The 72089-nt window shown below is 35.6% G+C and overlaps 2 protein-coding genes, 1 non-coding gene and 1 pseudogene across 7 annotated transcripts in view; 2 read left to right on the forward strand and 2 right to left on the reverse strand.

Annotated features, from left to right (window-relative positions):
* The window catches only part of LOC132029635 (receptor-like cytosolic serine/threonine-protein kinase RBK2), a 7841-nt gene extending 6864 nt beyond the window's left edge, over positions 1-977 (reverse strand). Inside the window, exons 1-2 of one of the 5 annotated variants that reach the window (XM_059418923.1) lie at positions 734-977; positions 213-337 (exon numbers count right to left, since the gene is read on the reverse strand). In XM_059418923.1, coding sequence (XP_059274906.1) covers positions 213-239 — 27 coding nt within the window. In that variant the 5' untranslated portion in view covers positions 240-337; positions 734-977. The other 4 variants (XM_059418922.1, XM_059418925.1, XM_059418924.1 and 1 more) reach the window with 4 other exon arrangements.
* A 24827-nt stretch (positions 978-25804) lies between these two features.
* Positions 25805-36082, reverse strand: LOC132031577 (uncharacterized; annotated as a pseudogene).
* Positions 28877-28978, forward strand: LOC132032269 (small nucleolar RNA snoR69Y). The gene has a single exon (XR_009408409.1). It is a non-coding gene; the product is annotated as a small nucleolar RNA snoR69Y (small nucleolar RNA).
* Positions 36083-47329: 11247 nt separating the features above from the next.
* On the forward strand, positions 47330-54624 carry LOC132029637 (glycine dehydrogenase (decarboxylating), mitochondrial). Its single transcript, XM_059418928.1, has 15 exons — positions 47330-48747; positions 49439-49684; positions 49777-49854; positions 49937-50037; positions 50117-50312; positions 50395-50520; positions 51243-51428; positions 51503-51616; positions 52273-52425; positions 52532-52720; positions 52814-52891; positions 52972-53097; positions 53200-53298; positions 53397-53514; positions 54355-54624. Exons 1-15 carry the CDS (start codon positions 47527-47529, stop codon positions 54444-54446), a joined length of 3123 nt encoding a protein of 1040 aa, XP_059274911.1. The 5' UTR covers positions 47330-47526; the 3' UTR covers positions 54447-54624.
* Positions 54625-72089: the final 17465 nt, after the last annotated feature.

Consider the following 72089-nt stretch of genomic DNA (forward strand, 5'->3'; position numbering starts at 1 on the left):
TATGGAGGAAAAACACTATAATCAAGCTAAAGAAGATGGTCAGAAGATCTATTAACTTACAACTATAAATAATTAGTACATTTTATAGTCATCATTCATTCAAGAAATCATAGATTGGGGCATTAAAATTCTTATGTTAAACAAAAGTCCCTCTAAACCTACTCTAGATGGTAAGCTACAACATCAGTTAGGAAAAATCACCATAAACTTACATTACAGAAATACTTTTGTCCCTTCATATTCTCCTTACTTCAATAGTTCAATAAGGCTTGTGTTACAATTGCGCTCTATACTTGGGAGCATTTCTACACGCTTCTCTTTTGACTTACTACAAAGACTATACCATATTCCACTTTAGCTTGTAAATAAGCCTTATCAACAAAATAACCAAATTGAACAGCAACAGTTTCGGAACTATGTTCTAAAACCTTGCCAGAACAGTCATCTACTTTAATTACCAAAGGAATCTCTAATATTAAAGCTTGTCTTTCACTAAAAATAATGATTTTGAAGCACTTACTTCAGTGCTTAAAGCGTGAAGCGAGGCAAGGCGACGGGTCAAGCGCTTCTATGCTCTAAAGCATGACAAGATCATAAAAGCGCTCACTTCGACGGAAGAAGCGAGAAACAAGGCAAGGCATGAATTGTCGCTTTTGCGAAAAAAATGAGGTTTTTGAAAATTTAATTGAAATAAGGGTTAGGTCTAATTTTAAAACTATTGCAATAGACTTACGCGCATCTTCTTCGTTGTTCTTCTTCTCCTCCAATTCTAGGGTTTCAAGGTAAGTTTTTCTCTTCTCTTCTCTTCTTCTTCTTTTATCTTCCTCTATGATTTTCTCTTCTTCTCTGCTCCTCTTTTTTTGATTTTTTTTTTCTGTTTTTCTTTTCTCCCCTGTTTTCTATTCCTTTTTCTTCTTCTCTTCTCCTCTTTTTCGATTTTTTCTTATCTTCTTTTCTTCTCCTCTTATTTTATTGTAGCCTTTTTTTTTTTTTTTTTTGTTATCTGATTCTCTAGTTTTATCAGGCTTTATTTACTTCTAGTTTTATTGACTATGTTATGAGAATTATTGACTATCTAGTTATAGTATCTATTATTTACTTTTTAATTTAAGAATTGAATTTTTTTTCTTATTGTGTTATTTCTATTGAGTTCTTGATTATCTATGAAAATTTAATATTTTTTATTTTTTAATAAATTGTACTTTAGTTGAAAAAAGTGTGCGCTTCGCTTCACGCTTCGGTGAAGCGAGCCCTCGTAATTTTTTTCTGCTTCTCACTTTCCAAAACACTTTTTGAAACATGTGTTTTTATTGTTATACATGATGTATCTCACATGAATGTGTACCCGTCCGTCTCTAAAAACTCTTGCTATCTTTGTCCTCTATTTTCCTTTTCCTCTTCGTCATCCTCTCGTCTCCATTAAAGGAATCTCCTTTATGAAAGTTTATCCTAAATTCAAAAGGATGACTTTGAAACACATGTTTTGAGCATTATATCTAATGTATCTTACATGAATTTATATCCATCCATTTCCTAACTTTTGCTAAATATTTTCTTCTCTATTGGCTAACACTAATATACTACCACTCTCCATTACTATTATACAAAAGCAGGCCCATGTAGAAGGTTGGGGGATCACCAAACATCGGTAATTTTGAACAAACTCTTGTGTGTGTGTCTATATATATAATACTCTAAAAGTGAAAGCTCCTTAGTTGAAAGTTAGATTACGATAATACCCTTTAAATGTTGAACGACTAAATTACCCTTAACTAATTAATTACTTTCAATTAATTGATTAATTTGATCTAATAAATAAAAAAAGCTATAAATATTATTCAATGAATCTGCTTAATGGTAACAGACTATCTATTGGACGCTTAGGCTTCTCTTTATCGATTTTGTAGCACAGAGAATTACCCATTCTTCAACATCAATTTAGACATCATAATACCTCAATAAATTTGATTCTTACATTACATCATAATGATTCAATAATGTGGGTTCCATTATAGAACTTTTCAAATAAAATAAAACTTTTCTTTGTAACTTTAGTCACACTTATTTAATATTTTTCACCTTAAATAATTATCACATGCAGCAGATTAAACTTGAGTGGATGTAGTTGAATACATGTAGCAGACATTCTGAGCTATGCATCTTAATTCCCTCTACAATATTTGAGTACAAGACATGCTTAATACTAATCCGAGATAAGTAGCTTACACATTTTTTGCGGATTACTGTAGCTGATATTGATCCGAGTTAGAGAGGAAAGATTTGATTGATATGGAAGCATGACTTAAGCGTAACGACCCATTAGGTCGTTTTGGTTGTTTTGACTATTTACCCCTATTGACCCTTTCCCTAACTTCTTTTCGGTATATTTCACTTGTGGGGATATGTAGTGCGATTCCCGAGGCATTCAGATGTGATTTGGGGTAAGAAAATGGGATTTTTGGAAGTTCATAAGTGTTTAGTTGACCAAAGTCAACATCGGGGGTAAATGAGTCTTTTTGAAAGTTTCATAGATTTCATTAGGTCCGGAAGGTCGATTATGACTTATTTGAGTAGTTGGTTCGACTCCCAAGATACTCAGGGGTATTTTGAATTTTTGGTTTGAAATCTAGTTTTATGAGAATTAGGGTTGACCTCGGTCAACACCAGGTCAAGATGACCTCTTTTAGAAATTCCGAGTGCGCGAGTGAGATTGTAGCGTGTTTTAGAACTGATTTTGCATATTTAGTTTCTACCCGGGGGTCTCGGATGAGTTTCGGGTGTTGGATCAAAGTTTGGAAGTTGGCAGATTTTAGTGGTTTTGGTGTCGTCTCTTTTTCGATGCTTTTTCAAAGGTCTTAACATGCCTGAATAGGAGTCCGAAAACCACATCAAAGCCTTGCCCTTTCATAGAGCTCCAAACTATCCCAATATGTCCAAACATGAATTATACGTATGAATACGAGACAATTGGTACCCATATTACCATATAAAAGGTTCGGGTCTAGAAAATCAACCCACAAATTCCGTCCCAAAACTCGAAGGTTAAAACTGTAACTTCGTTGTCTAATCGAGTTTAATATTGTCACGCCCCGACCCTGGGCCTGGATGTTACATGGCACTCGGTGCCTGACTACATGTGACAGAGCGAACCAACTAGTTGATTGAATCAACATGTGGTATCATAACAAATGGAATGCGGAAAATAAACTAACACATGCTGATATACTGAAAGTCTGAATGATACATAATCAAAGTGCGGAAGCACTAATATAAGTCTGAAGCATAATTGTAGCCAACATAGCTTAACATGAAAAGCCTGCGACTCTGTCTAACTGTTACTCTAGTCTATGAAGCCTATAATGAAGTACTTAAAACACTAACTGTCTGTAATTACTGAAAGATTGTAAAGTAATGATAAGATAATGCCCCAAAAGAACTGGGGCTCACCCAATAGCTGGTACGAGAATCCTAGCACTCTGAATCGCCAACTTGTAAATCCGTTACCTGCATCGTGAGATGCAGGCCCAGGGAAAAAGGGACGTCAATACATTTAAATTGCCTTTGGTATGTAAAGCAACTGAAAAAAAAGAACTGTAAGTGGGGTGCTCGGGGAAAGGGTAGCCCAAATCAATAAACATGTAATAAGTGCTGAAACTGAAACTGTAACTGAACATAAGTACTCTTTGTTCTGAATGAGAAACCACCTGTTTATCTGAGTAAATAAGCTACGGCCTCAGGCCCAATATATATGTGTAGACATAATCTGTGGCCTTGTGCCCAAGTATAATATGCAAAATCTGTAGCCTTGTTCCTAAGTATAAGCATGCAAAATATGTCGCCTTGTGCCCAAGTATACGTATCCATAACTACGGCCTCAGGCCCAAGATGCATAAAGCATAAACTACGGCCTCAGGCCCAAATACAACTGTTCAACATTCAGGAATTTAAAATCAGGAACTGAGAATCATACTGTAATACATGAGGCCGAACTACTAGTCAGCTCTGAACTGAGACATATATTTTTGAACTGATTATAGAGTGTAAACATACGAAGTTTTCATGGCTGAGACTCATGGAATATCAAGGAGCTGAGAGTCATTTTGTAATGCATAATACTGAAATACTGAATCATGCTAGACTACATAATACTGGATTACTGAATAGAACTAGATTAAGACATGTATTCATGAACTGATTATGAGGACTGAAAATTTAACTAGTTTATAAACATGTTGAGTTTCTAGACTGAGACTCATGGGTATAAAACACGAATCTAATTAGATTACATTCTGAGTTCACAACGGTCGGAATGAAAGTCATGAACGAAATACGAAACTAGAGAATTGGGGTTCTGCAACTATTCATGGAACTAAAGCATAACTATAAATCTGAGGCAAATTGTAATAGTCAATAAACCGTATGGAGAATTATCAACATTCCCAAACGTAGAGAGTTAGCCTCACATACTTTAACTTCATACTTTCTGAGCGTAATACGACATTATTCAACCCTTTCAACTTTAATCTATAGCAATACAAGTCAAAGGGATTCCATATTAGCAATAATATCCATGCTTTGGTCACTTAGCCATTTTATCAAACACTTGGTGGGCATAAAGCTTCATAGCCCTTAATGATGGTGTTTCTACACCCAACAACCATTCTCTTGCTCTTAGGTGATTCTACAATCCCAAATAGATATAACAATCATTATACTTCATTACCCATAAGATTATCACAATCCTAGGTCAACAATACAAAACCCTATTACAGTTCATATGATTCTTTTTATTAAACCCGTTTACTATTCTCCCAAAAACTCATCAATTCACAACTTTAAATGATTAAAGAGCAGAAGTGTTACCTTTTTTAAGTCCAATCCTCTTGAATTCGAGTTCTAGGATTTCTTTGCTCAACAATGGTGTTCCAATCACAACTCTATCGATTAGAAGGGTTTACCTCAAGTTAGAAAGGGATTAGAGACTTGAAATCAACCGATAATCATTGGAGAACTCACTTTGGAGGGTTCTTGAGGCTTGGGACTTGTTCTCTCTTTCCTTATGATGATTTTTCGTGAATAAGGGAGGGGGTTTTAGGAAATAAATCTCAAGCTTAAATATAAGAAAAACGCGAAAATATGAGGTTTTGACCCGAAAACCCGACCCATCCGCGTTGGGCCCGCATCGTAGATCCAACGCGGGACCCTCTATAGGTGCTTAGTCAGCGAGGGCTTTTTGTTCGATCGTCCCACGATGGGGAAATCGCATGCGCCCTCACGCGCGGCCTGTGTTGGTTCTGCGTAGTGTTCAATAAAATGGGCATAACTTCTTTTACAGAGCTCCGTTCGGACTCCACAATATACCGTTGGAAAGATGTTTCAAAGTGCTATAACTTTGATGTTTTATGTTTTCTCAACTTACCAACGTATTTTCACGAAATAGGGATGGAAGGAAGACGTATCGGAAACTTAGCCAATTCTATCGAATCTTAAGCGCCTTACTATTAGCCACCTTGCGACGATCATATCTCCCTGCTCCGATCTCTGAGTGGCCTGGTCCTTATGTGGTTGGAAAGGTATTTCTACGTGCTACAACTTTCATTAAGGGTTCTTTCCCAAATTCTCAACTAATCAAGGAGTTACGGTTGCCCGAAGTAGGCACCTCGGCCACTTTCGAAAAACGTTCAAATCTTTAGATTTTTTGCTAAAACTCTAACGATACGAGGCTAAACTTAATTCTAAGATACGGGGTGTAACAATATAGTCAAATTATTATTCTAGAAAGTTATACGAATCCAATGATACCCATAATGCTATACTTTAGTTCCGAACCCAAAAAGTGACCCAAAATAGCTGAGCCACAAGAGGTAAAATAAGAAATTCAACCCAAAATTAGTTTACCCAACATCTATGGAGTCTATATACCAAAAATGAACCAAAACCATCATCAAATTCATGCTCAAATCAAGAGTTCCCAAATTCTAACTTAGGGAAACTAAACCCCCCAAATCCCCTTCCTAAACATGATTTATAGCATGGATTTCCTTATTGATTAATGATATAAAGATGAAAAGGGGATTAGAAACTTAACCACTTGATAAATCTTGAAGAGCCCTCCCAAAATCTCCCAAATCCGAAGTCTTGAGTTCAAAATATGAGAATGGAAAATAATAATTCGAACTAGGATATTTTATCCAATGGTAAGGGTCCTTGCAATTGCTATCCCCTTTCTCGCAAATGTGAACCTCGCAATTCCGAGTAGTGCCACGCAATTGCGATGTGGTCCAGGTCAGTGCAGATCCGCAATTGCAACAGCGAGTCCTCAATAGCATAGATTGATTGTGACCGTGATTGGAACATGAGTTCCCTTATTTATTGCTTCTATGCTTATTACTTGTCTTATTCGTGATTGTATGTTCTTATCACTCCTAATGCTCATTTAAAAGTAGAAAAGAGTTAAATATTAAGTCTTTATTACTTAGCTTGGTTTCTTATGTTGTGCATGCCATATTCATGCTTTATATAGTATCTCATGTGCTTTTAAGGATACATTTGTTATGTCTGAGGGGAAATGGTTCCGGACGGAGTGATGATGGTATTTTGAGTCAGACTGGTTAAAGATAGGTAATGTGAGACTAAGGGCCGATTATTCTGATTTGGAACCTACAGGGCTGAGTACTGTGATTTGATGCCAAATGTGGCTTGGAACTCGAACGGAAATTCCTGTATGGTATATGGACCTCACGAGTCCCCTGTGGGTTACAATTCATAATATTTAAACGTGTATGTACTGGGTGATGGAAAAGACCTAGCACTGCATTGCATTGCATTTGCATATCATGTTGTTTCATTGATTCCTTGTTGTATGGCTTACTTAAATTATTGTCTGGTTTGTCTTAAATGCTCATTTGGTTACCTGATGGACTTGAGGATTTAGAAGCTTGTATCTAGCCTTGTAAGCTGAGATTATTGTGCTTATTATGATTATTGTTATTGTGGAATAATAGCAGTTAAGTGTGGAAGTAGTATTCGGAAGACCAACCCTCGTCTCCGTTTTCGTTAGGGTCGGTCGACAATGCTGTTGAGTACACGTTGTTTCTCGTACTCACGCTACACTTGTTGCACCCTTTTTGTGTGAATATTATGTGTCTGGTTTGAGTGGATCTCGAGACTACACGGTTGCTCGTTAAGGAGGTCATCCGGAGAATTCGGGGTGAGCTACATGATGATACGTAGCACCAGATTCTTCCTCTGTCATTTACTTTCTATCTTTTTCCTTCCTAGAACCATTTCGGGTTGTATCCAGACTTGTATTTCTTTAGCCGTTCTTGTACTAGTGACACGCATTTTTGGGGTTGTACCACTTTCATTATTTTTTTATTACTATTGGCTTATTTAAGACTTTAAAAATGACTTGTATGATTTCTTTTCCGCATTAAATTCCTTATTAAATAGTTCTAACTGGTTATCGATGATGGTGGGAGATGGTGCCTTCACGGCTTAGTAATTTGGGTCGTGATATTAAGGAAATATTTCAACTTATCTCCTATTTTTTCACTCCATGCGTTTTCACAATGTTACGTATTAACTCGGATATTTCTATTTATCTTTCTTTATCTAATTATATGTATTTTTGTTAATCTTCAAAATCTAGTGATTGGTCTTTTAAGTTTTTTCATCTGATCTAAGGTGACATAATCTTCCTCATAGCAGCGATATAATTGATATTGCTTCTATTAAAGTCGAGCGACATGTTTTTGGGCTATATATGTTTATAGCTCAACACCCGTTTCTGATTTTTTGTTCGTTTAAATGAGGCATTTGATCACTCAAAAATAACTATTATTATTATTATTATTATTATTATTATTATTGTTTTTCTATTTTTCTAATTTTATGGTTCTCTTTGTCAATAAAAAAAAACTTTGAAAGTTAAGGAGTTGTAACAAACACAATATATGGCGGATCCATTTACAAAATAAAAAAAATCTATATGAATAGTTACATTCTTCATTGTTATTTGATGATGCATGAAAAATTATAAGCATCTCAGAATGTGAAAATGCAAAAGTTAGATAAGTGATGGGGTCATAAGGTGTATATCGTCTTGCATCATTACCGCAAAATCTCACTTGCCAGATCTTGTTCAAATTTACTATATTTCATTATTCATTGCACAATTAGAAAAACAAGAACTTCTACCATTTTCGAACTCACTCTTGAAATAAGGTAATTCGCTGTAGTAGACGGAAGTCGGTGATATAGGAACTCGAAATTCCTTACTGAGTAGAGAAGACGACGTGGATAATTATTTCATTTCAAGGTGAGACATTATCTTTTTTTTTTAATCTAATATTGAACTAGATTGTTTTTTTTTTCTTTTGTTGGTAAATTTGTTGAATTTCATTCCTAACTGCAAATATTTTTTATTGCTTGTTTCATGGTAAGAACATCTTAACCTTTTATGCTCTTATTATTTTTTTTCCTCATTTAGTTTAGAGAGATGATCCATTTGTACTTGCTTTTTTCATAAATTATAAAGAGTATGTTGTAACTATTTTATATATCAGTTTTATAAATATTGTTGAGTATTTTGTTTTGCCATGATACAATTATTAAAGGTATTTCTGTATGAAGCTACTTTTGTTTTACATCATACATTGATTTGCACATCGACGACACCACTATAATATGAGTTATGTTAGGTATAAAATAATATTCCCTCTGTTTCAATTTGTTTGAACCTATTTTCTTTTTAGTCCGTGTCAAAATGAATGACCTCTTTCCTAATTTGGAAACAAATTCGCTTTATGAATGATTTACAGCCACACAAATTTTTAAGGCTTATTTTGAACCACAAGTTTCAAAAGTTTTCCCTCTTTCTTAAATGTCGTGCCCAGTCAAATGGGTTCATATAAATTGAAACGGAGGGAGTAATATTCTCTCCGATCCATCTTAAGTATCTGTTTGTCACACTCATTAAAATCTATTTGTAATTTTTGCAGTTACATTTCTATTATTCATAAGACACATGTTTTGATGAAATCTTTATCATTCTAACGAATCTACACAAATTTACACAGGATAACATGCAACTCACGTGTCTAGAAACTAGTATATGTATGTGTGTGTATACCTTGAAGGACGAACATATATTTGATTAAGCACCCAAAAAACAAAGGTTTATTTAGGACACTGGTCAAGTTTGTTGCATACGTTCTACTCGTGTTAGATGACCTGATTTCAATTCCTAACTCTAGCAATGCTTTAAATTTTTGTCAGTGAATCCCCGCCGCCTTCAAATCTTTGGTCTGCCTCTGATGATTGATGATACAGGAGTTAGTGGAACATTTGACCACTTGTTCCCAACACTGCACTGCTTGCATTATTATTAAATTAATCTTCAATGGACGGTTAACAATTTGGGCATGGAGATCGATCATCGTCTTCGATGTTGTGCTTTTTTTTTTCTTTATGTATAACTAGGCGTTCTATATCTAATCTTGGCATATGTGATATTTGTGTATTTGGCACAAATATTTAGATTTAGTGTCATTCTCACTCTAATTCTTAGCTCTTTAATCGCGAATTTGAATGCAAATGTTGTATATGAGCTTATGTTGGTATTTTTGCATGAATAGGTACAACAAGACCGAATCAAGGGTAATCCGAGCAATTCTGATTGATTCCGAGGCAGTGTGGGTTGGTCGAGTGAGCGGAAGGAGATTGCAACACTTAAAGGAAAAATCAGACCACTGAAGGGTCCCATGAGGCATAGCCAGCGCACAAAAACCCCATCTATGAACCTCAGATAGGCCATGCGTTGGTTGTGCATCGCGTAAGCAAAGTACAAGGAAGACCATGCGCTGGCTGTGCGTCACACAGTCAGCGCACAAGAGGCGTCAGTTCTCCTAATTTGATCGGGATTGGGCCAACTTATCTCATATTTGCCCTAGCTTATAAATAGTCTTTTTTTAACATTAGAAAGGCGTCTTGGATGATTTTTTATACTTGTGAAACTCTTTCTAGGTTTTATTTCTCTCTTATTATTATTTTCTTGACATTAAAACCTATGTTATCCATGAATTCTTTCGTCTACTCTCGAATCATGTGTAACTAAACACTTTAATTTCGGGGTTGTGGTGAAGCCATGATTATTGACGTTTGACAAGTATTTTAATCTTAGTAGCGCGTTCGTAAGCATTGTTTCTTTACTTTCGTGCTTAATTGCTTGATTGTCTGCGCAACAGTTGAGTTCTATTACTAATTGATATACGTGCTTGGGAAAGACGTTGTTAGTTTAGAGAAGAAGTAAAGATATTCTGATCTGATTATCCCTATAGTTGGGCTAGGATTTGTGACTAGGGTAGGAATATACTTAGTTACCGCAATCAATTACATACCGTGCTCTTATTGCGTTCTTGATAAGTCAATACCATAGGAATATAGGAGGCGAATTATCTTGAATTGGCGAGTAGTGGTTCGGAAGAATACTATGAGATTAATAATCCGGTTAATTAACAACTGTGAACAAAGCTGCTAAGGTAGGATACTTAAAGGACGCAATAGGTTTGGTGAACCTACCACGACCCTAGAATATTTCTAAATTCTTGATAAAAGCAACTCTCAAAGACGTTCCTAGCACAATTCCAGTTTGCATTGTTAGTATTTAGTTTTCAGCATTAAGTTACAAACAAACAAAGCTTTTATTCATTAATTGCATAATTAGTAGCAATAGTTTATTTTCGTGAAAGTATTGGTCATAAGTCTCTATGGGTTCGACATCTGATTTTATATAATCACTATATTACTTGTATGACCACGTACACTTGCGTGTGCATTTGGACGCAACAATATGTATAGCCATTGTTGTTTCCTCAATTAATGCTTCAACTATATTTTCATTCAGGGGCTAATTTTGAAACATGAAGAGTTTAAAGTGTTCCTCTTTGTTTTCAAAAAGAATAGATATGATCAATTTCCGAATTTCATGTTTACCCTTAAGAACCTGTTTGGATTTGCTTATTTTAGGTTCTTTAAGTCAAAATAGTTTTTAAGCACTTTTATAGTGTTTGAGTAATATAAAAAAGTGTTTTTAAGCACTTATTTTTAAGCCAAAATAATAAAAATAAATCAAAAGTCATAAATTAGGATTTTTAATTCATGACTTTTGACTTATAAGCCATAAGTTATAAGCTTATCCAAACGGGTTCTAAATCCCGTGCTTTTTAACATAATTCTAGTCTTTCCATTACAAGTCATTGACTAATCAGCATTTCAAGTGATTTCTGAGATAGCATTTTATGGTTTTATTAACATAAGGGCAAAGGTGCAAATATATCCTTCAACTTTGTGATTTAGAGCAGTTATACCCCTCATTATAAAATTGGTGTATATATACCCCTACCATTATAAAATTGGTGTATATATACCCCTACCGTTACAAAATGGTACAAATATACCCTTTTCGCTACAGGGTTTTTTTTTTAAAAAAAATCATTTAGGTTATTTTTTAATTTAAAAAAAAATGTCACGTGACTTTAAACTAGTCTACCCATTTTTTTAGTAGATATAATTTTCTAAATCACATAGTAATTTTTTTCCTGAAGGGTCGGGTCTAGATCGTTTTCTAATGAGTCGGGTTTGGTTCATTTTCTGATGGGTCGGGTCTGGTTCATTTAAAAAAATGAAAAAAATGGGTACACTTATATTTTTTAAAGTCATAGAGATTTTTTTAAAACGAACCATACCCGAAACATCAGAAAAAAATTACCATGGCTTTAGAAAAATACGTCCACTAAAAAAAAAAAATAGGTAAACTTTTTTTAAAGTGACGTGGCCTTTTTTTTAATTAAAAAATAAACTAAATGTTTTTTTTTAAAAACTCCTGTTAGCGAAAAGGGTATATTTGCACCATTTTATAACGGCAGGGGTATATACACACCACTTTTATGACGAGGAGTATATTTGCTCTAAATCGCAAAATTGAGGGATATATTTGCACCTTTGCCCTTAAAATAATGGTAGTGACCATTGAGACCTCATCGTAGCATGTAGTTGGTCAGTTTTTCTTGTTTGTCTAGATGCATATTTTCTTCAGCCATTGGTTCAAAGAAAAGAAGAGGGAAGAAGCAATGAGGATGGGAACTTCACAAAATTTTCATGAGACTATTTTTGATTTTAGGTCCAAAAGGCAGAGTTTACTAATGCTCCATGGTTTGAGGAAGGAAATTTCTAGGCAATATTATGCTTGGAAACACAAGTCATTTCGTTTTCAACTTTTGAAGGTAAGACTACTAATAACATTATTTTATAGAGAAGTGTTCTAATGAAAATGACATAAAAATTGAAATGCTCTTTGCCTTTTATTTATCAGCTCGTGAGAAAATTCCATGAAATTACTCGAAAACGCTCTTTTTACTTTGGAACCTCTTGAAGAGAAATTGCACTACACATGCCATTTGTAACGTTTGATGAAGGTCTTATTCAGGTTTGAACCAAGTTTAATATTCTTTTTATTAGTATTTATTAAGCATATACCTAAAGATGTATAATTTCATTTTTATCCTTATCAATAACATGAATGATTTTGCATTTTATTTTACTATAACAAAAGACGCCGCTGATGCACACTACAATAATTAACTTTCTGAAAAAAGCACGAGTGCCTTTTTTTCTTTTTTTATTCTAATCCCTTATTTTGTACAAGAAAAGTAAAGTGTTGGGAATAATAGAATAAGAACATTTTACTTTTTTAAGGAACAAAAAGTATTTTCTCTTTTCCTTTCCTTTTTTTTTTTTTTTTTTTTTGGTGGGAAGGAGGGTGGTTTACAGAATTCTTATCACATTGGTTAGAGAAAGCAAATTTGTACGATGTCACTTTTCACATATCAAGATTCAAGAACTATAAGTAAATCGAATTAATAATAGAATGAAAAGGATTATATTCTATAATCTATTAAATTCTAATTATATCTGTTATGCAGTTAGAAGCTCACTTTCTAGTTAAGTAAATATTATTACTCTTAAAAATCAATTTGCAATTTGTAACTTGGATTTTCTTCTTTTAAAAGGTAGCCAACTCAAACGATCTAAATTTAGAATATTTACTCTTTTTGCCTCAATCAAATGACATTTTTTTCTTTTTGGCACTCTTACAAATTTTTTATATCATTTCACTAATAACACAGTTTTTGCAGCTTTTAGGACCTTCTAGAATTAAACTATAATTAGACATTATTGTATTTATTTTTTCATCAAACTAACGTTAGCGTCATAATTTAAATACTTTCTATCCCTATTACCCACATCTGTTGAATTTATACTTTAAAAATATATGTTCTCCAGTACTGGCATATAAAATAGGACGAATATTGTACTATTTCATCCGTTTAAATTTATGTGGAATAGTTTGATTTTCGAGAGTCAAACTTTTTCATTTTAATCGTGAATTCGGATATACAGTCTTTAAGTTTTTTTTAAAAAAAAACTAATTTACATATTTAGAAACTATATAAAAAGTACTGTAAGTCACACTAATTAACAATTTAAAATATTTAAAAAGCACAATAATAAATCGCGATAATTCTTTTTTTATTTAACTTTCAAAACGAAAAGTATCACATAAATTGAGACAGATTGAATAATAAATATCGAAACTCTTTCATCCAAAAACCTTAAAGGCGAAAGGATATTTAAGTAATTTCATGGAGTAGCTGAGAAAATCAGGAAGCGTTTTCTGCACCTTGCAGACAGGCTTATAGCAGACGGTCATTGAAGTCAAGGCGATACTCTTTCTTTAATTTCATCCTCCTACAACTATGCTTTAAATACACACCCTTCTATCCTAGATCCTCCACCGTCAGATCTTCTAATCTCAGTAATCAACGGACAAGATGTACATCTAACATACACTTCAACAACATAGCACCATAACCTTATTTTCTTGACCTTTTGTGGAGAACTAACGTACTCCTATCCACCAAAACATGTTGTCTGTATCCCAGCCAAAGTCACATGACTTGCAGTTACCTGCGACAATTTAGTCCACATCACCATACTACCTTTGACCTCTTCCCTACGTGTCATGTGGTCCCATATTAAGTGGGTCCCACTTTTTTCACCTATATATCCCACCCCACTTTCCTCCTAATCTTGCCACAACTTCTCACTCTCTTTTTTGTCAACAAAAAAGAAATTGGTAGACAATATATATATGAAAGATGGAAAATGACGTCATTACTGGAGTTTCAATGGAGCTAAAGGCATTTTTAGAGGATGATGAAGAAGGGTATATGTTGGAAGATAAGAAAGTTGAAGAGGTAATGCATGAGTTGTTGAAAGAGATAAATGGTAGTGGCAGTGATGGTAAAAATGCAGGGATGTTAGGGGCATCTTCGTCATTTTATATAAGTGGAGAGAGCTGTGGGCCGGCGTTTTCCGGGTCGGGTTCTACTTTAATGGCTGGTATTGAGATGGGTTGTGGCAGTAGCTGTGGTAGTTTTGAGGTTGCTGGAGTTGGGCTTGGTGGGCCCAATATTGAGGTGTTTTCTGGGCTTGAAATGGGCTTTAACGGGCCATGGATACTGGAGGGAAAAGGAAAGGTTAAAGAAAAAGGAAAAGAGAAAAGCATGCAAGAAGGGGGAAAGGAGGAAGAGGAGAAAATGGACGGCTGTGATGAAGAGGAGGGTGATGATGAATGGCTGACAAGAGTTCTTAGTTGTGCCCCTCAACAACTTGAAGATTATGGGATGTAAATGATCTAATTAATATATTAGGTTTTAACTTATCAACTACTAATGCTGTTAAGTGTTAATATAGTTACTGGAAAAGAAATCTTAGCTCTTTCGTTTTATTTTTCATTTACTCCTTTTTCTAAAAGTTTCGTTTCTACTTTCTCAAGAATTGTTTTATTACTCACTCCGTTTAAATTTAATTGTCTTAGTTTGACTAAATACGAAATTTAAAAAATAAAAGAAGACTTTTAAATTTTGTGGTCTTAAATTAAGATGTGTAGTTCTTTAAATATTGTGGTTTTAAACTTATCAAAACTACTAAATATAAAAAGAAAATATTTTTTTGGGACAGATCAAAAAGGAAAATAAGACACTTAAATTGAGACGGAGGGAATATCTTTTACTGAAATATGAACAACCAAACACTCAGAGAAAAAGTGATTGATCTACATACCCTCTGGTTATGTGCATATTGTTTGATCGGAGAATAGAAGACTGGGTAATAATGCATGCAAGAAATTATTCTGAGGGTTAATAATAATGCCATACGAACAGATGCAAGGTTTTTCCAGGGTTGTATTCTGAAGTTATTAGAATTTAATTAATAATACAAAGAGTGTGTTCTGATTTTTTTAATGAATTTATCTGTCTTTTATGATTAGGGGGAAATTTCCAGTCGATATTTGAGATCTTTCTTTCCCTACATCTTTTACTGACTAATAATGCTGAAAAAAGTTAAAGACACTTTTGGGCTTGGTGGTGTGCTGTCAAACTAATTGTATCTGCAATTAGTATTTTTAGATTGCATATGATAAGTTTAAATTAAACTTCTTTTTTCTATTTTTTTTTCTTCTGATTATTCATGTATTAGGTATGTAATGTATATCGATGACAATTGAAAGAAACGCATCTCGTGAAGTTTCTTGGTACTTTGAAGCTAGAGACTTTGTTGTCATATATAGAAGTGGAATTAAGTTATTTCCTTAAATATTGTTACTATTACTTAATCCGTTTCAAATTATTGTCGTGATTTATATATAAAAAAAAAAAAATTCTCAAATTATTTTTCATTTTAGAAGTTCAAGACAACATTAATTACCCTTAGTAGTAATTAAGACTACAAACACCTCAATTATGGAGAAATGAAGCATAAATAGAGTACGATTATATCTATAAGGATAAAATAGTCAAATTCTTTTTTAACCAATGTTTCTGAAGAGACGTGTAAAAGAGAAAACTTGACACATAATCTGAGTTGGAGTACTATTTTACACATTTGTGGTTCTTTTCCTGAATCCCTATGCCACGTCTTAATGTAGTAAGAATTTGAACCGCAAATATTGTTGTGTCAATCATTTCTTCTTTTTTTTTTTTTTATCCGAAGTGTTGCATCATTGGAACCTTAAAAAGGCACTTAATGTGCTTCGATCAATTTTGTGTGAAGCTTCGTCTTTTGACCTACGAACGATAGACAATATTTTATTTTTAAGGTTGAAATAGAAGTTTCGCGAAAGTTTACTCAGCTAAGAAACAAAATTTGCATGTTTTATTAGTACCTCATCCATGAATCCCATTTTAGGCGTTCCATTTAGTTTGATCACGAATATTAAACAAAATTTGCTGTAGTTAACTTATTTTGCAGCTAGTGCCATGTGCTCAAGGCCAGCCGAGCTGAAAATGAATCATTATTCTTAGTAATTTATTTTGCAAGAAAAAAGGCATTTATAGAGTAGATGTGATAATTTTAGCAAGAAAAAGGCATTTAAGCTACTATCTTGCTCTTTTATTCCTGTTTAATTAAGTCTCTGTTTAGGACATGTAACTTTATTTGCAGCATTTTATCACTCTGTAGTTAGATAATCAGTCTTCTCTTTTATGTGTGAATTAAGTCAACTCCTTATTTGATAGTTTGAGCACGACTACACTGCCTTATGGTGCTTTCTCTTCAAATCCTTAATGTTGAAGTGGTGAAATGTTAGCTCTAAAATCATTCCCCTGGGTTCTTGAAAATTGCGCATCATTCTATATGTGTGATGCTCATTTAGTGTGTTTAAAAATGAAGTCTAATTGATTAATAACAGTCTTCTCCTCTTAGATCCAAATCCAACTTGATCTTTCAGTCATTAATGTTATGCTAACAAATTTAAGACTTTTTTTCCAAAGAAACTCTTTCATAATTGTCACCAAAACATGTTAGTGATAGACTATGTAAATATTCCCTATATTCCCTTCCTTATGTAAATATTCCCTTCCTTATGTATTGTAATTAGGTCCTATAATTTAGCTTAGTATCATTATACCTACTTTGTATATAAGGACTTTCGTATACATCAATACGTAGATTACGGATTGATTTCCTACGTATCGTCGACTGGGTTTCCTTCCAAAACCCTACCGTCCACCTCTCTCTCTCTCTTCTAACCCTAACCCCCTAGCCGTCCCCTTTCCTCCTTCCTCTTCTCCCTTCCATGGTCGACAACAAAATTTCCATTCTTTTTAACCGTCACGAATGTGAAATCCTTAATCCCAATCACTCTAGACATGGAAACCGGCCATTATCACGAATGGGCGACCCTTTTCAAAGTCCTAGCCCGCGTTCACTCGTCTCGAACACATCATACCACCCACCGACACCGCTCGAACTCACCGCGATGACGCAACAAAGACTCGCTAACCTTCCACTCGGAAACGCCTAGACACGGTGGTCCTTCAATGGATATACGCCACCGTCTCCCATGACATTCTTACCTCTATTCTCGTGGCGGATGATGTTGCCGAGAAGGCTTGGAATCGCGTTGCTCAACTTTTCCAAGATAATAAACACTCACCGGCGGCGTACCTAAAACTGAATTCACCACCACAAAAATGGCCGACTTCGGCTCGGTTATGGCCTATTACAATAAAGCCCAAGTCTCTCACGGATCAGCTTGCCAATGTCGGGTCGCTGTGTCCGATCAACGTACTCTGTCACACGGCTTTCGCCGGCCTTACCCCGAGGGCATTGTGCACACTTTGTCACCACCCGTTCCATGAGAAGACGTTTTGCCGCTGGCACTGGGGGTGTTCGGACTCGTCGAGACGCTTACCAAGGAACGTGCCCGTGATTCCAACCCCCGCGGCTACGGTTGATAATGATGCTCCTCCACCACGGCGGGGAATAATTCCGCTAACCGTCGTGATAATATTCGTGGCGTGAATTCCTAACCGGAATGCGTGGCAAAATAACAACAACAACGCCCGACCGCGGAGAGCGTGCCGCGGCGGGGCAAAGGACGCCCGGTGGCGCCCGGTGGCCGGACGGGACAGCCACCGGCGGGGGGCTACATGCGGCCTGCCGGCCGCCCGACACCCGCCCGCCCGTATCCGACGAGACAGGTGGCGTGCGAGCGACCCGCCACGCCGCGGCCGGCGGCCCGGCATTCCCCGCGCGGTCCTCGCCCTCGCAGCCCATGCTACGCACGTTCCTCCAACTCCCGGATACACCACGTACGACGGGAGGGCGGCCATGACACCCTCATCCACGCATCAACGGATGACAATTGGTACATGGACACCGGGCGACTCGTCATACGACGACAACTCGTGTACTCTCACGTCTTATTTTAATTTGAGCAATAATTCCGGCATTATTGTTGGTAACGGTAGCACTATTCCAATTCGAGGTTATGGTCATACATCCCTTCCCCCACCTAATGCTCAATTACGTCTCCGAAATGTCTTGCATGCTCCAAAACTCATCAAAACCTTGTTTCCGTACGTAAATTCACTAAGGATAATAATGTTTCGTGAGTTTGATCCTCTTGGGTTTTCGTGAAGGATTTACCGACGGGGAGCCGCCTAATGAGATGCGAGAGCACTAGGGGAATGTATCCTCTCATGCCACGCACGGTCCACTCCACCATCCACCTTCCTTGCCGCATCACCTACCGTGGCATTCCCGCCTCGGCCATCGGGGAAAAGCTATCCTTAGTTCTCTTCGTAGTAATGCCTTAATTGAATGTAATAGGCCCGTACTTTTTGCTCTCTTGTCCTTTGGGGAAACATGTTAAATTGCCATTTTATGATTCGTTGTCGTTTACTACTATGCCGTTTGACATCATTCATAGTGATTTATGGACATCTCCTATTTTAAGTTCTAATGGGCACCGCTATTACGTTTTCTTTCTTGATGATTATAGTAATTTTCTTTGGACTTTTCCTATCTCTAACAAGTCTCAAGTGTATTCCACTTTTCTATCTTTTAAGGCGTTAATACGAACTCAATTCGAAAGAGACATTAAAAACATTCAATGTGACAATGGGCGGGAATTCGTAAATGGGCATTTTCAATCTTTTTGCGCCTCAAATGGTATAAATTTTCGGTTTTCTTGCCCCATACATCTCCTCAAAATGGCAAAGCGGAACGAAAAATTAAATCCATTAACAACATAGTGCGCACTCTTCTTGTCCACTCCTCCGTCCCCCTCTTTTTGGCATCATGCTCTCCTAAATGTGCCACATACCTCCTCAATATACTTCCTACCAAAGTCCTTAGGCACAAATCACCGACGCAAGTTCTTTATCAACGAACCCCTCCTATTCTCATCTCGGGTTTTCGGGTGTCTATGCTATCCTCTTTTCCCGTCTACGACTATTCATTAGTTACAAGCGAGATCCACCCCCGTGTGTCTTTTTGGGCTATCCGTTGAATCATAGAGGATATAAGTGTTATGATTTGTCCACCAACAAAATCATCATCTCGGCATGTCATCTTTGACGAAACTCAATTTCCCTTCTCCAAATTGCACTCCCCACCCCATCTTCCTATGAATTTTTAGACCATGGAATTTCCCATATACCTTGCATTTTCTCTGTCTCCACCTACTCCCTCCCGTCGTTCCTCGGTCCACCCTCACCCGCCGTCGTCTTTGCGGGACACGCCCGACAGACCCCTCCCACCGTCGTTTCCGCCCGTGATCGCCGCCAGCCCCTAAAACCCCATCGCCCCACCCGTCGTTGCCCAAAGGCTAGCCTCCCTAACCCCCACCGCCCCACCCGTCATCGCTTGTCAATGCCCTCCCGCATGGTTACTAAGCCAACACGGGATCTTCAAACCCAAACAACCATTCAACCTTAATACTTCCAAATTTCTTCTCTCCATCTCGCCTATCCCGCGAAATCTGTCACAAGTGCTCTAAATGACCACAATTGGAAAGCCGCTACGGTTGATGAATATAATGCTCTAATTAATAATAAGACGCGGGAGTTGGTTCCACGTCCCTCGATGTGAATCTTATTCGTTCTATGTGTGGATTTTTCGTCATAAAGAAATCGATGGTTCTTTTGAGCGGCACAAAGCCCGTCTCTTGTCCGTGACGGGGCAAGGTGTCTCAACAAAGTTGGAGTTGATTGCGACGAGATTCGGTTCGGTTGTCAAACCGGCACTATTCGCACCGTTCGAGCGATATCGCACCTCTGCACACTGGCCCATTCATCGGTTGGACGTCAAGAATGCTTTCCTACACCGCAATCTTAACGAGACTCGTTTATATGCATCGCCCTATTGGGTTTAAGGATCCCAAGCATCCCCATCATGTCTCCGTCTCTTGAGGAAGTCGTTGTACGGACTTAAGCAAGCCCCGTGTACGGTTCCAACGCTTGCGGACTATGTCTCCACCATTGGTTTTTCACATAGCCGATCCGATCACTCTCTCTTTATTTATTGCCGAGGTTCTTACATTGCTTACATTCGCTATATGTTGACGATATTATTCTCTTTTCTCGTACGCTCTCGGTGAAATCCATCGTGTCTCTCCTTGAGTCGAATTTGCTATAAAGGATTTGGGCCTCTCTCGGCCTATTTTCCGGGTATCGTCGTTACCCGGACTTCACATGGCATGTTTCTCTCTCGGAAGAATTATGCGAGCGTATATTATAGAGCGTGCGGGGCATACCGCTCGTAAGCCCCGACGCGGTCGACATCAACTCCAAACGGGGTGCGCGCCGGGCCTCCTTGCGATGATCCCACCCAATATCGTAAGTTGGCGGCGCTTTGTTACCTTACATTCACAAGACCGTACATCTCCTATGCGGTTCAACAAGTATGCCTTCACATGCGATCCAAGGTTGCCCATACGTGCTCTTAAACGCGTAATCCGATACATTCAAGGTACTTATTGAGTTTGGTCTCCATCCGTACAAATCCTCCGTTGCCTCTCTTGTCTCTTATACGGTCTGCATTGGGGTGGTTTTCCGCACACTCGCCGATCAACTCTCGGTTATTGTGTCTTCCTTGGAGATAACCTCCTCTCATGGTCATCCAACGCAACCTACCTTGTCCAAGTCGAGTGCCGAGGCCAAATATCGTGGCGTCGCTAATGTCGTCTCTGAGTCCTGTTGGCTTCGCAACCTTCTCTTGGAGCTCCGCCGTCCCATCCGGACAGCTACATTGGTTTATTGTGATAACGTTAGTGCCATATACCTATCAGGTAATCCGGTTCAGAGACCAACGCACTAAACATATTGAGATGGACATACATTTCGTACGCGAGAAAGTTGCCGTGGCGAAGTTCGTGTTCTTCACGTCCCGTCCCGTTACGCATCGAGATATCTTCACTAAAGGTCTTCCGCGCATGCTCTTTGATGATTTCGGGACGTCTAAGCGTACGACAACCTCCCCGCTTTTGACCGGGGGTGTGATAGACTATGTAAATATTCCCTATATCCCTTCCTTATGTAAATATTCCCTTCCTTATGTATTGTAATTAGGTCCTATAATTTAGCCTAGTATCATTATACCTACTTTGTATATAAGGACTTTCATACATCAATACAGATTACGGATTGATTTCCTACAGTTAGGATGTGATTAAACAATAGTTACATCTTGATAGAATTTGAGCAACAACCAAGGGATGACTATATTATTCTGCATTTGAGTTTAGTGCAAGAGGTTGGTGTCCAGAAGTAGCTTGAGTTTTAATGCATATTCATGACTTTGCATCTCTAACTGCCAGAACACAGTCAATAAATGATTGTGTTGAGATAAATGTTGAGTTTAGGCAGAATATGTCTTTCCAACTGTTCAGTTTAAGCTTAAAATTGTTTTAACTAATTGTGTACTTTAGAAAATACCCTTCTCTAGTTGTGATTTAATTCTACTGTGATCCCTAATAACAGTTGTGTTCTCAAAGTTCAACATTCTTTTCTTTTCAAATAAGTTGGCATTTAAAGGTGTTTTCCCAAAAGTTGCTTTATATGGTCAATATCCTGCAGAAACAAGTTTTAGGGGGACTGGATAAGTGTGTGTCCAAATAGAAACTTTTGTCTTTCCAAGTGATGAACTCTGATTCTGCCTGGTTTTTGCTTAACAAATTGAGTTTTCATTTCTAGGTTTGTTATGTCCTAAAGTGTGATACTCCCTTTTTTAACAAACTGTGTTTAAGGAAAACAAACTCCAAATGTATTAGATGGTCAAATGTCTTTCAAGTACTAAATTAGGGGGATTAGATATCCCCACCTAAAAAAAAAAAGAAGGAAGTTGTGGTTACATATGTCTTCAAGTTATTAAGGGCAGAGTTAACTGATGACTGGTTTGAGAACCTTAAGTGAGAATTAGATCTGTTTTCCTCTGTTTGACATAAGGATGTTCAAAAAATGCTTTCTTCTGATTAATACAATTATGCTAACACTGGTCAGATTTTCTTTTAAAACATGTTGGGTTCCTCCCTGTCGCCAGCTTTAGATTTAGATCTGTTTTTCTGGAATTCATGTTGGCAGTGGCAACTCAGTTTGATCCCTTTCATTCATTGTATGTTTTGTTAGTTTAACTAAATTTTGGAAGTGTTTAGTGTCAAATCGTGAATAAATCTTCTCTACTCGTTGATGTTTATTTGAGTTTGCTAGTGTTTTTTCTGGAAAATGAGATCTGAAGTTCTGAATGATAATCTGAAAGTTGTTAGGATCTGTTGGCTATCAGCATTCAATTTTGTTTGAGTTTCATTGTGAAACTCTTTTCTCTCCCTTAACAAACTGAAGGGGCTATCTGTTTGTCTGAAATTGTATCGACATGAGTATAAGCTTCCAAAATCTGTAGTTATATCTTTTGTGTTTAAAGCATGAACTCGCGTTAATATATTGTTAGTTGAGTATTGATTAAGTGTATGTTTACCAATAACGTATTCCTTCATCTTGCTAATTATTAATCCCTCTGTTTCAATTTATGCGAACATATTTGACTAGGCACGGAGTTTGTGGCTATAAATCATTGCATAAAGGTAATTGTTTCTAAATATAGGAAGAGGTCATTCTTTTTTACACGAATCAAAAAAGGAAATAGGTTCAAATAAATTGAAACGGAGAGTATATTTTATCTTTTATGCATGAACATTTTATCTTTTATGCATGAACTCTACCTTAAGTTATAAGCTAGAGTTTGCGAAAGGTACAAGCTAAAGTTTGGATTCGCAAGGTAGAATTTGCCTGCAAAACTCTACCTTAAGGCAGAGTTTGCTATCTTATAACGCAGAGTTTGCCTTAAGGTAAGGTAGAGTTTGAATCCAAAACTCTATCTTACGATTTTTTTTTTTTTTTAAATGACAAGTCTCTAGCTTATACTGTTTTGGGCTAAATTAGACTCTTTTATTATGAAAAATATCTGCTAAGAAGTTATATTTAACTTTTTATAAATTTGCATCTACTACCAACAAGGTTGGATTTGTGGTGGAGTGGTAAGTACTCTTTAATCCTTAACCAAAGGTCTCAGGTTCTAGTCTTGAGTATGAAGTCGCCTTAGTTAGGGAGCGTTTTACCCCAAATGTGGGATTTTCCGACGCGAATTGGGATTAGTCGGGCCCCAATGCGGATGCTGGACACCGATTTGAGAAACCTAAAAGAAAAATAAATTTGCACCTATTGGCTTATATAGGCCTTTCTCCAAGGTAAGTTGAGAACTACTCAATCTGAAACATACCAAACATCTAACTGATGACTTGAATGAACTAACAGAACAAGTTTTGTCACTACATAAATATCACAGCTACATGTAATACCAAAAATGGAACACAAAAGAATGCTATACCAACTATACAGTGGTCATATCTTCAGTAATTACCAAAAAAAAAAAAAATCTATACCTATTAGGGAAACCTAAATGACGTGGCAAACTACTACTACTAATTATGTTTAGTAGCTATAGTTTGAATTAATTACTTCCTATAGCTAATAGTTGTATGTTAATGACACTTATTAGCTATTAAGGTAAAATAAGCTGAACACGTGTGTATCCCAACTCTCTAAGTCAGATACTCTCTCCTCCTCTTTCTCTCTCTAACATCTACTTTCTCTCTCTAACGTTTGGTTCTCTCTTCCTCTCCATCTTCTCCGGCGAGTCTAATAGTTGCCGCCTTCGCCTTCGCCTTCGCCTTCGCCTTCGCCGTTGAATCTAACCTTATGGTTTTGGATTATTAACAGCTCATTTAATTTTTGTATGGATTTGTGTGGTGGCGGTCAGATCTGTATGGTGGGAGTGACGGTGGCTCAAATATGCCCGACGAGATGGATGGAAGTGGACGAGGGTTGTTGGTGGCGGTTAGGGCTGGGTGTTCAGTCGGTTCGGTTCGATTTTTCGGTTATTAGTTTGTAAAAAATGGGAACCAAAACCGAACTAAAATAACTTCGGTTCAATTTGGTTTTTGCAATTTCGGTTCGGTTTATTCGGTCGGTTTATTCAATTTAGATATAAATGACATAGTTAAGCATCAAGTTGATACTTCATCATTCCAGAAAATCCTAATAGAGCTCGATGTGAGACAATAGAAATGTTGACTGCATAATAATCACTTCATCAGCCAAAATACAAATTAATGCAGTGCAGAACTTTTCCCCACATTTCACTTAAGTCCTCTATTACTAGTATTTCTTGTTTATCAACCAACATCTTCTCTACAATCCAAGAGATATGACGGAGGAATGGAGATTATAAGTAGTTCCTACTTGTCAAACTTTGTTGTATCACATCTTCCTACCACAAACCAAGAAGAGTTTTTTGTTCACAATTTGCAATGTTAATATTACTAAGATAACACCCATTGTCACAAGAAAATATGCTAATGGGTGTTTTAAGAAACATTGTTGAGGAAATTTATTAAAAATCTACAAGGAATTGTATAAGGAATATATAATATATGTTTCACGAAAAAAGTGGCTTGTTAAAATTCGATTTTTTGGTTTAACCGAATTAAATTTTACATAAACCGAAAACCGAACCGAATTGTTGAAATCTTATAAATTTAAATCGAACCGGATCGAATAAACTGAAAAACCGAAACCGAAATTAACTTCGGTTCAGTTCGGTCGGTTTTTTCGTTTTGAACCATATTATGCCCAGCCCTAGTGGCGGTGGTTGGAGGTTGTTGGTGGCGGTTAGATCTGTATGGTGGCGGTTTGACCCATCTCGTTGGTCGTTGGAGGGTTGTTGGTGGCGGTGGTTGGAGGAAGAGGTGGAGGCATCGGGCAGATCTGAGCCACCGCCGTCTCTCTAATCTTCGGCGACTGAAAAATACAGATCTGACCGGGAAATACAATGTATTTTATTTCTTTTTGGGGTGTATTTTATTTCCTGTATTTAGTATTTGAGTGTATTCGAAGGAGATCTTATTGTATACAAATGAATACAGTGAATTTGAAGTGTATTTTATTTCTTGTATCTCAAATTCGAGTGTATTTTATTTCCTGTATTTAGTATTTGAGTGTATTCGTTAATTTTTAGCGCAAAATTCAGTGTTAGGGGATTTATTTTGAAGGATTTTTTTTGTATACAACCGATTATTAATTATAATAAAGTGAATACAGTGTAAAAGTAGATATAAATGAATACAGTTGAGTTGAATACATCTGACTTGAATACATCTGACTTGAATACATCGAAATCTGACTTGAATACAGCGAAATCTGACTTAGCCGAATTTTAAATACAATCTACTGTAGCGCGTGAATACAATCCACTGTATCTACGAAATGTAATTAGCTAAAGTGTAGCTATGCCAAATTTTTAACCCTTAAAATGTAGTCATTTATGTAAGTTGCCCTACATATTATTCAGAGTTCATATATTCAGAAATCGAAATGTCTCTACTTCCAACTATCTGGTGCTTTGAGCTTACATGTTCCTGCAAATTCATGGGGTAGTACATTGGTGTATGTAGGCTGGACTAGACATTGTCAGCAAGGATCGCATTGACAGCATCAGTCGGATGAAATTGATCCCACCAGATGTGGCTCGAGGCGTTACTGCACGCCATTTCAGGGGAAATACCCATGATCCAGCCAGATGTGGCTCGAGGCGTTACTGCACGCCATTTCAGGGGAAATGCACATAGTCCAGCCTTTGTATTTGCCTAAACCACAGCAAGCATCTATCACATTGAAACCTAGAGTGAAGATGAAGAAAAAATTATGTTAGATTGCATACATCTCACGTCCTGTCAAATAAATCTTTATAGATGACATGCATTGCCTCACTATAACGGTCGTGATTCTGAATAATGTCCATGGAATCTTCAAATGCATCACAGAATATGACAGTGGCACCAACAAGCTCCTCATTAAGTTCAGCAATCACATACCTTACAGCTAAGTTGAACGCCAGTAGCATCTCCTTTATGGTTTGCACACACTCCCAAGTTTTGCTATCCTATAGCCATAAGTAGTAAGGTGCACAGCCTATCGGAGCATTACAACCACCTTTCTGACATTGGCATTGGATAAGTTCTGTTCCACCACTAGATAAATTTCTAAACAAAAAGCTTTACACAGTATTGCTGACATATAAACTCAGAATAACCTTATTTCTGCATGTTGAACTAAATAATCTTGGAAGCAATGTAGAGCCATGGGGGAAATTGAAATATGTTAATGCATGATAGAGGAAGCAAGGTAAGCGCAAAAAGCTTGCAAAAAATATGCTTGCATAGAGTAATTCTATTGATGTTTTAAGTACCAGCAGAGAGGAGAAGAGAAGCTAAATGGTTAAGTAATACTCCCTCTCTCCCAGTGTATGTGGCACCATTTCATTTTTGGTCTGTCCCAAAAAGAATATCACCTTTCTATAATTAGAAACAATTTAACTTTATGAGATGATTTACAACCACACATTTATATAAGGCTTGGTTTGGACCGCACATTTCAAAGTCTTCCTTTCTTTCTTAAACTCCGTGCCAAGTCAAATGGTGTCACATAAATTGGGACTGAGGAAGTAATAAACCCATATTCTTCTAATAATTTTGCTAAGTCTTCTGAATTTCCCTGTCCCTAAATATGCCAATGTGCGACTCTTTCTGTCATATAGGTGCCTTACAATTTGTGCTAGATAGGGAGAGATTATTTAACAGAGAAATCTAAACTATTGTATATAGATACAAAATTCAATGTATCCAGAAGAAAAATGTTGACGAAATAGTATGATCACAGAAGACAAATTGCATAAAGAAGATGTTATAGAACACTGCACATCTCCTGTTTAATTGTGTGCCAAAAACTGGTTGAAACTCCATGGCAGGTAAGCAGCTTGAACATCAGATACATTCAGACAATAGTAACGAATGTAGTCATTGATCCCGATGGAAATGTAGGACTCCGAACCTGATATCAGATCAGTTGTTGCATCCTCACCAATAGTCACCATAAACTGCTGAATAGTGTCAACAACCTGTTCTATTTGTTGTGCAAGTGAGATATGCTGACCCTGCATAAATACTAGTAAAATCTTTTTAGTATAATCATCTACTTGCTACAAAAATCATAAAATGTTGGAATGTATAATAAAAATATACCAACTCAGAGCCACTTGAGAAAATAAATTCCAGCACCAGCAGAAGCATAGTTAACACCAAGAATCATATCCTCAATTGAACCAGCCTCCCTTAGATAACTAGGCACAAATGGTAACCAGAAACGCGATGTTGATATAATCAAATACACAAGAAAAAAAAAATGGAAAATTAGCAATCTTTACCTTAAAATGCAATTAAAAAATCAAGAATGTATCACTGAATTCTCCAGAAAATTTTCGAACCAAGAATTCCACGGAAGTAGTACTAGAACTTAGAGCTTGAAATTTGGCGGGGGAATATAACCAACTGAAGAAAATGTGGAGATTGAATTGAATATCTTAAAATTGCCCTATTAGTCTATTACTGTTACACCCAAAAAATGGAGTCTATTTTATAAAGATACAAATTTATTTATCTAATATTTAGAGTTACTCAATTTGATACCCCTTCTGTCCTATGGCACCGGTTAACTTGACACAAAATTTTAAAAAAGAAAGGAAGACTTTTAAAATTTGTGGTATAAAACAAACTATAGACATCTGTGTGGCTGGCTATAAACCATTTCATTAAGAGTAAAAGAATGATTTTAAAGTTCAGTTGTTTCTAATTATAAAAAGGTGATATTTTTTTTTGGACAAACTAAAAATGAAAGGATGCGACAAAAGGAGTACTTTGTTTCAGTTTTGGTCTATTTATGTTTCTTCCATTAGAAAAACATTTCGTATTTGCTCTCTAACGATAAATAGGAGAGCTAATAGCTAAGGTTTGTATGAACTAAAATGAAATGAAAGGTAAAATTGAGCAATTTTCAATAGTGCAAGAACAACAATTATAAACCCTTTTCCCTTCTAACAATTAGGCCAGGAGAAGGCTATTAATGAACTTTTGATTCCAATATATATTGAACTTTCTTTGAGAAGAGGCTAAGTTTGAAGGAAGCAAAACTATCTTCTTCTTTTTTCTTCGTATTTTGGCAATTAATCTTTGTATAAAGATGTATATGGTTTTTATATAAAGATGTGTATGGTTTTCAAATTAAATTTTAAAGATTGGAAAGAATTTTGGGAAATTTATGTGGTGTAGAGATCATGTAACAAGTATTTACATTTAGTAACAATACTTTATTTTAATTACATCTGATAGTTAAATATTGTATTTTAATTACACAAGTAACTAATAGTGTTCCTTTCCCTGCATCAAATTTCAAAACCCGTCTTCCCCAATTCCACAAGCTACTACTGCCTCTGCAATATTTTCCCCATATCTTTCTTCATATCACTGCTTCTTTTTCATTCTGTTTGGTCTATTTTGTTTTAATTTTGGTTTATTGTGTTTAGCGATTGCAATGATGATAACATTTTCCCAGCTCATTATGAGACCTTATTTTTAAGTTCTGGGAATATACTCCGTTTCCAACATATATATCTGAGCTTCGCCGGAGACGGAGACAACGACAAGCAGGGGCAGACGCAACGACATAGCTGTAGCATATTGTCGTCGTTGCCCGCGGTGGAAAAATCTCCAGTGGTGGCCTAACGTGCTCTCTATCAGTGATTGACTGGGGATTTTGAGTGTAGTTTTCTATTTTGAGGGTAATGCAGTGTATTTTTGTCCAATCGATCGAATTTTCCTTAGATCTGAGTGTAGTTTATTTCTTGTATCTCAGATCTGAGTGTATTTTATTCGTGTATCTCAAATGTAATATTTTATTCGTGTATCTCAAATGTAAGTGTATTTTATTTCTCGTATCTCATATCTGAGTGTATTTCAGTGTATTTGTTATTTTTTTTAGTGTGAAATATAATGTTTCTTTATGTATTTTGAAGGTGATTTTTTTGTATACAAATGAATACAGTGAATTTGAATACAACTGAATATCCATGTATATTTTTGCATTTATGTTGTTTGAATACAACCGAATTTAAATACAATAAGTTGAATACAGTGTAAAAGTAGCTATGAATGAATACAACCGGATTGAATACATCCAAATTGAATACAACCAAACTGAATACAGCCGAATTGAATACAAATTACTGTAGCTACGAAATGTAATTAGCAAAAGTATATCTATGCCTAAAAAACCCCCAAAATATAGTCATTTGTGAAAATTCCTCAAGAACTTTGGCCCTAATATTGATTTGGTAAAATGAAAATCTTAGAATGAGAAAACACTAGACCACAGTATAAAATTACGTAGACGTTAGATGACATACTAATCTTTTGATGGTCTCAAGGGCCAAATCTGCTTATCGTTTCAAATTATGCACAAAATTTAAGTGGGGACTTTCGGCCATATTTGCGTAAATTAGCCTAGTAGAGGAATTTTTTTGCGCAGATTGGCCTTCATTTGGGTTGGTCTTTAATTTTTGCCCTTCAAATTGGTGGTCTTGAAGTTTTTTCCTTCGCCTAATACCCCCGAGGTTGTGGGTTTGAATCTCAACTCAGTTAAAAAAAAAAATTGCAAGGCAGAATTTTACAAAATTCTGTCCATGCAAATTCTGCCAGAATTTTTTTAAAATTTTTGACTGAGCGGGAATTCAAACCCGAACCAAAATTTTTTTAAGGAAGGGCAAAAATTAAAGACCACCAATTTGAGGAACAAAAATTAAAGACCACCCCCAGCGAAGGACAATCCTGCAAATTGCCCTAGTAGAGGACCGGGGGTGCTGGGGAGGGCTCTTAAAAGGAGTTTTATATTGTCCAGGCCCAATTCATATGGGCTAATTTAAGAATTTCAATTTTATGACATTGTATTATTTTGGTGAGCAAATTATATTTTAATATAGTTTCATAATATATAAATTCAATTTTCAAAAAATCGGGCATTCAAAGAACAAATTATATTTTAATATAGCTAACACACTACACACTGCTACTTTGTAGGTCCATCATCTCCTTTGTTCAATTGTTTTTGAAATATCAGTTCGAGTGCACTATAATCTTAAAAATCAAATTCATGAATTTCGGCAGAGACATCAATAATACCAGTAGTTCCCTCTACAAATAGGGTAGAGCTAACTTATAGTTACGGGTTCACTTAAATTCAGTAATTTTTACTTATATTTTGTATATACGTATCAAAAAATCTACTAAATATCTATAAATATTTGATTTTAAACCCAAATATAATTATCTATTAATTTAAATCATCATAACATAAATATTCATAAACTTTAAATCTTGAATCCGCCTCTATCTTTGGATATACTTTTGCGGGCAGTAAAGTAGTGGACAACCTCAAAAGACGTGGTTCAAACTTTGGATAAAATTTGGTCATTGCGGGTTTAGTTGCCAGCTTGCCACAACGTTTGTGCATATCCACACACACGAGCTCTAAAGACAAGTGAATGACGAATACTTTGCCGTTATGTTTCGTTGTGTTTCTTTTCCTTGTCCAAATTAATAAACAATGATAAATTGGTTGTGGTTATTTTATTCCCAACCTTTGCTTCAGGAAATAATTTTATAATGATATAAATAATTCCCAAGAATAAAGATATTATTTATAAATAAATACTAAAGCACATGATACAGTTGCAACAAAATCCATGTTGCTTTCATTTAATAAAAAACATTATGTAGTGAAAGTTTGCTGAGGGGCAGCTCTAACACTATTGTTGGCCTAAAGCCAACTTCGATGAGAGGCCTTAATATTTTTAGTCAAAGAAAAAGTTATATAATATATAGTTTTTATTTAAAAGTTGTTTTTCTAGCTTTTTGAGATACAAAGCTGTGAATAATCGTTTTATAATCGATTTCTTCTAATATTTCTTTTTCAATGGATAATATACCTAATCCATTCAATTTCTCTTGAGACATGCTTGATCTTAAGTAAGATTTTATCAATTTTAGATTTGAAAAAACTTCTTTCTGCTGAGGCAACTTACATGAAATATTAGCATTATTCTATAGGCAATATAGGCATCTGAAAAAAAATCAAGTATTTTTATCTGATTGAGTATATCGATTAAAGTAATATCATCTACTTGTACTATTTCTCTTAACATTTTTAGTTCGGAAAATAAGTATAAATCATCAATATCAGAGTGACTATTATATTTTAAAGAACATCCAATGTAATGATCATGAATTTTATCATGTTTAATTCATCGGATATGTCCGTGCATGACGGGATCAAATTCTGCAATCATTTCAATTAGAGCTCCTTTTTGAGATTGTATCAAAGCTTCATTTTTCTTTTTTCTTTTAAGTTTCGAATAACCCGATTCAAATTTTCTAATTGATATATTTAAACTTTAATAATAATAAAAGAACAATATATGCTTATATAATAGAAATCTCAAGCACAATAAACTTTAATTGAAAAAATTATACTAAAAATATTGATGAAACAAAACATGATTCAAGTAACTTTGATCCCAAAATATGAACTTCTTGTTTCATAAACTTTCAAAATTGCTTGATATCCAAAAAATGCATATCAATAATTTCTTTTGGTACACACTTTTCTCTTGCTTGTTTCAAGAATAATATTGCTAAAGAGACATTTTTTGAAGCTTGAAGGAACAAAGAAAATATAAAAAGAGAGGAGTCTTCGTTGATGTTTAGGAAAATGAGTGAGTTTTGCATAGCCCAAAAAAAAAAATGAAAAGTCTTGCTTTCATTGAAAAGGTAAAAAGAACAATTAATGATTACTTTTTTACTTTCATTCCATAAATTCTTTATTTACACGGTACAAGCTTTATTTGACGCCCCCTTTATGTTAAATCAAAGTACAAAAGATACATTCCTTTGTTAGTAAAAATCTGTAGTACTTTTTATTAAAAAAAAAAAAAATTATACCATAACTATTGTGATATAAAATAGGGCCTCCAAAAGTTGAGAGCCTAAAGCCCAAACTTCAGCAGCTTTACCCAAAGGCCACCGGTGAGTTTGCTAGGCATAGCCATGAAGAGTAAGCAAAATCTATAAGGGAAAAAGGAATAGGAAACTGTAGTTTCTAAATAAGTTGTTAGTTGACTAGCCCTATCAGCCCTTCGTAAGCACAAAGTTATTATTTATTAATGGAAACCATATCCCTTTGAATAACAAGCTGGTGTCTCATGCATATTTAAGATCAAAAAGTACGTACGTGCTATTATTTGTCCTAAAATTATTTGGATCATGTTTCTAATGGATGGGGACTAGTGTATAATGTATTAAAGTGTCATTATAATGTCTAAATAGTGATAAGTCTTTTTTTTTTTCCGGACAAATATTAGTGATTTAAGGACCATTACTTGTCTTCAAACTTTTTGGATCATGTCACTAATGAATGCGGACTCTCATGTGATATATTAAAGTGTCATTATAATGTTTAAATAGTGGTAAGTCAAAAGACTTATTTTATTTTATTTATTTATTTTAAGACAATTATTAGCGATTTAAGGACCATTAATTGTCCTATAAAACATTTGGATCATGTGTCTAATGGATTGAGACTCTCATATGATGTATTAAAGTGTTATTGTAATGTTTAAATACTGGCAAGTCCCTTATTTCATTTGACTTTCTTTATTTATTGCTTTTTTAGACAAATATTGGCCCTAGTCTATATATATCAAGTGGTCGATTATTGACCATCTGTGAAATCGAGCCTAAACGATAATAGTTGGCTATTGACAATAGGCGGTTTATGGTATATATCCATGATCCCTTAGATTTTTCCATATTAGGGTGTGGGGTTCAGGGTTCATTGTTTTCAAATAATTATTTTTTTGGGGTTTGGGGTCCGTTAGACTTGTGCAAATTCAGCAAGCTTCTCATTCCAACAATCGCCTTTATTTCTCTGGTTTATTATCAATCATAACAGTCTATAATAGTCCCTTTCACTGAGTTAGTATAGATTAAGGTGATTTATTACCATGATTAAGGTGATTTATTACCATTTTGGTTTATAATTGATCCAGTACACGTAACATTATTTCAACCGACAGACCATAAATTTTTTACAACGGTAATAAAACAAAAAAAAATTAATAAATTTACAACGGTAACAATACACTCTTCTCTATATAAAACAGACCTAAAATTCAAACTCCTCCATTGTCTCGTTTTTTTTTTATCAAACTCCTCCATTGTCGTTTCTTGATCAACTCCTCCATCCTCTGTCACTCTAAACCCCCAAAATGTCTCAAATATCCTAAACATACCAATCATAAGATTCCGACATTTGTTTCTGCGGTGAATACACTATCATGGTCACATCACACACCCCAAAGAATTCAGATCGCAGATTCTTTACTTGTTCAGTTGGAAGTGTGAGTTTCTAATCCTTAAAGTATGCGTTTTTCATGTGGTTTCAGTATAAAAGCTTCTAATTGATGGGTATTTGGTTTAAGAATATGATGGTTGCGACTATTTCAGGTATATTGAGCCACACCATGACACAACAACAAATCTGACAAAGAAATCTCAAATGAGCCAGGACCTCGATGGAGCTCAAGAAGACCTGAGACGCCAACGTCTAAAAGCTTAACAGTCTTTAAATATTGGAAAGGCTCAGAGAATCTGAAGAGAAGAGGGATTTGCTTCGGTCATTATTTAAGGAATTTGAAGAAAAGTGGGATCACTTGAAAGATAAGCTGAGAGAAACCGAAATAAAGAGGGATCAACTAAAACAAAGGTTGATGATGGCTAAGAAAAGTGAATGGACTAAGGATGTTGTTGTATAGTTTATTAGTGATGTTTACTATTTGAAAATGTGTAATAGGGCTATAGTGGGATTTGATCTTTCATTTTGGGCGTGTGAAGAGCTATAAACAATATGAAGCAACTTTTCTTTATATGAAAAAAATATATGTATTTGTCCTCAAGTGTTATAACCTCTCTATTGAGTTTGCGTATAAACTTTTATTCATCGTCGATAATAATAAACATTAACTCACTCTCAATGATCAACCATTGTAGCAGATAATAAGGTTTCGTGTCATCGATAGATAAAAGGTCGTGATGACCTCACCTTAGTATATTTGAACATATCAAAAATATTTAAGCACATTCAAATTCACAACTCAACAACACAGTTACCTTGGCATAAATTATATTAAGCATTGACTATTACTTGTAAAAACAGTCATATTTGAAGACATCCAAAATATTTAAGCACATCAAAATTCACAAGGCAACAACACACATAGACACAAAAGTTGCAATAATTCAAAAAGCAAAACAATCAAATTAATGATTTGTTAAAACAATCCAATTAAGCGTTAGTAGTGCTTGTTTGACATCCTCCACCACACATCTTATTTGCTACATCCCAAATACCAAATTACTTGTCCAAAGAACCATTAATCTAGACGAGAACACCCGGCACAACTTTTTCAGAGTCAAACTCAACATCAGCTTGACTAGTCTCACAAACAACCTTCTCATTAACTTGAGAAGGGACATCTACTGCCTTCTCAACTTTAGAAGCTGGTCTAGGGACCTCAGCTGGCTCAGCACCTACCGCATCATCGACCAAATTGAGGTTTCCCTCGACTGAATGTTGTGGAGGTCTATCAGAGGTGCTTGCGCTACATTATTTGGACATAATTAACAAGAATGCACATAGCATACAACATACAACATAATTACAACAAAAAAATTCAAAGTGTTCACCTTTCTCTTTAAGAGTCTCTTGCTTCTTCTTCGCCTTCTCGCTCCTCTTAAAATTTTCCCCCTCCACATAAGAGAGAAGAACCTTTAAATAATCCTCCATCTTCTCCACACGCTGCTGCAGTTCCTACTGCTCCACCTGCATTGATGGCCCCCACTTGGTGGCGCACGACCCCTAGACGTCCCAATACTAACATGTTCCGCATTATATTTACAAATGCATTGCCACCAATATCTTCTGAATGAGTATCCCCCTCATCAAAAAGCTCTTTGGGCTCATTTCCCAACCTATTAGAAGCTTTCGAGGCATGTGTTGGTGAAATCAATACAGTCGCGCTTTCCAATTCACACTTCAAGTTATCTATGATGGGAACGTTAATCTCATCATCATTTGGCACAAAGGTTATCATGTACTCCTGCTCCAACTCATGCACTATAAGGATGATGTAAGGGCGCGCAATCTACAAATAAGCAAAACATTAACATTTAACTTGTATTTTTGCAAGAAATTGATAATATACAAATTTATGCCTTTGAAGCTCCCGCTCAAGTCCTAAATGGATCACCCGAGTAAATCGCTCACTTTTTGTGGTGTGTCACACAGGATCATAAGAATAGGGAAAGGAACCTCATCTGATTTGCCAACATTCTTTCCAAGTGCAGGGAAAGCTTCATCGGCACATACTTATAATCACACAAATAATCGTCGAGTGTAAAATAAATAACACACATTCTATACTCTACGCACCACTGGTGTATAATATTCACCATGAATGCCCAAGGAAATCCATAAAGAGCATAGGATGCAATCTTCTTATCAACATGTACTTGGTGGTGTTTGGAAATGTCTACCTTGTTCATCAAGTAGTCCAAAGTGAAGTCAAAGAATTCCTTTCCCCAAGGATAGTTCCGGAAGAAGTCCAAATTGTCCGCCATTTTAATCAAATTATGGTCCACACCCTTGGCCATATCTCTGGAAAGCAAGATGGTATGCATAAACCACACAAAACAACATTTAAACTTTTCTTCTTTGTCTAGCTTAGGCCTTCTAATCACCCCCAATAGCCTTTCTGTTGAAATTTTTGTGTTGCATGTAACCTTTGTGCACAATCCTGCCCATTTCCTAATTACCCTATCCTCTTTAGATTGGCTGGGATAAGATCCACGCTAAATTAGTGATCAAAGCAAATTTCCTTCAAGCCAAAACACTTTGATTTGTCATTCAGGAGGAACCACATCTAATTCTTTTTTTTTTCTTTATTGACATAACGAAGAAGCAGATAATGCACCATCAATCCATTGAATTTGATGAAGTGTTCTGACTGATTTCTATAGTGATTAAATGTCATGACCCTAATTATCGATCGTGCGGGCACCTACCTTATTATCACTAGTAGGCAAACCCTTACCCATTAACCCATTAATCATTAGCCAATTTTAACATCTTTAATCCTTTATACTAAGCAATCAATGATCATGTGAATGAATAATATAAATAAAACAAGTCAAAAATTAATAGATAATATGCGGAAGTCTTAACTGTTACACCCCCGAAATGCGAAAGTCATCGTATAAGGACTCTAACTAACAATGTCTAAAGAATGAAGTATATCTCAAATATAATAACAAAGAATGTCCGGAATCAAAATAGACATACGGAAAGAGAGATCTTCGAGAATTGGCGTGGCATGGATAGTAAGCTCACCCTCGGACCGATCGAGCAAACTAGGCTTCCAAGCTAGAGATGTAGTTCCGGAGGAAATCTACGGAACACGATCCGCACTCAAAAGGGTGCGACGAGGTAGTATCGATACAAACACTATGTACCGGTAAGCATCATAGGACGACTAAGATTAGTTCACGTATATAAGCATAAAATCATAAGATAAACAGATAGGCACTTAATACTCAAATCCAAGTCACAGAATATCCCATAACAGAGTCACAACCTAAGATGGAGCTTCTAAACCACAAGTCTATCAAGCCTCAATAATCTCACCTGATAATCACAAGCCCAAGTTCCATCCCTAGGTAGAGTCACTAATCCACCATTTATCTCAGTCAATGGTCATATTGATATCACAATAGACATTCAACATCCATATCAAAATAAGAACCAAACGAGCATATAATAACACAGAATAAATTGTAATGATGTGCGATGCAAAATATGATAATGTGCGATGCAATGCAATGCAATGCATCACAATCACTCGACACACACACACGTACTAGCGTGTCATTGCTCAGCAGTCATGACTTGCAGGGGACCCATGGTGTCCATGTACCATTCGTTTCGGACTCACTCCTCAGACCCGAGCATAAACATCCGCTCCGAAAAAAACCTCGGACGCGGGCCACACTAATGTATCCCTCGTTTTCAGAACGAACCTCGGACTACGAGCCATAATCTAGGTCACATATGTGCCTTTCCATATATCTGTACGTAACGGTATTTCCTGCCTCTTAGTATCCATGCTCAAATCATCAAGTACCATGTATCAAATAGTATCACAAGTTCAACAAGAAGATTATATTAACTTCTTCACTAATTTCACATCACTATGTATTCCATTTCATTAGTATGTATGGACTATGAACAATTAGCAACATCAATGTCAAACACAAGGCATCATGCCACAAGTCTTCCAAACCATTTCCATCATACATGAGTGTATGAATGCATAAATGAGTGTAAACGTGATAAATCAATGTAAACCAATAAAGCAACAGTGAAGGTACAAGTTACAAATCCACAAGCCATATTAAGACTTGGATCAACTTAGCCCTGAAATGAATCATACAATCGTCTCAACTAACATAATAGTCTATGTCCCTCTTTACTTCCACATGTAGTAAGTATGCCTCACAACTAAGTCTTATATCACTAAGAAGCTCCAGTTTTCTATAGATTATTATCAACAGTAAATAATACATCAAGTGTTCATCTACGTATTATTATAAATATATAAATCACAATTCAGGTCTAAACTCGCATATTCTTCCTTTCCGAATAATGATATGTGTCACAATAAGAGAGAATTGAGTACAACACAACAATTCAGGTAATAAGTCTAATCACAATAACGGGGCCACGAACCACCATCAACAATCAATCAACCTAATAAAATCCATCCCGAAATCGCCACAGTATGAATACAACTACACCTCATATTTCAGGTCATAAAGTAATGGCGACGAGCCCACAAAATCAGAAGTCATACCAACCTAGCTAATATCCAACCCAAATAACATGTCTGAAGACCTAATCATGCTTTCTCCCATCAATTCTACACAATACATACGTTTCGCTAATCAAAGTCTAACTAAAGTAAGCCATAACCTACCTGGAATGCCGAGCAACAGTCTCGAATAGCCAAACCTTAGCCTTGCCTTCTCTTTGGAGAACCTCAAAATGATTAACGTCTACCAAATATGAATTCTATGTCAGAATACAAATCTAAGGATACCCATATTGCCATAGTTTTACCCAAAATCCAAAAATGGATCCAAAATAGCCAAACCCGAGCCACAAGGGAAAAACTGTAATTTTATTAAAAATTCAGATACAATATAGCCAAAATAGTACTCTACAGGTCTAAATGAGTCCAACAATACCCATATTGCTATACTTTTAGAAAAATGTCCAAAATACCCCTACAATGTGAAACCGGGTTCATGAGGGTAAAACAAGAAATTTAGTGCATAATTATGTTACCCGTCATCTGGTTAACCTTCAATCTTAATTTCATGGAATTCTGTTCATCACAAGAAATATAATTTGGGGAAGAACACCCCATTTTACTTCTACCCTTTTCAATGGATGAAACCATCTTTCAATAGTGAATTAATCATAACCTATATCTCTAAAATCATTAACCTTCAATTCATGGGTTTCTAATCAATTTTACCCTTAAAACAGATTTTAGGACAAAGCTTCCATTTTTATTAGAATCCTAAGTCTCAACATGCAATTCCAACCATAAGAAATCAAATTCTCTTCCTAGAAAGTGATAATCTATACTCCTAGGTGATTAATCAACAATAAAATAAACAACCTACCAATTATTTAAGGGTTTATTAATTCTAGGATTTTCACCCACCATTGATGGACCTCTTAGAATAATCATGGAGCTTGAAGAAGAAGGAAAAAGGAACAATAAATATGAGAACTTACCCTCCAAGATGTTTCCACCAAAGAATGGGATGAATTTTGCCTCTTTCTCTCTTGAAAACTGACTTTGGTATATTGGGAATAAGGGTTCGAAGTTGGGGAATTAAAATAGAGGTTTCTGGCCCCACTAGCCGGTCTGGGCGGTCTCTCCCCACGCTGCAGCGGATCGTATAACCGGCCTCTTTGGTCGCTATAGCGGAGGCCGCTGGACAGGTCCCCACTAAAATGGTCATAACTCCCTCATCTGGAGGCCAAACGCGTCGATTCTTTTTCCTATAGCTTCATAATTTTGATACGGATCTAATGGTTCAGACCTCACTTAAAAAAAGGTCGGATGCTCAATATGGAGCCATTTATATCCACAAACCTCCGGCGAAAACATCGAATACGAGCACGACAAAACCCAAACCCATCCGAAACTCTTCGGAACCTCACCAAAACTTGTGGACAAGTTCAAAATCATCATAATAACATGTTATAAGTTCCAAAACATTGACACGGGGTCATCCTAACCCGGCGTTGACCGTGGTCAACTCTAACTCGTCAACTTAACTAGTTTCTCCATCAATGACTCAATTACCCTCGAACCTTGCGGAAACCAACCCAATGACTTTATTAAGTCATAGATCATACTAACGGGACTTGGGGAAAGGGTCAACAAGGTTAAATGGGTCAAAACACTATAACGACTAAACGGGTCGTTACATTAAAACATGAATGCTAGAAAGCTTTCTTGAGTTTTTGATCTCTCAACACTTGTTTAAATTCAAAAAACACCAGCATGCTCCTAACATAAAGTTTTGCTGGAAAAGCATCATAATCATCAAGAAAATTAACCAAACCATACTTCTCCACATAAATTGTCTTTGCACAATATTGCAACAACAGGGGATCAACGTCTTCATCTTCAACAAACTCCTTTGAAAGATCCTTAGAAACATAACCATCACCCTTAACTCTATCTCTTTCATCACCATCCACACTACAGTCATCATTCTGATCCATGCAGTCTGAGTAGACCTCATTATCAGCTTCTATAGTTCTTTTTCTTTTGCCATCTCGTTTAACTTCTTCACATCTTTTTTATCATTAGGATTCACACTACAACGGGTTTGAACCATATTAGCAGAACAGATGATTATATTCCCTCCTTTTTTTCTACATTTAGGCATTTTTTTTATAAACATACAAACAATAGAGTGACGCTGATCAACCATGATATAAAAACAAAAATATTCGACCAAGAGTCTAGTAATAACCATGATGTATTTGCAAAAAGCAAAAACAGAAAAAGCATATTCGAAACAAGTAAAATAAGTAGAAATAACACATATTACGACAAAAAAAAAAAGGCTAAACTTCGAAAAATTTGAAAAAAAAAATCAGAACTTTATGAACACGAAGGTTTTATCAAGATCGGAAAAAAAACAACATGGAAATATGGAGCTCAAAATGCTCCGACAGAGTTGCGAAATTAAAAAAATACCTAGGGACGACGACTAGACAATATCCGAGCTTGGGGGAGAGGAAGAGTCGATTGGAAGCTTGAGACCGTGCAAAAAGGGAAAATGAAAGTGACTGAAGATGGGGGGGGGGGGGGGGGGGTGAAGGAGGCGGCTTTTGTATATTTTAAGACATGAAGGGACTTAAGTGTATAATGTTGAACCTCCAAACTTTTTAAAATTATGAAGTGTACTCTGGACATCTTTTTCTAAACCCTAAAACGAAAAAATAAATGAAAAAGAATTTGAGTGGCCTGATTCTTAATTCAAGTTTCAAAGTGGCATGGTTGCCAAATCTTCTCTACTTTACCCTTATTTTAGTCTTAAGACGTAATATTTTTTCATTGAATATTTACTCTATTTATGTGTCATCTCTCCATAATTGAGTTTGTGGTCTTCGAGAACAATTACTACTAAGGATAAAATGGGAAAATATATAATTAATTTTATCGTGAACTTGCTAGAATGATAAATACGAAGTTGAGACGTCTAGTTTTAGAAATCACGACAAATAATTTGAGATGGAAAGAGTAATTACTTAAAAAATGAATATTTTTAGTTTAATTATTAATAGTTTGTAATTAAAAATAAAAGGACCATGTCTTTATGGGTCGTCATAGAGGAACCCATATCGAATCATTATATCATTAACCTTTTATAAGCAAATGATTGCAATCACAAAGTTATGCGAAACTAAGTTGAATAAAGCAAGGAATATGATATGATTCACCAAACCACCTAGCATTGTCGATTAGGCTTTAACTTCATCAATTAGTGTTAATGCATTGCTGTTTGGTGTGCTCCTTCATCTCTCTTTTTCTTTTATTTCTTTTCCTATAAATTCAGTATCACCTAAAGTTAGGGTCATGTTGCATGCATTCGTGTTGTATAAATTAAGCATAAATATAATATAGGGAGGCTAACTAGGTGATAGACTAGGGAGGCTAACTAGGTGATAGACTTTGGTAAAGCTTGGTTGTAGCAAACCTGCAGCTAGAAATGATAGGACATAGTCCTAGTTCGACCTGTAAGTTTGAATGGAACATTATATGTTGGATAATATTTATCAGCACTAAATGTTTATATCAGTTCAATGAATATGTGACATAAATTTTTGTAAATATTTTTATCATTCAATCATAATTAACTAATATGCATTTTTACCTTAATATATAACTTAACTTTGATACATTAATATGATTTAATATTAAAAATGGTAGCCCGATGCATTAATATAATTTAATATAAACACCAAATACGAGTAAATTAATATGATATAATATAAACACCAAACACTAAGTACGAATAAATACAAATACGAATATAAGTTATATATCATATATAGTCCTCCATTATAGTCTTTTTGTGTTGGAGTCTCTTGGAACCCAACTACTTTTAATTAGTAGAAGATCAGGGGTGTATCCAGTAGTTTGGCTGAATCCATAACTTTTATTCTAAATTTGAATTTTCAGTTTAAAATTCACCAGGGGCGGCTCGACTATAAGGCGAATAAAACAATCGCTTGGGGTCCCATTTTTTCCTTAAAGATGTATTTTATATATAAATTGTTGCCTCAACTGAAAGAAGTTTCTCAAACTTAAAATTGATAAAATCTTATCTAAAATCAATAATGATTCAAGAGAGATTCAAAGGATTAGCTGTATTATCAATTGAAAAGGAATTGTTAGAACAAATCAATTATAAAACAGTAATTAATGATTTCTCATCTAAAAAAGCTAGAAAAGTACACTTTAAATAAAAATATATATGACGGTTTTCTCTTAAAAAATAAATTAGGGTCTCTGTTGAAGTTTGACTTTAGGCCCCCAATATTGTTGAGACGGCCCTGAAATTCACTAAACTTACGAATAGTGGGCTGGTGATTTTTTTTTTTTTTTTTTTTTGCAGTATATAAGGGTCTCATAGTTTAACTTTGTACAGTTTAATACAATACCAATAAGTTGGAAATTGTAGGAAGTTCACTTTGAAATAGAGAAAGTACAAGCAATGTCATGTAGCAAATAATTATGGATTATGCTCAGTATAACTCATTTGCAGTATATTCATAGTACTATTAAATAAGCTAGCTCTATGATTTAATTTGCAGGATTGTCCTTCGTTGGGGGTGGTCTTTAATTTTTGGCCCTCAAATTGGTGGTCTTCAATTTTTTTGCCTCGCAAATCCTTTGCAAATCTCGCCTTAATGCGTTAATTTCGCAAGACAGATTTCTGCCCATGCTAAGGCAAAATTTGCAAAAATGTCCATGTAAATTCTGTCTTAAGGCAAAATTTGCATGGACAGATTTGCAAAATTTTGCCTTAAAGCAGAATTTGTAAAGGCAGAGGGCAAAAATTAAAGACCACCAATTTGAGGGGCAAAACTTAAAGACCACCAATTTGAAGGGCAAAAATTAAAGACCACCCCAAATGAAGGGAAATCCGCGCAAAAAAAGAAGAAGATTTTTTTAGGCTTAATTAGATAATCCGAGGTTACATTGGTAGCACTATAACATGGGATCTCCTACAGAGGCGGATTCAAGATTTTAGTATTATAGGAAAAGGTGTAAATATACCCTTTAACTTTGTGATTTAGAGTAGATATATCGCTCATTAAAAAAGTGGTGCATATATACCCCTAATGTTCACAAATGGTGTAACTATAACATTTTCGCTGACAGATTTTTTTTTTTTAAAAATCATTTAGCTTTTTTTTTTTTGAATTAAAAATTTTTAATTAAAAAAAATGTCACCTGGCTTTAAAAAAATAAGTTTACCTATTTTTTTAGTAGACTTATTTTTTTAAAGTCACGAGGTAATTTTTTTTCTGGTGGGTTGGATTTCGTTCGTTTGAAAAAATGGGTAGACTTATTTTTCTTAAAGCCAAGAAAATATTTTTTCTAAACGAACGAGACAACTCACTAGAATAAAATTGCCTCATGGCTTTAAAAAAATAAGTCTACTAAAAAAAAGATGGGTAGACTTATTTTTTTTAAAGTCACGTGACATTTTTTTGATTAAAAGATAAGCTGAATGATTTTAAAAAAAAAAATCTAGAAGCAAAAGGGTATATTTGCACAATTTCTGTAACGGCAGCGGTATATTTGCAACATTTGTGTAACGATAGGGATATATATGCACCATTTTTTAATGAGGGGTATATTTGCTCTAAATCGAAAAGTTGAGAGGTATATTTGCTCTAAATCGAAAAGTTAAGGGGTATATTTGTACATTTTTCCTTATAAATAAACCAATATTTGTACGTTTTTATCCTCGGTGCTAAGTCGAATTAATAGATCCAATTTGAAATTGATTGAGTAATATACTTAGAAATTCAATATTAAAATTAAATCGATACTATATTGACGTGAAATAAAGACCAAATATGAAGAAAAAAAATGAATCTTCAAGAGATCAAATATTGTGCGAGTAAAATTATCATCATTTACTACTTCTTTTTTAAATATTCTGAGCAGGGTCTTTATATATTCTTTTCAAGTACAGATGTACTAGGGTATTTTACCAACTCCATGAGAAAAAAAGATTCCTGTCTGTACACTGGCTCTAGATTTCAGTATTTCACCTTCAAATAACAAGAAAAATCTTATCTTAGCTATAAAATACTCTTCCCAAATTTATTTAAAATTGGAGAGGAAAAGCTCAACCGTTAGATCTGAAAGTCACCCACTCCAGTGCTTGATCCTACGGCCTATATCGCGCCGACGTACCAGTATCTACCAACAGGGCCCCACTCACCAAATTTTATAGGACCATTCACCAACCCTTCTAGGAAACTATAGACATTGAAGCAAGGACATTTATTTCATAAAAAAAAAAAAAAAAAAAAACAAGGACGTTTATTTCAAATATAAAAAAATAGGTACAAAAAAAAATTAATAGATCTTTTTTAGTCTTTACAAGACGTAAAAAATGTTTTAATTTTTGTAACCAAACACCATTACGAATTTTTTTTAGTGTTTGCGAAACATTAAAACTATAAACTTTAAAGTTTTGCTAATTTTAACTACTTTTGGAAACAAACGCCCACATGAAGAAATTAAATTTCGATTTTATTCGAGATACCAGTACAAGTAGCAGGAGATTAAAAAAAGAAAAGGACAACAATAAATCATTTTTACTACATTAATTGCAATTATTCTTCAAGAAAAAGATTCTGTATTCTAAAAGAAATTTGATCAAACATTTCCTTTAGAAAATTTTTATTCCACGAACTCCCATTCGTTTTCTTTCTCATTTTGACGGGTTTCCTAAGGAAGTGTTATGTTGCATTCTCATTCATTAGGAAAAAACTGCCAACAGTGTTATTACTCCAATCAAATATTTTTCATACGCCTACTTAATAAGCCCGTCGGTGATGTATTTTGTCCATTTATTTTATAGTTATGAGTCTGTTTGTAATCAGGTACTCTAAAGATTTTCCTTGATGGAAGGGAGCCAGAGATGGTTTTGGTAAGATATTTTTTGAACGGTTTTGGCAAGATATTGATATATGGGAAAATGTTTCCACATACTTTGATGTTTAAAACACTAGCATATAAATACATGACATATGTATTTATACACTCCCCCGTCCATATTTACTTGTACTCCGTCCGTTACTTTTACTTGTCCACTATTCTAAAAGAAAATTCACTTTTACTTGTCCACTTTAGCATATCAAAAGAAATACCCTTTTTTTTCTTCTTGTTTTACCCTTAAAGACCATTTTTTTTCTTGTTATACCCTTACACTAATTACTCATTTCAAATCACCTCCATATTTATTTAAACTATACACCAATTAATATAGGTATTGTGATAAAATACATACTTCATTTATTAATTCTTAAAGAGCATGGAAATTCAAAAGTGGATAAGTAAAAGTGAACGGAGGGAGTACATGTTTGAGTTGGTACACCCTTTAAAAAGCAATAAGATGACAATTTACTATATTACCCCTACTTATTATAAATCATTAATCTTGGAAAATGAATTGAAAATAATTAAAGCATTAATAATAAGGGCACTAGGGCAGAATAGGTATAAAATGATAAATTATATCTTGATTTTATCAAATTAGACAAATAAAGGTAAACATCTGTGTTTAATAAAGTGATCAAATAAAAGTGGATGGAGGGTGTACGTTGTTATCACTTAACCTTAGGGGTTGTTTGGTTTAATAATACATTATACATTGTTATCACATATATATCTGATTAATGAATGCATGATCCCGCCCCGCCCCGCCCGAATCTTTGGTTTATCTATTGCAAATTAGTACGCAAATTATATTATAACTTAAGATATGCATTACTTCTTTTAAAAAATAAAAGGTTTTATTCCACATTTAATCCTGCATAAAATAATACATAGATTTTCTCATAATTTATGCACATGACCGACTAAACAACCCATTAGCTAATAATACGCATTCTCATATAAATTTTATAACTTATTATAAATTTCGGTAATCATTTATTCGCGGATATTGCACGGATGTTCTTATTTGCACGACATTGGTAATTTGAGATTTTTCAATGACTTCCGACAATTTCATGGGAAAGTCCCAGATTTCGTGTAACGAATTTGATGTAAATATGGAGTGTAAATCCGTTTGTTTACCTTGAATTCCTCTGTGTGAACTAGTAACTATCCACTTAGATACCATTCAATTCAACATTTAAGTATCCTAGAAGAGATACAAAATTCTATCATGATATTTGTTTCTTATTCTGGTTCAAGATACAAAAATCAATCAATGAAATCTCAAGATTTTTCACAAACTCCTGCCTTTACTTTCAACCCATAATAACAATAATAATTCTTTTCTTTTGTGTTTCCCGCGGAGTGATAATATCCACTTAGTGTGATCTCCATGTGTTAATATTTACTCCACACACATCTCCATATATATGGGAAAAAGGTAATTATAATCTTTGGCTTCAAGTGTGAAATTATGAGGTGATGGATCAAGATAAGCAACAAGTGTTGAATATTTTGCCAACCCAGAAACAATCCAATCCAAACCATCAAAATCTTCCAATCTAATTGTTTAAAAAAATCCAAGATAGATTTCATGCTTTGATTTCATTGTACTATATACTACAATAATGTCTAAAAAGAAAAAATAAAAGAGGAAAAATCTTTTAATTTCATCCATTGAAATTCAATCCACCTCCATTCATTCCCTTCCATACAAATTTCACCTCCTAAAAAAACACCTAAAACTTTTAGACCCTTTTTTATTTTTCTTTTTCCTTATTATTGATAAATCCACTAAGAAAAAGAAGACTAAAACTACTGGCTCATAGAAAAACAAGATCCAACTGAACTAAAAATCTTCTGTCTTTTTCCTCCAAATTGGTGCCCAGTGTCACTTCACCCACCACCATCAGATCTAAAAATTGCTATTCCCCAAGAAAATCAATATAATATAATTATAAGGGCATATTAATAAATTTTCACAAATATAAAAAGATTACCTTGGGTAAAGACAGGGTATCCTCAACCTCAACAACTCCTTACCACCACCCACTTTATTATAAATAAAACATCATTTACAAGGGGAGGATCCCAATATATATAGGGACAAAGCAGGGCTTAAAGCTTTGTCAACTTTTCTCATCTTTCATCCCTTTCTAGGGGTGTTTGTGTTTTATTTCTTTACAAATCTTGAGAATCTTTTTTTTTTTTTTTTGTGTCAAGAAAATGGAACGTGCTAGAAAATTGGCAAACAGGGCAATTCTAAAACGTTTGGTTTCACAATCAAAACAAAGCCGTTCTAATGAAATCCCATCGTTGTATAGGCCATCAAGGTATGTATCTTCATTGTCACCTTACACATTTCAGGCTAGGAATAATAATAATCATATGTTGCATGGAAAAAATGGTTTCAATTCTCAACAAGTTAGATCAATATCTGTTGATGCATTGAAACCAAGTGACACTTTCCCAAGGAGACATAACTCAGCCACACCTGAAGAACAAACCAAAATGGCTGAGTTTTGTGGTTTCCAATCCCTGGATGCACTTATTGATGCCACTGTGCCTCAATCTATTCGAGCCCAATCCATGAAGTTACCTAAGTTTGATGAGGGATTAACTGAGGCACAAATGATTGAACATATGCAAAAATTAGCCTCAAAGAATAAGGTTTTTAAGTCATATATTGGGATGGGATATTATAATACCTTTGTACCACCTGTTATATTGAGGAATTTATTGGAGAACCCTGCTTGGTACACTCAGTATACTCCTTATCAGGCTGAGATTTCGCAGGGACGTCTCGAGTCCTTGCTGAATTATCAGACCATAATTACAGATCTTACTGGTTTGCCTATGTCCAATGCATCTTTACTAGATGAAGGGACTGCGGCCGCTGAGGCTATGGCCATGTGTAACAATATTCTTAAAGGGAAAAAGAAAACTTTCCTTATTGCAAGCAATTGTCACCCTCAGACTATTGATATTTGTAAGACTAGAGCTGATGGATTTGATCTTAAGGTAGTCAGTGTAGATCTTAAGGATATTGATTACTCGTCCGGTGATGTTTGTGGGGTACTAGTTCAGTATCCGGGGACGGAAGGTGAAGTCTTGGATTATGGAGAGTTTATTAAGAATGCACATGCTAATGGAGTGAAGGTTGTTATGGCCTCTGATCTCTTGGCCTTGACAATGTTGAAACCACCTGGTGAACTTGGAGCGGATATCGTTATTGGTTCTGCTCAGAGGTTTGGAGTGCCTATGGGTTATGGAGGCCCTCATGCAGCTTTCTTGGCAACTTCCCAAGAATACAAGAGAATGATGCCTGGAAGAATTATTGGTGTCAGTGTTGATTCTACAGGGAAACCTGCTCTCCGTATGGCGATGCAGACCAGGGAACAACACATCCGTAGGGACAAGGCTACAAGTAACATTTGCACAGCACAGGTACTGAGTCAACTACTCTTTCAATAAGATCTATGCTATACCTATATTTATCTATGCTATACCTATAATTATGTCTCCTAGCTTCTCTATTACATGACATTCTTATATTGTACAGAGGCGGAACTAAGATTTTGAGTTTATGGGTTTTGGATTCTAGATAACGCAGCTTACTAGGTTCTTGATAAATTATTTATGCATATTAAGTAATTTCTTAAACATAAATACAGAATTTGAGCCAAAATTATTGGATTGGGCTGAACCTGTAGACCAGTGGCGGAGCCACACTATGCCGAGGGTGTTCATCTGAACCCCCTCGGCGGAACAAAGCACTGTTTTTACAAGGTTAAAATTACTTTTTATGTATATATAGTAGATGTTGAACCCCCTTAGGCTGTATTTTTAGTTTTTTATATTTTGAACCCCCTCGGCGGAAATCTTGGCTCCGCCACTGCTGTAGACGCTCTGCCAATATGTAGTAAATATCTTAACTGGTTTGAAAATGATTACTTTCTGCTGGTAGGCTATGTTTTGTCTGGACATGAGCAGTGAGGAGTAAAAACAAATCGAAAGCTAGCTTTCTTGCAAGAGATTATCTAACTCTGATATGTGCATTGGAAGGCGCTGACGCATGACGCTATGCAATTTATTTTCTTTTATTGGTTTTTTATGATATTGTCCTTTTGTTGTGAAGGCTTTGCTTGCCAACATGGCTGCCATGTATGCTGTCTATCATGGACCTGAGGGGCTAAAAACCATTGCCCAACGTGTTCATGGTCTTGCTGGAACATTTGCTGCTGGGCTAAAAAAGCTTGGAACAGTAGAAGTTCAGGCTCTTCCATTCTTTGACACTGTGAAGGTTAAATGTTCTGATGCAAAAGCAATTGCTGATGTTGCTTACAAGAATGACATTAACTTGCGGATTGTGGACAACAATACTGTAAGTCTAGCTAGTTTTTCTTGTTTCTGATTTTGAAACTTATCGATACTCCTAAATTTACGTTATGATTAAGTGTAACCCCTTTTTTTCAGATAACTGTATCTGTTGATGAAACCACTACCTTAGAAGATGTGGACAATCTATTTAAAGTTTTTGCCTTGGGAAAGCAAGTGAGTATCGTTACTCCCCTATCCATGCTGGTAGCAACTCAATGTCTACATAGTGTATTCTTATCTTTGATGGCGTTAATAGGTCACGTTCACTGCTCAATCAATTGCACAAGAGGTCGAGAATGTGATTCCTTCTGGACTTACAAGGGAGACTCCATATTTAACTCACCAAATATTCAACTCGTAAGCCTTCCTTCCATGGTTTTAACCGTCTTTATCCTGTAACTTAAGTGCTAGTTTAACTGTTACATTGATGATTTAGGTACCATACTGAGCATGAGTTGCTGAGATACCTTCATAAGCTGCAAGCAAAGGACCTCTCCTTGTGCCATAGCATGATTCCATTGGGCTCCTGCACAATGAAATTGAATGCCACAACAGAGATGATGCCAGTGACATGGCCTAACTTCACAAATATTCACCCATTTGCACCCACTGAACAGGCAGCTGGCTATCAGGTTGTTACTGCCTAGATGCATTGCTGCTTGCAAACTGCAGAAACAGAAGAACTAATCAAGACTGTTACATGCTTTCTTGCAGGAAATGTTTGACGATTTGGGTGACCTATTGTGTACAATTACAGGTTTTGATTCCTTCTCCTTGCAGCCTAATGCTGGTGCTGCTGGAGAGTATGCTGGATTGATGGTTATTCGTGCATATCATCTGGTACTCATCAGAATCTAATTGAATAGTTTGCTTTCGGATTTGATTTAAGGCACTCTTATTACCTAGCTAATACTTACAAGATTAAGGTTCGTTAATGGACCTGATTAAGATTGTATTTGTGGAACTTTGGAAGAGCCAAATTGGTAGAAAAATGCTGCACATGCTTTTACTATTTCAGCTATCAAATACCGTTTCCTTTTACTAATCCTTTGTACTAAAAATAAGTTTTCCCCTTTACTTGTCCGTTTTAGCAAATCAAGATAGTTTTATTATTTTCTTTCTATTTTACCCTTATCACTCAGTAACTACATAGAGTACTAGTAGTTGAATTTAGATTTCCAAAGCATAGTTCATATGGATAATTTAGTAAAAACAAATCCTTAATAAATGATTTCTTAAGGGGAGGGTCAAGTCAATAGAGGACTAGTAAAAGGGAACGGAGGGAGTATTAGGGAAAATCACCTGATGAAACCCAATTCTTCGTGAAGATCTTTACTCCATCTAGTTACTTCTCAGCATCTTTTATCCTTCATGGAGTGGTACAAGGCTATAGAATTTTAATCTTCCAATAACGCTTGATTTACCATAATGGGATGCTAATGGCCGTAGGGTTAGAATTTTGCTTCTGGTTCTCAGATTCTCTCCTTGTTTTCATCCTTAGCCATTAATTAGACTCTATAAAGCTTCCGGCTAGTGTAATTAAATTTTGAGTTTTGCTGCAGTCGAGGGGTGACCATCACCGCAATGTATGCATCATTCCTGTATCAGCGCATGGAACAAATCCTGCAAGTGCTGCAATGTGTGGGATGAAAATTGTTGCTGTTGGAACAGATGCAAAAGGAAACATTAATATTGAGGAGTTGAGGAAGGCTTCTGAGGCAAATAAGGATAACCTTTCTGCTCTCATGGTAAATGACGTGCTACTATTTTCTGACACCTTTCTGTATCGGTTGCATTTACTTAAATCTTAATTAAATTTCAGGTTACATACCCATCAACACATGGAGTGTATGAGGAAGGGATTGATGAGATATGTAAGATAATCCATGAAAATGGTGGTCAGGTGTACATGGATGGAGCTAACATGAATGCACAGGTAATTACTTCATATCAACTCTTAACCTGTCATGCTGTTACTTTTCTTCCTCATATATACAGCTTATTAGTCTAGAGTGTATAAACTGGGAAGCAAATGTTTCATCATTATAGTTCTTGTTGGTCTTACTTGTCATTGAGTCAGTTTAGTGGTAAGACCATTATATCTCTATAAATTCTAGCTCAACAGTTTTTGAAGTCGCACCTTATATCTTAAGAGACGAGGGGATGTCTTTGGATTAAGACAGGTCCAGCCCTCCCCCGGACCCCGTGCATAGCAGGAGCTGAGTGCACTGGGCTTCCCTGTTTGTCCTTTTCTTCCTCTTCTTCTTTACTCCGGGATGATTTGATTGTTGTTTCACATGATGTGAGAACAGTTTGGTCTGCTCTGACTTTTGTGAAGTCATACTACGTCCTGTGCTGTTAAGTCTGAAGCTCTCTCTTTTCTGGATTGCTTACCTTGGTTCAAAGGTTTTATCAGGAGCTTGGCTGTGGTCAATAGAACTTTCTGGGCAATATGATAACTGCTTTTAACTTATGTATACAAACTTTCTTCTATTTACTCCTCAGTTACATTATCAAAATTTAGTTTTAGTTCAGCTACTAACTATACCACTTTGTTGTTGGCCGTTTTCATTCATTTCTTGTTCTTTACAGGTTGGTCTGACAAGCCCTGGCTTTATTGGTGCTGATGTTTGTCATCTAAATCTCCATAAGACATTCTGCATTCCTCATGGTGGAGGAGGTCCTGGAATGGGTCCAATTGGAGTGAAGGCGCACCTGGCACCATTTTTGCCATCACACCCCGTGGTATGTCCTTGATAAACACCAGTTACTACATTTATCTATTCATCGGCCTGGGATTTTGTTTTATCTTTCTTGTTTTGCTTGCTTGATCATTGTGATTCTCGTTAAGGTGGCAACTGGAGGGATCCCATCCCCTGACAAGAGTGAGCCACTTGGTGCTATTTCTGCTGCACCCTGGGGTTCAGCACTTATTTTGCCGATCTCATATACCTACATTGCCATGATGGGGTCTAAGGGTCTTACAGATGCATCAAAGATAGCTATCCTCAATGCAAACTACATGTCTAAGCGTTTGGAGGTCTTTCTTCTTTTATTTTGAGTCAAAACTTTCTGCTTTTCTGTTTTCTCAGACTTACTCAGCTGATCATGTTATTCTGCTTTTGATCAACAGAAGCACTACCCAGTTCTCTTCCGAGGTGTCAATGGAACATGTGCCCATGAGTTTATCATTGACCTGAGGAGCTTTAAGGTAGTTTTTTGCATCATTTCCAATTCATTCCTCCCTCTTTTACTGGTTGTTATAGTTTACTAAATCTTGCGACCTTTCAGAATACTGCTGGGGTAGAACCTGAAGATGTTGCCAAACGTCTTATTGACTATGGATTTCATGGACCTACAATGTCTTGGCCAGTTCCTGGTACACTTATGATTGAACCTACTGAAAGTGAAAGCAAGGTATAATACAAGGATGCATATTCAATGATACAGGAAAAGTTTCAGTAGCACACGCAGTATTGTTTTTATTTGGTGGTCCTGAAGTAGCTGTATATTATGCAGGCGGAACTAGACAGGTATTGTGATGCACTCATCTCCATCAGAGAAGAAATTGCTCAGATTGAGAAAGGGAATGCTGATATTAACAACAATGTTCTCAAGGTAAATATGTGTTATTTTTTCTTGTAGATTAGTTTTAAATGAAAATGTTTGTACCGTTGCATATATCAGGAGATATTAATCGGAGACTTGTATTGCAGGGGGCTCCTCATCCACCATCAATGCTCATGGCAGATGCATGGACAAAACCATACTCTCGGGAATATGCTGCGTACCCTGCTCCCTGGCTAAGGAGTGCTAAATTCTGGCCAACTACAGGTCTTTACCATTTCTATTACAACTCCAATTTTTAAACCTACAAACTTAACGTTAGCTAAATTCTCAAATATCAGATTTTTCTCCTATGCAGTGATACATTGAAATGTAGAGGTGTTCAGCAAAACATATACGCTTGAGCACTTAGTGCTGAATTTTAATTTACTGGTCAATGCATTTTCAAAACTTCCAAAACGTACTAGCAATCAGTACTGAAACTATCTTCTTATACTCAAATCTTAAAGATCCAATATATACCTAAGCGCACAATGTTTTTTCTTTTTCGTTATCGATTATATAAAAACTTCATTTGATGACTCATTAGTTTTCATGTAAACTGCTATTACAACAGAGCTGCTCTAAGAAGCTGTGCTCTATCAACTCGTGTACTTGAAATAAAAATATCTGTTTTACCGGCACATGCTAGAAGAGAAACAATGTAATTCTTTCTGTCTCTGGTGTCCATAGGGTTCTCATCATGAATATAGTGAAACTGTTAAACCTAGGAAGAGGAAATTTGCAAGTTCATATGAATAGAACCGATAAGATGATCGAAAAAAGCTCAAAGTATCTGCTGAAATCCACAATTCTTACATTTATTGCACTATATTGCAATACTGATTTTTCTATGATCTGTAGTTGCCTTTTTAATTTTTTTTCCTTGTCAAATTTAGTAAGAACCGGAAACAGCCTCCCTACCTAAGGTAGGGGTAAGGTCTGCGTACACTCTATCCTCTCCAGACCCCACGTTGTGGGATTCACTGGGTATGTTGTTGTCAAATTTAGTAAGAAATGCTATTGTATCTTGGTATTGACGATAATTTACTTGTGATGTATTTCCAGCACGAGTGGACAATGTGTATGGAGATCGCAACCTCATCTGCACCCTTCTTCCAGTGTCAGAAATGGCGGAAGAAAAAGCTGCAAATGCTTAAGCCTTACTGTTTTAGTGCTCATAAGTTCCCTTTACAAAGCATGAAATCACCTTCCTCATGATCTTGTTGTACATACAAGTTTCATATTCATATACTTGGTGGTAGCTGATGACTTTCATCTTCTTGCCATATATTGATGAAAAAGCTGCTTTAATGACAGATCATGTTGGTAATTGCAGCTCACTTGTAATCATCAACCCCCTCTCTTTCTCCAATCTATCTTTCATGACTTGTGTTGCCCAGAATCTTCACTTTGTCTTGCCATACTTGTGCCTAACGGATGTGAATAGAGTGCGGGTACTTCGTGTGATTTCTCAAAATATACTAAAGATTAGCGAAAATAATGGTCTGCTCATATCAGATACGTTCATGCAACCGAACCGGATAAATACCCATGAATGAGTCTGAGCAACATAGTTCATGATAATACGGCAGATACTCAACATGGTGTAGGAGTATGGTGAGGGGCGGATGTAGCATCGGATTCATCTGAGTACTTTCTACGCGGAGCGCAAATTTGTGTAAATAATAACAAGAACTGCAATAAATAGTAGATATGAATCCGTAAGCCGCAACTTTAAAAGTATAATGAGTTTAATGCTAAGAACCTTAAAGACTAAACTCATTGAGCTTACTAAACTCAATGAGCTTAAGTCCTGGATCTGATCATTGAGCTCAAGTCTTGGATTCGCCTTTGAGTATGGCTAGGCAAAAACTTTCTTCTTTCTTTAAGAAATCCTTTAGGCCTCCCGTCTCTTTGTTTATCTCGTACAATAGAAACCCTTAAAGATTTCTTAAAAGTGAAAGGTCCTTATACAACTCTTGGAGCAAATTTGTTGAAGAACCCATACTTAGCTCTGGTGTAAACCTCTTGGGTGCGTGACTACACAAATGAACCCCCCCCAACCCCCCCACACACACACACTCTTTTTTTTTTTTTTTGGTGTAATAAAGGGATATATATTATTGAAAACTAGAAAGACTCTTTACAAAAAAAGGATTGGTCATAATTATTTTTTTTATTTTTATTAAGGAAATAGGAAAAGCTATAACTTTTTTTTTAATTTTTTTTTTTATATAATATTAGACTGAGATGAACTTAAATGGAATGATATGGACCGTGGCCGTTTACATGGTCGATTCTGACTTGATTGGGATTGAGGCGTAATTATTATAACGTGAATACAAGAAACTTTTCTTTAGATTTAGATTTGTTTCCAGAACACTTGCCTCTCACGTCTTAAATAGTGCAGAAACTTCCCTTATTTCAATTTGGGTAACAAAAGTTGTTAAAATACATAAAAGATGGTGAATTTAACCTTGAAGTCAATGTCCATGTCAGACCAAGCGTATTGTTTCATCATTTGTTGTGCATTATAAAGGAAAGCTCCAAGAAGTTTTCTTTTCCCCTTCAAACTGATGAGAAGTCGGATCACACTTGCTCATATGGGTGTCGTTCAAGCGTATTAGTACTGGTTTAGCTTATTAATCTTGCTTTGTGTAGTCATTTGTGTGTGGATTTGTTTCTTTCATTTGTGCATCAGCTTACATCTTAATGTAGTATATTTTTTTTTATAAACGAGATTTTACTCATAAACTTGCTGGGTACATACGAGTTGATGACAAGATTAGCTAGAGTTACTAGATTATTACAAACTGAAGAGGAGATATTCTTAATACTATATTTTCCATTCCCATCATCTAATATATAGATAGCACCCATGCCGGAGCAGAGTTCAAAACAATTAGTTGGTTACTGGGTGAGTACATGCTTTCTTCCTTAGCCAAAACATGAGCAGCTTGGTTTCCTTCCCCGAAATTATGTCGGAGTACTGGATTCCCCACTTTCTTCAACCAATAACTGCATTCAGAGATCAAGTTAGTATAAATAGGAAAATTATTTTGAACATTATGAATCACCTTTGTGGAGTCCGTTTCAATTTCAGCAATCGTGATCTTCCTACTGTGGGCAACTTCCTTGCCTTTGAGAAGAGCAAGGAGTTCCATGCAGATTGGATTATTAGCTATATATACAGTCATATAAAATGCCAGAATCCAGTTACCAAGATGATCCCTAATTACCCCACCAATACCTCCAGAATTGTTATGGTCCTGATAGCGACCCGTCAATGTTAAGCTTGAAGAGTTTGAGGCATAGGGGGCAACCATTTGATGTAGATACTATGAGTTATAGTAGTGTTGTGGATAGAGTTGGAAGTGTAGGTATATTCTAAAACTTTGTCAATAACAACCTAATTGGGAGAAATTCTTTTATGGTCCTGTCTAAAGACATTGTGATTCCTATTGAGCCAAATGTGCCATAGAGCAAAAGGGAAGAAAATATCTCAGCGGAGAAGGTTGTTATTCCAGAATTGTTGAGCAACATTACAAAGCAAAAAGACATGCCGGGTGATTGTACATATTTGATTTGCGTTCTTCTTTTATAAAATCTTTTTCTTTAGGTTAATGAAGTTACTTAATATGTGCTAAAGAAGAAAGTTCAATATTTCAAGTTGATAGCTTTTAATATTGATATTATACTCTAATATGTAACATTACTACTTTTGCAATCATTACAATATACTATTTGTTCAAAATTGAAATAATAATTTAGTGACGGTTTCACAGAGTTCATTGCTCAAATGGTCACCTAACTATTATCAATTATGTAGTAAAGTCATCTTTTTTTTTTGTTTTCTTTTTTATTTTATTTTAAATTGATTGGTTCACTTAAAATATTAGGCCAATCCTATTAAATATGTGATGAGACCGCATTTGATTGACCAAAACATATTAATCGCACATCTACGTATTTTACTTGACAATTTGACTGATCATGTGACATGTGGTATGGCCCTTTTGGCTTTTCACTTTTGCTTGGCATATCAAAAGTTTTGATTTTTAATATAACGCATCATCTCAATGAAACTTGGCTAACGAGACAGGCTAATTTCTTGAAACCCGAATAGACGGATTAGCCCCAATGAAATTGGAGTTTCAATTAACTTCAATCAATTGGATTTAAGTAATTAATCCAATTACATTAGCTTGTAATATTTATTTGGAATGGCTTCAATTTCAGATATATACAATTCAAAGTCTTTCTGAATTTAGAATCCAATAAAATTGAGATGCTTTGAACATTTTTTGTTTTATATTTTTGACAAAAGTTTAGAATCAACTTCACCTAAGTAACTTATACTGTTATGACCTGTGTGAGATATGAAATCCCCAAGTGTATCATTATTAAATTTGGCATATTACTAGCATAATTAAAAATGCCAGCAGCACAACCAACCCACCAAACCAACTCGCATAAATATACTCCTGGAAGAATCTAGGAATAATATTCTTACTATTTTTTGTTCTGAAATTGTGGATGTGTGCGCAAAGTTAAACAAGTTGTTGGATATCATTCATATTAGTTTCCTCGGTAAATGCAAAACAAAATTTTAATATAAAGCAGTCATATTAAGGCAAGTTAGTAGTCTGCACAACAAATTAAGCACATAATGATAAAATCTGTGTGTAGTGCACATTATTCAGTTCAACGTCAAATTTCCACCCCCTCCTCTCCCCGTCCAACTTTTTTTTCATGTACATTTTGATATTTGAACAAAATATATATTTTAATTAATTAAAGAACTATTGTTCCTCCAATTAAAATTAATATTAAAACACAATAGTCAACAGTTATAAATCAGTAAAAAGGAGAGAATAGTTAAAGGATCAAACCTAGAGAAGGAACAATTTTACCTTGAGGTAAAACGATTTTCAATCTTTTGACGAGTAGTACAAATTTTAAGTTCATGTATATCATTTTTTTATTAATTATAGGAGAAGGAAAAAAATGAAAAAATATATAAAATTCAGGAAACCAATCAACTAGCTTACCATGATTTCACTCCCCTCGTATCATTTTATTAGAGGTGTTGAAAACAAATCTAATTACACCACTAAACTATTGTACAAGAGTCAAGACTTTAACTTACAAAGAAGTTATAACAAAGCAAGTATGCACTTGTATTAGGCAGAAAATTAAGGACCAAGTTTATATTGGTTTTACCAGTTGTGTTTTATTCAATGTATTGACATTTTGCCACAAAGATATTGTCGAGGCATATTATAATAACCAAGTTTAGAAAAGATTTTTTTTTGACATGCCTTCTGTTTACTTCAAACTTCATTAGTTTATCATAGTTAAATTGTAGATTGAGATGATTATATATGTTAATTAATCATTATTACTGATAGAGTGCACATATATAAAAGCAGCGGCGATGCAATCTCTGTGTCTGGTTTAATTGAATCCAGTATTTTCGATACATAATCATATATATATATATATATATATAATAAGACCATTAAAATTTCAATAAATATTAAATTGTAACCCACAAAGTACAACAAGTTCAGTGTTAAAAACCTTAAAAATTCAACCCAACAAACTTAAATCTTAAATCCATCTATTTAAAAGACATGTATCATAAATTCTTTTATTTAGCGTAAACATTTCAGTGTGAGAGAACCGTAATAAATTGTAAACAAAATTATGCTTTTTCTTTACCCTTTTTTCCTTTGGCTTGAAATGATCGAGTTCGTTGACAACATAATGCGTTGACCTTTGATTACTTAAGAGTTTATGAAAATGCATGTGCTGAGTTTATAGAGATCAATTGAATTTATTTTATTTATTTATTTTTCTTTTGAGTATTGATTATCCTACCTTCTTCTTTGTTACCCGTCGTTACCACTGAATTTGTCTTTAACAAGTAGTTTAGGCCTAATATAAGCAATGAGATTTTTTAAAGAGAATCCGTTCAAATTGGTCTCCTTTTAATTTCATATGTTCTAGTACACTACAGTAAAAGGCTTGGAGGGTCGGAGTGTAAAGGCTCAAATTTTTCCGGTAAACATTACATCCTCATTCAGGATCCAAGTTGGGCATAGGGGTGTCCGTAAAGTTGCAAGGGTACATAATAGCTAAGTCTCAGAGTCCATTACTCAATAATCAATCAACTATTTGAAATTATCTAATAAATTCATGTTTTTTTGTTTGTAACACAAACGTCTCTCAACCATGCTTGTACTACTCAGAAGGTCACTCAACCGGCAATGTCTTACCCTCTAAATTATCAAACTATATAGTTTTTTATCGTTGTAATACTATGATTTTCTTTACTTTTTAATCTATATTATGGACTTAACTATAGAACAAATAGATTTTATTTATAAAGTAAAAAAACAGTTAAAAATAGTTTTCAAGCATATATAATGGTGTAATAATAAAATAATTGAGCATTTAGTTTTCAAGCATATATAATGTATATCGTAGAATATACCTTTATTTTGAATAATTTTTTGTATAACTTGAACTAAATATATATTTTTAAAAGCTTTTATTCTCTTTCAATCTCAATTGAGCAAATAATTTTTGTTTTTGTTTTTGTTGTTGTTATTATCAAACTTCTTTGAGATGATAAATTATTCTAATTAGTTTTTTTCTTTACTATGTCCAATTATTTTATTATTCCAACATTATATATGCTTGAAAATTATTTTCACTTTTGTACTTTATAAATAAGAATTTATTTGTTCGATAGTTAAGTCCATATTATGTCTAAGAGGAGTTCGTATTTTCACCATGGCTGACTATATGTTTTTTTTTTTAAAGAAATGATTTCTCAAGGGTTTATGTATAGGGATAAATACAAAGAGGGGGGGGGGGGGTTGTGGGGAGAGAGAGAGAGAGAGAGAGAGAGAGAGAGAGAGAGAGAGAGAGAGAGAGAGAGAGAGAGAGAATGAAGAGTTGCGTCATATATAAAATCGAGGAGACTTTTCGAAATCATTACAGGTGATAAATGAACGTAGGGCTGCAAAACTTGACAGCTAATCACACCACTTCAATATAAGTAATGTTGAGCTGATTGAATCTCAATGAATAGTTCATGATCTTACAGAGTTTTGATGATGGGCAAATATTGTACAACTGACAATCTATGTACAAGGAAGAATGAATAAAGATGTACAAGAACCAAGTCCTTAATAGTTCTCCAAAAGAAACTGGTAAAGTAAGCAACAAAGATACATGATTGCTGAGAAAACTAGGTCCTTTGGAAAAGAGCTAGAGACTGTTTGGTGTTCGAAGAAAAAGTTGCACCACGTGGATGCTTAATCCTTAGGATTAAGGCATATTTCAATTCTACCAGGAACAAGAGTTCAAGACATAAAAACATTACCATAATTAAACTCATGGAATTATCTTGGAAGAAGGAAAAGTTGGTCGTATACTCGTGAAGTTCAAATCCTAATCTTATAAGGATTGGTTTCGAGTAATTAATTGAATCAAGTCTTAGTTAGATTGGGAGAACTACAAGCAGCTATCCTACTCCTATATAAATCATTGCATTGATGCCTTGGAGATTCACCACAAAGAAAGAGACTTGAGAGATAGAGCGAGACCTATACGAGAGTCTACCAGAGAAGGAATCAACTGCTGCAACATCAAAGAACCTGTTCCTATCAAATTTTATCAATATTGTTCTTGAGTTATAATACTTAGATTCGTGTGATCTAGAACGAGATCTTGATTACATTCATAGTGAATTGTAGTAGGTGTTATTTTGTATTGTAAAGGGACTTTATTAACTGGGTAGAGTCATTAAAGAAGTTGAAAAGAGCACCAACAATTGAGAGAATTGTTGAGGATTGGGGTAGCGGCTGTAGAGTCAGTTCCTTAGGTGTACAAGTCGTTGTAACCTTAAAGTTGCTCGTGTTTTAGTGGAGAGTTTGGGAAGATCATACAAGAGGTAGATCATGATTTTTCTCCCTTGAGCAAGGAGTTTTTACGTTAATATACTTATGTTGATTTAGAATTCCGCATTTTACATTCTTGCATAGCTGTTGAAAGAGCATGGTTATTTCAGTACATAGGTCACACCAAAACTAGCTATAAGTATCAGAGCCAGATCTTTTAATAAAGGCTGACACCTTGAAAAACTAAAGATGGTTGCACCTCCTGGAGTTCAGGAAGGTCAATCAACAAAAAGACCATGATGCTTCAATGGTAAATATTATGGATGGTTGTAAGCAAGGATGCAAGACTTTACCATTAAGGAGGACCTAGAGCTATGAGATATTATAAAAGAAGGTCCAATAATCCCCACGACCACTGATGAAAAGGGAAAGACAATTGTCCCAAGAATAGAGAAGAATACAATGATGAAAACATTAAGGTTATTCTTTTGGTTATCCAAAAAAATGTCAAGACAAAGAAACTGCTTATTTGTAACACCTCGTACCTTGGGGCTAAGGTTTGACTCATAAGATAGTGATATAATGGAACTAATATGGGGAGTGTAGGAAGTTTTTTGAAACCTAGTCGACGTATAAGGAGATTCTTAGGACAAATTCAAGTTGAAGGTTACGCTAACGACCAAGTTTCCGAATGAGTTTGCACAAGGTCTCACTTCAAGCGCGTATAAACCCCTTATTGGTTGTGAATCTGGGAAAACACAAAGCATGAAAGTTTTATCCCTTTGAAATATCTTTCCACCCATATAAATATCAGGTCAATCAGGCGTATGTAGCAAACGTTATTATCATTTAACTGAAAGGTCACAAAGTAATCCTTTGGGTAGATGTGCGATCGCATATTGCAATATGCCCCCACAAAATGGATTATGATTTTGAACCAAATTTCTTCCCCAAAATTTTCAATATTCTGTTTTAATACGCCTTAGCATTTGCGGCTGAAAAATGCAATATGGCCTAGCATATTGAACTGCAGATCGCCCAGTTTTCTTTAAAGTCGCGTTTTTCCAAATTTTCATTCTATTTTCACTTCTCCAAGCCCAAACATGATTTTGATCTCCTTTCCTCATCCTCCCACATCAAGTTCAATCTCTCCCATGTATTCCTAACTAATTCTAACACTTATGCATGGATTCTTAACAAGATTCTACACTGCAATCTTAGGGTTTCTAGAAAATCCTTCTTAAAGGTTCAAGCGAAGGAATTGGAGTTCTTCCTCATAAGTTTGAATTTTCTTAGGATTTTGGAGCAATTAAGGTATGTAAGGCGAACTATCTACGTGCAGAAATATCACTGTTCTTCCCCATGCCGTGTTTTTTCATGATTATTATGAATTTGCAGTAGAAGTAGAGTTATGCCCAAGTTTCGTGGAAAGCCTTAGAGCTTCTATACTTTAAGTGATATAGCTTTGCAATTCAATCATGTATGTCATTTTGCACATCCTGAGCTCACACGTAATCAATGTATGCTCATGTTTGCAATTTCATGAGTCTCAGTAATGAATCACGAAATGCCTATGAACAATTAATATGTTATACCCCGTACTGTGTACGTTGGAGTATTCTAAGTTGATTGCGGAAAGTTAATGACAAGGCTATTTTTCGACTTTGTTTTAAGGTACGAGTTGTTTGTGATAGTATTGGTATGGAGTGTTAAGGGTAAACTTGAAATAAGGAATTTGGGGTTAAAAGTGAAATATGAAAAGTTAGACATTTCATGAAAATTTTGGGACAAAAAAAGAATTATTGGGAAGTTGGAAATTTCATGGAAATAACCACATGTGGCCGGCCACATGGGTGTGGGCCATGGCCACATGGTGGGCTAGTATATGTTATTAAAGGATGACCATAAGTCATCTTCATCAATTAGTCATCATTCTACACCTCTAGAAACTTAGAGAGATATGGAGAAAAAATGAGGAGGGTTCGGCCAAGAGGAGAAAAAAAGAAGACCAAGAATCTTCATCCAAAAAAATTATTTTCTTGTAGCTTTTCTACTAAGTGGAAGGTCCTTATTAACATGGAGTGGTTGTTGGAGTAAGCCATCCATTCATCTTTGCAAACCACCAACTCTAGCAGCAAGTTGAAGAACAAAGTGGAAAAGGGTGAGTTTAATCTTGTTTTTATATGTTATGGATGATTTGTGCATGTTGTAGTGTGTGAAAAGTAATGAAATTCATGAAAGTATGATGTTGGAATTGTAGCCGTGTGTATTGGTGTTTGGTACGTGTATATGTTGTGTTGTATAGGGGTGATGAATTAATTGTATTTAGCATGTTTGAGTGTGGTTGTAGTGTGTAGAAATGAATGAAAAAGTATGGAATTTATGTATGTGGATGTTGGTAAGATGAAGTGCATTTTTTTTGGTAAGTTATAGCGAATTGATTTTACTTGATATTTTGGTCGTTGTTGTCATGGATTATGTGGTGAGAATGAAGGTATTGAATGATTTAAGTTGAATTTGTAATGGTTGTGTTGTGACCGTGAGTATATGATGATATGTAGGAATGATGAACAAATTTTATTTAGTGTTTGGTTGATGTTGTTGTGGACTTTATGATGTAAAATGAAGGTTTAAGGGTTCAAAAATTGAAGTTGTAATCGTGTGGGCTGATTTGGAAGCTAGTGTGATTCTAATGTGGTCTTTTGTATTTATGAAAATAATGTTGCTAATGTGTAGATTGTTAGCATGGTTCATGAATTTGGAAGAAAAGAAATGTGTTGTTGATGTTTTCTTGAACTTGGAAGGTCTCGGGTTGCCTTACGTTTTGGTTGGGTTGTTTTGAATACTTTTGTGGATTGTTGGAAATGTTATTGAATCATGTTTGAATGGTTTTGGATTGGTATTTGAACGCGTGAGCAATGATGTTGGATTGATTATATATGTTGATTCGAACGTAATTGGAATGTCGTCGCATTGCGCGAAAGAAGGTTGTTGATGTTAAAGTGCGTTTTGAATTAATGGTTGATGTTGTTAGAATGTTTGTTGGTATTGTGGTTGATGAATTTGGCCGAGTTGAAATCTCGGGGTTGTTGCGTTATAGGGGAAATCTTTACTAAATTTTGTAAATAAAGTGCGAACTTGGAATTGGATCCTTTGATGCTTATGACTAATGGTTGATGCCTAATGACGTTGTTGTAGATTTTGAGAAGACGAGACTTACGTTTGGATTAGCTTAGGAAGAAATCCAGGTATGTGAAGCTTACCCTTCTTTTCTTTTGGCATGTCTTAGATGGGATTAAGGTATGACATGATTTGTGCCTTGGGTAACTCTCTATTCTTAAGTTTCGAGTATGTTTATGATTCGTATTTGCGCCGATGTTGGCATCCTCGGTATGGTCGAAATTTATGTCATCGTCCGTATGTCTTTGATATGATTGAGTTTGAAATGTTGTGTAAACGGTTTTACTTAAAAGGACCTTATTTCTAAAAATGTCCGTAATTTTCATGGACAAAACCGGATTGCTTGATGAGTTCGCAAACGATTCTTATTTGTTTCTTGACATTCGTATTCTTAATGTGGTCGAATTATGATCCTTATGTCTTTTGTATGATTAAATTTCTAAGGTTGCAAAAAGAGTTCTGCTTTTCAAAAGAGATTTGTTTCAAAAGAGTTTTGCTCTAAGCGATTTCGAAACTACGAACGTCCGTAACTTTCACGTAAAGGCTTGGATCGCTTCGATGTTTTCGCAAATGATTTCATAACGTATAATGGTTTTAACTTTCATAGGCGGGCCCGAAATGGGCTGACGCTCGTTCGTGGGTCCCGCGACTTTTCTACGTTTGGTTTTAACGACCTATTTTTTGAAAGAACTCAATATGACTATCTTTTCGACCCCCGAGTATGATTATTTATTTATCCGTTGAGTTCGAAATAAGGATTTTTTTATACATATGATTTTGATACGTAACTATGGTTTCTGAAGTTCGGTTTGACATGTTCCCGAGCGAGATTCGGAAGAAAACTTGATTTGACTATGGTTTTGGTTTTTAAAATGAGGGTTCGTTTTGATCGTTCGGTTGAGTACGATGTGATGTCGGATATGCGTATGGTTACTTACGATATCCGTTCGTGCGTTCGTTATTACCTCTTTGCCGGATCCGGGTAGGTATGTGATCGTGCGCGCTATAATATACTCGGTGTTATCTTGTGTTATGGTTCACCGGCCCTCATTAGTAGGACGGGTTCCATTTATATTTGGTGTTATCTTGTGTTTGGCGTTATGATGTGTGATGGGGATACGGAGATTTGAACTTCGGTGTTATCTTTGTGTTGTGGCGCCGGATAGGGTGGCGACCACGTTCGTCCGCCGGTCCACTATGGGCCACATATGATATGTGATGATGTATGATGATATGATGAGTTTGTTCACCGATGGTGGGGCAAACCCAATGGTGGAAGTATGCAAAGCCGGTGGTGGGGCAAACCCAATGATGAGGCAAAATTCACGTTGCCCCAAGGAGGGCAAAATCCCACACTGGTTTAGGCAAATCCCACATTGGTCTAGGCAAATCCCACATCGGTTAATGTTATCTCGTATGACAGGTTATGATGTGTACGGTATGAGTATGATGATTATTTGCGTATGTCACCCAGTCCCATTATGGGCCGGATACGATTTGTGTTTCAGATACAAGCCTTTGGTATTTTGGTTATTGTGCTCACTTTCTGTACTCCCTATTTTGGTTATGACCTCGTTTGATGTATGCCATGCTTTACATACTCAGTACATATTCCGTACTGACCCCCTTTCTTCGGGGGCTGCGTTTCATGCCGCGCAGGTACAGACAGATGAGTAGAAGATGTGCCAGCTGGATTGGCAAGCTCCATTTTCTTCCGGAGGGCTGCCGAGTCAGAGCATTTATGTTATGAGCGTCTGTTTAATGTTAGAGACTTTGCAGACAGTGTCGTGTGTATGATATGTCCGTTTGTAAGCGGCTATGTAAGCCGATGTATCATTATGCCTTGTGTTATGAATTTCATGTGTTTACAGATTTGTTATGGTTACAGGTTTTATTTGATTTGAAAAGATGAAAAACATGTTTGATTTGTCAAAAAAAAAGTTTTCATTATGTGCTTATGTCATGTTTGTGGGCCCAGTATGGTTATGAGTATTGTGAGAGTCTGCGGGTTCGCTCGGCCCTAAGTAAGGGTCGGGTGCCCATCATGCCCTATCGGAAATTAGGGTGTGACATAATACTCCATGATTCCATGTCTCATGATAATAACACTCAGTATCCATGTTAGAACTACAGTATGATTCAGATGCTCATGATATAAATTACGAAATGACGGACACATATATTTGGGCCTAAGGCCATAATATATGTATACATATACGTATACTTGGGCCCGAGGCCACAGAATTGCATACTTATAATTGGGCCAAAAGCCATAGTTTATTAACTCAGATAAACAAGTAATTTCGCCCATATTCAGAAATGGGTAATTATAATTATGATTTTCATGTTCAGTTCAGTTATCCTTATGTTTCAGTTCTAGTATTCAATTATATCTTATGTTATGATTTGGGTTACTCATTCCGCCAAGCACCCCACAACTATTTGTTCTTTTAGTTGGTTTACATACTAGTGCTATTCCATGGTACTTACGTCCCTTTGCTGAGGGTGTTGCATTTCACGATGCAAGTGCAGAGACTCAGGGCGATAGGACTTCCTGATAGGACTTGCTAGTAGAAGCCAGCTGGTGAGCCACATTTCGTTTGGGGTGTTATATTTTTCTGTCCTTATTAGACAGTTGATATATGTCGGGGCTTGTCTAAGAAATAATTAGTTTTCATATTCATGTTAGAGGTACTAGACTAGCAATTCATGTCAGTGTTGTCAGATATTGGTTTAGCCATGGTGGCTACATGTTATGTTTCAAAACTATTTCAGTATTATTAATTACAGATTTATTCAAACTTTCAGTATTTAAACATGATTGTGATTTGCATTTCATACATGTTCATGTTTCACGTTATGTCAAGTCATGCATGTGGTTCGCTTGGTCCAGTTCAGGCACTAGGTGCGGCACGCCTAGACCTAGGTTCGGGGCATGACATTCTTTGTGGCATTGGACCCGATGAATGCAACACAATCTCTTCATGGAAACTGCTAAAGAAGTGTGGGATACCTCATAAGCCACAATGAGGAAACAAGTCAATTCAAGAAGTCAAAAATTACCTTATTAAATAAGCAGTATGAGGTTTTCAAGATGAATAAAGGAGAATCCCTTCAAGAGATTTTCAACAGATTCACACATATTACCAATTGAATTGAATTCACTTGGTGAGGTTATCCTTTTAAGCAGAAGAATTGGGAAACTTCTTGTTATACTACTTGACTCTTGGAAAAGCAAAGTGGATGCTATTATGAAGGCAAAGAATGTGGAGACAATGATCATGGATGAGCTCATGAGAAATTTGAAGACTTATGAGATGAGAAACCTCTATAATCATAAGAATACTCCCCCAAGAAGAGATGTGAACCTAGTCCTTACAGCTATCCAGGATCAAGACCTCGGTGATGAAGATCTGGCTCTCATAACAAAAAGTTTTCAAAAGATGATCAAGAAAAGAGGATTCTTAAAGAGAGGAAACACATCAAACTACAAAACATCTAAAAAAAGGTAATTCAAATGCATGTCAGAGGTATGGATGTCCTGATCAATCCATATGGGATTGCCCAGAAAGAAAGAGTGAGTCAAGAATGAGCTTGCATGACAAACAAAGTAGGGAACAGGTTCCTGAAAATAGAATGACCACAAGGAGAGTGACTCAAGAAATCAGAAGGGCTCTGGCAGCTATAGAAAACTCCTCATAAGAAGAAGAGGATGATGAAGTTAAAAGGGAAGATTAGTCCTTTATGGCCAAAGAGCAGCCTGCCTCAGATGAAGAACTAGCACTAATGGCCACTCCCGAACCAGACTCTGAGGAGGATGACATAGAGGAAAAGATGGAAAAGAGAAACATCATGTAGTATGTGGATATTATATGCTCCAGACATGTGATAGGAGATAAAGAAAATTTACTCTCACTAAAACCTTATCATGGGAAAGTGTGGGTTTTGGCAACGGAAAGAAAGGAGATATAATTGAAAGTGGAAAATTAAAGGATTCAACTTCCATGAAATTGAAAGATATAATATTTCAAAGGTCTAAGGCACAATTGGTAACGTCCAATCCTACGCCGCAAATGAAACGTAGTACGATCATAGCAATAACAAACCCAAAAAAGGTTAGGGTCGATCCCAGGAGGAGTATGTGTGTGCTAAGATGTCAAAATGTATAAGAATTTAGAAATTCCTAATGTAGTCTTCAAATAAGAGAATGATTGAACAATTACTTCTAAAACTAGACTATTAAACTAAGCTAGGACTTTTATTAAACACTTAGGATGCAAAATATTTTGTTTGTTTTCAAATATTGAGAAGAACCGGGGTTGTGACCTCAGTACGACATAGTTAGTTCATAGACCTAAGTATCTTGCTTAACTACTTTGAATTAGTGATTATGATCCAATTAATTACTACTCATTAGAATTTTCCAACTCTAGCAAGATTTTTTGTAAGAATTTTTCCAAACCCAAAAGAATACATAAAAACCCAATTGTATATGACCCAAGTAGAAATCTCCCCATTCCTAGTTTGATTTCATTAATCAAGCTTCATTATTTCCTTAATAAGCTCAATTTCTTGCTACTTGTTCAATACCCAAATCAATTTCTACCTTTCCAAGTAAGAAATGGACATACAAGGGCCTAATTTAGTGTTTGCACCCACCAAATTAACAATAAAGCTTAAAGACAAGTAGATAATCACAATTCAAGTACTGATAAGCAAGATAATTAAATACCCATTCACATTAATGTCCTAAGAGTCACAACCCCAGCTATGGAGTTTAGCTCCTCACACTAGAAATAGAAATACAAGATAAAGGGAAACTAAAGACATAATTAAAGAGTAATTAAGTAAGAAAATGCAAACTCTATGATGAAATATTTCAACACTTGCCAAAAGTAGCTATGGAGGCTCTCCTAAGCTCAAAGGTGTCAAGATGATATAAGAAAGTGCCCTAAAAATCTATTTGAAGTCATCCCAAATTGTGGCAAAAATGTACTTCTCGCCAACTACGTGCTTACCCACATAGCTTACGCGGGTACTTCCAGAAGCCAATTTTTCTTCTCTTCAGCTACGTGGGTGGCTACGTGGGTGAGGCCAGCTATGTAGGTGAGCTACGTGGCCCACACAGATTTTCTCCTTTGCTCTTTTAGCCATTTTTTCTTCAAATTTTGGCCTTCATATCCGATTTTCTCAAGTATTTGAAGCTATTCCAATCCTTATGCTTTTCCAAGGCTCCAAAAAACCTAAAAATACATCAGTCAAACCATAATTAGTCCATTAATCTCATGAATGGGGCATGAATTTAACACTGAAAAGTAGCATACGTTGGCAAAAATGCCAACTTATCAACAATCTAATAAGTGTATTTCAAATGAGTGATAAAGGGAACCAGAGGTCCTCTTTTCATGAGAGGATTGCTTAGTTACAAACACAAAAATAGAGAAACTGAAAAGAGACACAAAAATGTATACGCATCAGACACTATTGGTCCCTCCAAACATCAAGTTGTGAGTCTTAGTGCACATGAAACAAACTCACTACTATATCATAAAAGGCTTAGACATGCAAGTTTTTCACTACTCAACAAATTGATATCAAAGAAACCGGTTCTTAAAGTGCCAAAATAACAAACTGCTATCAAAGAAACTGGTTCTTAAAATGCCAAAATTCAGGTTCAATAAAGATAAAGTATATGATGCATGTGTTACAGGAAAATATTTTAGTCATTATTTAAATCAAAGAAGATGGCCAATACAATTAGACCCTGAACCGCATGACACGTGATTTGTATAGACCTATGAGAGTTCAAGGCAGAAGTGGAAATGGATATATGTTCGTAATTGTTGATGATTACTCCAAATTCATCTGGACCCTGTTTCTTACCTCCAAAGATGATACCTTTTAAGTGTTTACAATATTTGTGAAGATGCTACAGAAAAAGATAAATATGCAAGTGGCTAGCACCAAATCTGACCATGGGACTGAGTTTGAGAATGCTAACTTCCTTGAATAATGCATGACTCATGAAATTTATCATAACTTCTCAGCATCCAGAACTCCTCCGCATGGACCTTGCAAGACATGGTAAGGACAATGTTGATAGTAGTGATCTCCCTAAATCTCATTGGCCGACGCCCCATTAATATTGCATGCTATATCATTAACATATGCATGATAAGACTAATACTGGAGAAAACACCTTATGAGTTGCTAAAGGAAAGAAAACTCAACATCACTCATCTTAGAGACTTTAAAAGAAAATGTTATGTTCACAACAATAAAAAACACGGGCTCTAGGAAAATTTGATGCCAAAATTGATAAAGGAATTCTTCTTGGTGTACTCCACTTGTAGTAATTCTTACAAAGTCTATACGAAAAGGACTGTATGTCTTGAATAAAGTGCACATGTGATCTTTGATGAAACAAATGGTCGAAAAGGGATAAGAAATTCAGTATGATGATGATAAGGTTATATGAGTTGGTCTTATAGTGAGGTATGATGATCAAGCAATACATAAGGCCACCAATAAATTGAGTGGATAAGGAGTCACTAACAAAGAACCTGATTTTCTGGAAGCTGGACAAGATATACTTTAAACAACGGAAATTGAGCAGGTAAACAATCTCAATGAACCTGGCCCCCTAAATAATTATGAGAACATACACAATGTACAACCAAAAGGGGAACTAAACAAGCAAATGCTAATGAAGAACCTGATTCCCTTATCATTCAAAAAAGCAACTAGAAATACAAGAGAGCACATCCAAGTGAGAATGTCATGACCTCCATAATTCTGATGTGACAACAAGACCAAGGCCAGAGATCTATATACCTTCACGGCCTACCTATCAATGATTGAACCAAAAAATATTAAAGAGGCTCTTCTGGATATTGACTAGATCGTTCCAATGTAAGAAGAAATTCATCAATTTGAGAGGAACAAGGTATGACATCTGGAACCAAAGCCTAAAGATAGAACAGTCATTGGCACTAGGTTAGTTTTAAAAAATAAACTTGATTTTCTGGAAGCAATCACAAAAAACAAGGAAAGGTTAGTAGTACATGGGTTTAATAGAAAAGAATGAATCGACTATGATGAAAATTTTGCATCAGTATCCCGAAAGAAAGAAGTATGTATGCTTGGTGATTTTGCATCCTGCGTGAAGTTCAAGCACTATCAGATAGAAGTTAAGAGTGTCTTCTTGAATGGATACTTGAAGGAAGAAGTTTATGTGAAACAACTTCCAGGATTTGAGAGACATGGGTTTCTAATCATATGTCTAAAATTTCATAAAATATTATATGGATTGAAGTAGGCTCCAAGAGTATGGTATGAAAGATTGTCCAAATTCCTTTTTGATAATGGATTTACAAAAGGTAAGATTGACAACACCTTGTTTCTAATGAAGCAAAACACAAGTCTACTATTTCCTCAAGTTTATCCGAATGATATTGTCTTTTGTGCCACAAATGAGACCTTGTGGAATGAGTTTATTAAACTTATTGTCAAGACCCAAACTGGAGGGCCATGATGGGCACCCGGGCCCTACCTGTCGAGAAACACTAATCATACTTCCATATCATAATCATAAACAAGAGTGGACTCAAGGGTCGTTAGATAAAAATTTTCAAGGTCTTAAAAAAATCTTAAAAAAAATGATCCCCAAAAGACATTATAGTATTTGGGCAAGGAAAGGGCCGGAAA

Source organism: Lycium ferocissimum, chromosome 9 (assembly GCF_029784015.1).
Source record: "Lycium ferocissimum isolate CSIRO_LF1 chromosome 9, AGI_CSIRO_Lferr_CH_V1, whole genome shotgun sequence".
In the NCBI taxonomy this organism is placed as follows: Eukaryota; Viridiplantae; Streptophyta; class Magnoliopsida; order Solanales; family Solanaceae; genus Lycium; species Lycium ferocissimum.

What these genes read in the sequence shown, in the direction of transcription:
- LOC132029637 (XM_059418928.1), top strand. Translation starts at nt 47,527, where the DNA reads ATGGAACGTGCTAGAAAATTGGCAAACAGGGCAATTCTAAAACGTTTG. An exon ending in GGATTGTGGACAACAATACT is followed by an intron (nt 49,685 to 49,776) that starts GTAAGTCTAGCT and finishes CCTTTTTTTCAG; the next exon opens with ATAACTGTATCTGTTGATGA. An exon ending in ACATGTCTAAGCGTTTGGAG is followed by an intron (nt 52,721 to 52,813) that starts GTCTTTCTTCTT and finishes TTTGATCAACAG; the next exon opens with AAGCACTACCCAGTTCTCTT.